General features: G+C 45.1%; 1 protein-coding gene across 1 annotated transcript; it reads right to left on the bottom strand.

Moving 5' to 3' along the window:
• Positions 1-23,761: 23,761 nt before the first annotated feature.
• Positions 23,762-68,415, bottom strand: pkd1b (polycystic kidney disease 1b; the record flags this gene model as incomplete). The annotated part of the gene is given in 45 exon segments (XM_080747310.1): positions 23,762-24,652; positions 25,165-25,276; positions 26,688-26,890; positions 27,640-27,774; positions 28,381-28,485; positions 29,713-29,895; positions 30,120-30,297; positions 30,818-31,021; positions 31,511-31,665; positions 31,830-32,036; positions 32,557-32,759; positions 33,345-33,562; positions 34,649-34,766; positions 36,854-37,071; positions 37,510-37,536; positions 37,538-37,776; positions 38,484-38,627; positions 39,035-39,158; positions 40,053-40,263; positions 41,488-41,628; positions 42,144-42,311; positions 42,906-43,101; positions 44,653-44,908; positions 47,196-47,349; positions 47,526-48,308; positions 48,500-48,644; positions 49,262-49,399; positions 50,316-50,371; positions 50,479-50,573; positions 51,636-51,764; positions 52,248-52,347; positions 52,915-53,200; positions 54,011-54,120; positions 54,706-54,862; positions 55,799-59,478; positions 59,777-59,913; positions 60,678-60,853; positions 63,304-63,435; positions 64,002-64,778; positions 65,063-65,334; positions 66,113-66,260; positions 66,954-67,072; positions 67,537-67,751; positions 67,933-68,113; positions 68,391-68,415. Coding segments are annotated over 45 exon segments (12,651 nt in total).
• Positions 68,416-72,089: the final 3,674 nt, after the last annotated feature.

Genomic DNA, 72,089 nt, shown 5'->3' with positions numbered 1-72,089 from the left:
TAGACAGGAACATAACCATCACCAACTCCTCCCTAGATGGTACCCTGAAGTGTATTGAACCAGCCCAATCAATGACCCAACGTACTCACGTTCTACCTGTCAAACCCATCAAGGCCCCCGTATGTTTGTGTTCCCACGACACCTCCCCAGGCACTGTAGCGTTAGGTATATCTCTGTGCGAACGCAATATCCATCTTAATAACGGTTATTGCACCTCTATGGCTCTAGATGGCACCCTGCTAAATGTCTCATGTCCATGGTTTAATGTATCCGTTTCTCACCTCAGCTATGCAGCTGTGTGGACTTGCGGCAGAGCCGCAAGACATTTTCTCCCACCCAAATGGAACGGCTGCTGCCACCCGGGTTATATTTTTACCAGTGTTATAATTTACCCTGTTGTTCCCCCAGAAGATGACAATGCCCACAATAGAGTTAAGAGAAGCCTAACACCCACCACTGCCTGGGCCACTCCAGACCAGACTCAGACTAACTTAGAATACATTAGGGCCAAGTACCCAGGTTACACATTCAAGGACCCATGGACTGACTCAGACTCCCAAATGGCCTATGGCCTAGGTGCCACCACCTTTATCACCTCTGGTGTGACTGAAGAGTTCACCCTGAAAAAGATTAACACTCTAGCTGCCGAACTGCTAATGTTACATGACTCCCTCTCTGACCTCCAGCTGGCAGGTCAGCTCCTAACCAACGAACAGTCCCAAATCAGGACAGTAGTCCTCAGAAATCGTGCTGCCCTGGACTGGATGACGGCTAAGGAAGGTGGTGTGTGCAAAATGCTAGGTGGAAAATGTTGTTTCTTAATCCCTAATAATCATGCTAACATTTCTTCCCTCATCTCTCATTCTCGTGATGCCATAGCTACCATCCCACAGCCCCAGATTCCAAACACTTGGTTTGACTTTAGCTTACTAGGGGGCTTTAGCAACTGGTTTGTCACCACCATTCTCCCAGTCCTGTTGATCGTAGGGCTCATCATTTTCGTAGCCATACCAATGTTGAAATGCATGATTAACAAAGCTGTCCGCACTGTTTACCCTTCTACTGACTTCCAGCTAGCCCAACTGACCGAAGGAGAGGTCCACCAACCTCTCCTGGATCTTGTTACGGACCAGGTCCGTCCACCTCCTGTTTACGAGGAGGCATTTGAGTGAGCTTTTGTTTTTTTACATACTGATGGTTTAATCCACCCACGCATAGACCAGCCTCCAGTCTACTTACACATTGAACCCGTTGTTTTCTATAAGAAATTGTTTTTCCCTGCTTGTGTGAATCCCTAGCATCCCCAAAGGACTAGGTGATATAGTTTTAGGTATTTTCTGCACTGATTTCTGTTTTACCCCGAAGGGGGTCTTGTGTCAATTCATGTTTTCTGATGTCATCTTATGGATGTTGTCTTACAACCAAAAAAGTAAAGTTGGACAGTCACACAGGAATGACAGGGGTATGTTGATCACAATTGTAACAGAAAAAGTTAGGGAATCTGACCAACAATACCCCACTATAGACTGACATGTCAGTGGCTTAGGCAAGGGGATTGGGCACCCCAAACCTAGGCCACAACAGGCGGCGGCGGAATCGTAAGGTTCCGAGGGCACGTTAAAGACGACATATAGTGCTGGGGAGATTGACTGAAGGCCCCCGTGTCTAGTGAAGGGTGAGTTCACACCCTGCCGTGGTACCGTCTAGTCGGCGTAGTTGTCGCACATGGTGGATGTGGGGGCAACACGTGGTACGTGGATGACAGTCCACACCTAGCAGAGGGTACGTTTTTGGGGACGACCTCTGTGAACAGGCAAGGCTGGTGAAAACGGTCAAAGTTTCAATTCCCATAGCCAAGTGGGGTTGGGATCAGACCGTCGGCTTCCTCCCTGGGTGACCAATCATCACTACGGGGTCAGGGGTCGCTATCGACTGGGTCACCGGCCGGTCCCATCACAGATGACAGTAAGACCCGAGCGGCCGTCGTGTGGGGCTTAATGTACAGTCAAGCCACAGTAAGCCAAAAGCGAATGCGTCAGTAGGCGAGCTGTGTCTCCTGTGATCGGTGGGCTTTGAAAAGAAGACACCGGGAAGCAGGAGAACTTGAACTCTCTGTCCAGGGTTGCCTGGGCGCAGACCTCAGGTGGAAAGGGGTCTAGCCCAGGACTGCACCCTGAGAGGGGAGGTCTAAAGGACTCAAGTGAAAAACTGTGGTCTGTCCAACCAAGTGAAAACTCTGGATTCAGGGACCAAGTTGACCTTATGGTCAAAAGATAGAAACTGACAAGTATGAAATAGATGTCATCAGAAACATAGAATCCTGTGCCATTGTTTATGTGTTAGTTGCATCCCAAAGGGGGTGCCATTTATTGTTTCTAAGTTATTAAAAAAACAAGTGTTGATTCTGTTGACCCCCGCTCACCATATTTTTCAGAAACGTTACCCAGTTTAGGTGGACTTCTTAAAAGAAGTCCAAAGGGGGAGTTTAAACTTTTCTGAAAAATGTGCCAAGTATCACATCACTAGTTAGTGATCTGCCCTGGAGGCAGATCAAAGGGGGATTTGATGATATGATGTGATGACATTGTAAATACTTTTTGTACCAAAACGTTTGCTAAATATCTGATCTAAGCTGATTTAAGTAAATCTATATTTTTATATTATATCTAAGTACCAAAAGCCAATGTTTTACAGTATTGTCCCACAGTCAGGTTACTAGAGTTCATTTCAAGGTTCATCCACTCACGCACAGTCCTGTCTCACACGCACGCCAGCATGCACCTAGAGCGTGATCAGCTCATGCTCACCTCATGTCACCAATGATATAGTAGTGCATGCTCTGTGACTCAGCCGCCTTGAAAAAGCTACATTTCTCTGTTATCTTCTGTGAATGATGTTTTGCACCTGTTTTGCACAAGTCAGCCTGTACGTGCAGATACCCGCACCCACGCACTTGCGGGGTCTCAGCCGCCTTGGAAAAGCTACATTTCTCTGTTATCTGTAAAGAGAAACCCAACGATTCCTGGCACAGCCCAGGGGCGGGGGAAAGGAGGAGTGAAGATCACGTGGTGATGGGGCGGAGGCAGACAGCCTTGCCCCCTGAGAGTGTGGCCCAATCATGCCTGCTCAGCTGAAGAAACAGCCAATAGAGTCCAGCCCGGGACTCCTCCCACGAACCAATCAGAAAGTCTCACCTCCCCTGCTGAAGACCTGCGAAATACTATAAAGACTCTTGTTACTTTCATTTTGCGTCCGTCTCTACGAGAACACTACAGCTGGCTGTTGTGTACTTTACTGAACGAACCTCTTGGTACCGGTACTTGGATTATTTTCTCTTTTGTCTCCTTACATAGATTTTACTTAGAACTTAGAATAGCCCATTTGTGCAAACGGTATTGATATAATAAAGTTAACTGCTATTATTTTAAATAGAAGTCTCCTGTTTTTAGTATTGATTTTACTGGCACATTCATACTCATTTCTGTTCTACGCATAACCTCACCTTCTGAAGTTTTAGTGCAACTTAGGCGGAGTAGAGAGGCTCGGGCCTCGAGCCTTGTTCTTCTCGTTTGGAGAGAGGTTCTTCCAGGGCCCGCAGTGAATCCTTGTTCCCAGGGCCCAGAATTTGGCGCGACACGCCTGATTCTGGTCACAGAGCCCTTAGCTGAGAGAGAGAGATGAAGTAGTGACCCCCACACTACATACACAACATTGTGTTGCAGATGAAACTTTTTCATAGATTTCATAGATTGTTTGACAGCACTACCAGAGCCTATCAGTGTTGTGTAAATTAAAGTATTTCTTTGTGTGTGTATTTTCAGACATTTAACCACATAAAAACTCCATACAGGAAGCAAAGAAGCTTTACCAATAGATTATACACAGCAGGTTTGTTGAGCAGTACAGCGTAAGATTCTCCCTCATAGGCAAACTCCTCCAGGTTGTCAATCACCCAGGTGACTTTCACTGAGGAACCACTTTCCACCTTTGCTGTAAAGACCTGAGATAGTGGGAGATTACATTTTTGATTGATTGATTGATTGATTGAAGCATTTATTATAAGTTTGCATAGGAATGACAGTAAGTTCACTGGTACAAGGTCAACTTGAAGGAAACGCTCAGGAAAGTACATGGCTTACGGTATTTACATTGAGATCCTTTTTTCAACTCATATAACATTGATATATATGAGTCGTAAAAACATGATGCAAAATGAATGGTATTTACAATAGAAAGATAAGATTAGGCTAAGTTTATTGTTACCAGTTTCGAGTAGCAGCCGTCTGTAAGTGGCTTTTCAGAGCGGTTTTAAAGGAAGGTAGGGATTTACACTCCTTAGCCATTAGAGATCACTTTTTGAAAAAGGTGCAAAAAAGATTTTTCAGGGACAGATTCTTCATGAAGTTTGTATTTGTGTTTGTGTGCACAGACTTGTGCATGCAAGAAAGAGAGAGAGAGACAGAGAGAGACCATGGTTACAGTTTTTTACCTGTGAGGTGTCCAACAGCACCCTCTGGTGTCCATATGGTTCTACATAGAGTCCTGACACCGCCTCATAGCCACACACCTTTACACTGGCACTCTGAGCGCTCACTCCATTCATTCACCACACTGATGTTCAGAGTCTGGACCTGCACAGAGGTCAGCACCAGGGTGGCAGAGGAGAACCACACATCAGGGGACTCTCTCTCACATCCAGGCCAGGACTGAGACACATCCTCTGGACACGACGGGAGTAAAGGGACCCCCGTCTGGAGCACTGGAGCTGACCACGAACTACTGGCTTTCTGCCCAGATAAAATCTTAACAACAACGAGAGATTGCACGTCGATCTGGACGTGGATTCGGCCGTTTTCATCAGGCTTGGGGTGGATGACGCGAAGACCGGTCACGGGATTCAGAACCGGAGTCGGAGCGGTGGTTTGAGGAAGCACGATATCAGGAACTGTTGTCGTCTGTGGGCGGGTGAAGCCGGCGAGGTCGGTGTGTTCTGTGCTCAGGTCATGGCTAGTCCTGTGCAGAGTGTCCACATACAGCATCTGTAGATCACACACCACATCATCTGTCCACTGTCCACCTTGGGGCACTGGGGACAGTCCTCCCTCCATCCAGCCACCCCACTCCGATCCTCTTAGAGACAGGTAGCTCTGGCGCCAGGGGGAATTGAGGGTTGAGCCGTTGCCACGGCAGTGGAGAAATGTTCCTGATTCTCGAGTGTGCTGTATGGCCAAGACGTCATCGGGATAAACCGTGATCTCTCTGTCTGGCAACACCAACTACAACAGAAAACAATAAGCATACAATTATTATTAGGAAAATAAATAAAGTCTGCAATACTGGCTAATTTCTCATCTCCACTTGTTTATTGCTTCATTGTTTTGATCCTTCTGGACCTTCTTTAAGAATTGTAATTATATTTAGCATGATGTTATATAATAAGTATTAGACAGAAGACACAATTACATTTATAGTCTGTATTTGATTTGATCCAAGATGAAAGTGATTGAAGCTTTGGACTTTAAAACATACAAAGTACACTCACGCTAATAGTTTTTAGCTCAGAGCTAGGGTTCACTCGGAGGGGCAGGTCTGCCACCAGGTGATAGAAGGGGGTTATTGCAGAGAAGCGGGGCGGCAGAGAGAAGCTGCGTCCGTCTGCCATGGGGGAATATGGGTAGGGGCTGCATGGACTGGTGACAGGCACACATGCCTCCAGCAGGTGGCACCAGTACTGTCCCGTAGGACATCCCCCAGTGGTGTTACACAGAGGCACTGCAGAGCAGCAGGTGAAGGGGTTGAGGAGAGGGCTGCAACCTGCAGAGCACATCATGAATGAAGTATTCATGAGGAGACATTTGATCAAAAAGAAAAACAATAAAAATAACAGCAACAACAACAACAACACAGCTTCAGAAGTTTTTCTTTCAACACATTTGGGATTGTACGTGATATTGTTTTGATCAGGTTTAACCACAACTCCAGCATCTACAAAAGTTGGTTCTGGGATGTGTGTGTGTGTGTGTCTACTATTTTGCATATTAGAAATGTGTAACAGCAGGGTTGTTAACCACTTTAGCCCATATATACTATTTGTGTACTACTTTGTACATTGTACACCACAAATAGCGGAATTTACCATGATAATAGTTCCCAGGGTTCATCATCATGGCTGCTTGTGGTGGACATTTTTGGTCAAAATGAAATGTTTGCCAAGCACAGACATACAGAAATGAGTAGACAAACACATAAAGAGCTAGCCCTAAATGACCGTTACAGGTCTGTACTGTACAAATGGAACCAAATGGACCAGTATTTGTACACTCTCAGAGTTATGGGGGTCCTTGAAAATAAAGCGTTTGAGAACTGCTGTCCTAGTGGACTCCTAATGTGCCATACATAGTGATATGGTAAATCAGTGTCATACTGAAGGAAACCTGGAGACTGACGTTCAGTAATTGGGTCTTATGATCGAAATAAGAACATTCCAATGGTGTGTAAAAACGTTCCACGGACAAGGCCAAGTCTTTGCCATGGACGATGCCTGGTAGTATTGGTACCTGGAGGTACGAGGTGGTGGCTGGGACTGCAGTAGGGCCGCAGGATCTGGATGCGGGACAGAGTGGACAGAAGGCTGGGCTGAACCACCAGCTCTACTGAGACCAACTGGCCTGCATGACTGAACCATAAGCCTGGAAATAGCTGCATCTGTGGGCATCATACACTGTAATGATTACTTACGTTTGCAAGTGTAAGCGTTTATATCAGTGGTTCTCAACCTGTGGGTCGGGATATTAATTCCCCAGATGATTAGCTTCATGTGAAACATTGTTTTCTCACTCAACAGTAAACAAACCAACATAAGATTTAAGTGTATAGAGGGTAGCCTACAGTATGTGCACATTTCTAAAGTGACAATTTAAGGACTTTTTAATACCTCTAAAATGTTAAACATTGGCCAAATTGTAAAATATTAGAGGCAGAAATTGTGAAAATAGCAGATCTACATGCTCACAACACCTCACAATGCGAGGCGTTGTGAGGATCTGCTATCTTCACAATAGAACCGTGTTATACAAAATGTAATTCCTCAACTCTTAGTGCTCGTCAGTGTGGGGGGGTCCCCAGTTAAAATATGATTATTTGGGGGGTTGTGGCCTGAAAAGGTTGAGAACCACTGGTTTATATGACAATATCAAATACCGGTACTCATCATACTTTTGTTTAGCACAGGAAAGCGATGCCCAAACCTATAGCCCCGAAGACGCCATTATTACACACAAACCAACAATATAAAATTAACTACAGGATGGATCCCAACTTGACCGGCTGTCACAGATAAATTCCATGCAAGAACCTACAATATGAGAATAACAATATGAATTTAGATTGCTTTCCTATTTCTTGTAATATTTCACAGACCTCCACTGTGCGTTGCCTGGTGTCAGGGGCAGAGGGGAGGGTGAACAGCTGGTCCTTGGCATAGATACCAGACATGAGCGACACTCCTGTCAGATAGCTGTCCACAGACGGTAAAGCCACTGCGTATAGAGAGGAACACAAATCATGTACTGTAATCTTTTATACAATATGTGCATATGAATTAAAGTTGTGGCAGGTAGGCAAGCAGGCAGGCTAGCAGTGTCTCTCTGTGAGTCTGTGGCAGGTGGGCAGATATGGCCATATGTATGGACTGGAGGGAAGGAGGAGGAGAGGGCAGGTAGAGTGTGGGATGGAAGATTTGTCGTTACTTCTCAGATAGCTGTTCAGTACAATTTCAATGTACAGCTCAGTATTATTCACAATTAGGTTTCTACAAATAATATCAAATAAAATCCGAAAAGCAATGCTAAATGTCGCCAGAGATAAATTTGATGTTTGAGGCACGTCATACCCAATTATTGTCAAAACGGTATAAACCTAGCATTTGTTTGCTGTCTGGTCAAAGCGTACACTTGTGTTTTCTCGTGAGTGATAAACAATGAAATGCATTCTTACTTGTTACTTGTTTTTCACAGAGGAAAATATACTCTCCGTCACACCTGGACCTCCTCTGCTGTCCCATCGCACCCAAAGCCACCTGAGTACAGTCTCCTGGGGCTTGACTTTCACTGCCATTGTCTGACCAGTGGGGACCCATGGGACCTTTAGCCCCACTCTCTGGGTGGTCCCCTTCTCCTGCTCCTCTGCACCATAGCCACACACTGGCTTTCCTGTGCAAACAGACAAAACAAAGGATGCTTAAACAGAGCAACAGGAAGCTGTCCTAGAAAGTTAAAATCTAATATTTATAGAATGTATGCTAAATCCAGGATAATGCTGTTTCAGAGAGCCAGTAGCATCGCATGCTGCTCAAGTGGATTTGACCACCTTTTGGACAAGGGATTTCATCTGTAAGAGAAAATAATCAGGAGCTGTTGATAATGTCATAGAAGGCTGACCATTTCTTGCCCTAGCATGTCAATATTGAGAATAAGTAGGCTATCATACTGTATGAATGTGTTAGGCATTATAGCATTCTGGATGAACTCAATCAAATTCAATACCCAGAAGTATTGAGGATTAAAATATATAATGGTTAGGGATAGACATACTACACTTGTATACATTTAACGTCAAAGGCTAGGCTACTCAATTGAGCCTAATCAATGTTCCATGAAGTTTCTCACCTCCAGTCGTGGTGATCAAAACCATGCATAGAGTCCACATCAGAGCCAGGTTTTGACATTCACAAATCTCTCCAGCAGTGTTACAGATCATTTGCCATTACCCAAATTAATCAATCCAGCTGTTCTGTTCTTAGCCCTGGCACCATGAAGAGTTGATGTAAGAGGGATGAGCCGCTACTCAGGGCGTGTCGCTTTGTTGAGGTCCAATCTGAGCTGGGGGAAAAAAAAGAATAGTTAAATCTACAAACAGAGCTTGTGAAAGAAGGTTGTGGAATGGGTCTTAGGGGACTTGCATTGACATGAGGTGTTCCGGCATGGGTGAACTGACCATTTCCCCTAGCGCAGTGGCATGTTTCTCCTCATCTCAGTACAGCATGTTCGGCAATTGGCATTTTAGGGACTTTCCATGCACCAATGTGTGAGGATAGGTGCAGAGGGAAGTGTGTTGTATAACGATGGAGGACTTTGATTTACTTTTACACCATATGCTTGCTTGAACTGAATATAGTGCACTCGCCTATCTTTTCATTGATGCAACCAAAAATGTTAGTATTTGGTACAAATAAATAATTTAAATAAAACTTAGTTTTATTCCAAATTAATTTAAAATCTGAAGAGATCTTGGCATACAACATATATAGCCTAACATTTCCCCAAAAGAACCAGCTTGTGCTCCACTCCTGTCGGCTGCATGCTTAGAGAGGGGGTGAGAGTGAGAGAGAGACCTAGTTAATTGGGCTTGCAAAGCTGGTGTCATACTGGGATGCCCCTCCCCCGGCAGCCATTTTGGGAGGGTCGGGGTATATATGTTACAGGATATTTGGGTAACCCAGGACGTTCATTGTAAGAGCGCTCGTTTTGTAGTTCACCACACACTAATCACCACCAGATGGCGACGTCAGCCACTGGATAAGAGAGTTACGTCACGCTTTGAACTCGCCGCAGACCGGAAGTGTTTACTCTTTATTTACTAGCCTAGCCTAGCCTAGCCTAGCCTAGCCTAGCCTAGCCTAGCCTAGCCTAGCCTAGCCATTAGCTCCATTGTAGTCACTTGGACAGGGCGTTTAACGTGCGCTTGCCCAGGCCTTACGGCCTGGGCATAAATATAACGATTGCATTCACCACGGCTTCGTAACTCGCGCGGCGCTCCGCCGGCCGCGCGGCCCTGGCCCGCTCTTCGCGGCCACTCGCGCCTGCGGCGCTCGGGGGCGAAGAGCAGGACCAAGGTCCGCTGGCCTTCGCGCCGCTTGGGGCTTCGTGGACCCAGGGGGGCCTCGTAACTCGTTTGGGCTTCGTGGATACAGGGGGGCTTCGGTAGCCGCTCGCAGTGTCGTGGACAATAGAGCGGCGCACCGCCTGGAGTACGTTGTATTGGCGACCGCTTGCTCCGCCCCGTGCCGCACCACGAGTGCTCCGCGTCTCGAATGTCCTGTTTCTCTTTAAAACCGTGACATATATACTAGCTATAGTAGCAGGGCTTGACATTAACTTTTTGAGGCACAGTGTCATCTGGACAAGTACATTTCCCATTCACTTGTCCAGGCACAAAAGTAACTGGTCAATTAGCCATTTCAGTCTTTTTTATTCTTTTTTTTCTCTCTTTTTTTTTACAAATAAATAAGACCTCCTTGGCCCCCTCCACTCCACAGTCCATAGTCTGCACCCTGCATACAGCACAAAGCTGCTAGGAGCATCACAGAAAAAGTGAAACCAAAAGCCACAAGTATATTTAATACATTTTCCTTAAATCTTTATCCCACGATTTTGTAACCCATTTTTCACGGTCAAGAACATTTTTAATTAACTTGTTCATAAGGATTTATAGTTGTCCCGGACAACAGGACAAGCCAAATGTCCATGAGCCTTTCTGCAGCGCAATTTTTTTTTTAAATGTACTTGTGGCTTTTGGTCTGTTAGTGCAATGGTCTGTTAGTGTACGTTAGCAACCACCTTAGCAACCATGGTTTTACCCTAGCAACCAACTGTTTACCCTAGCAACCAACTGTTAACCATAGCAACCATGTTTTTTTTACCCTAGCAACCAACTGTTTACCATAGCAACCATGTTTTTTTTACCTTAGCAACCAACTGTTTACCACAACAACCATGTTTTTTACCATGTTATCTCAGCTATAAGCCAACCCTGGCGATAAGGTCTGAGTCGAAGAAATGCTTCTTTCCTGGCAAGAATTGCCCCTTTATACTGTAGGGCTCGTTTGTGTATTGTATGACATCACGCCACATCATCGGCTGAGGACTGTGTGATGTCATCATATCTCCATATATGGAGACATAAGTTGCTCATAACCAAATATGGGCTGGTGAGGTCAGACTTAGTGTGATGCGTAGGTTATCTCCATATATGGAGATTCAACTTCAATGAGTAACCATGGCAAACTGTCAACTGCCCGTATGTCTTGAGCGCAATTGAGAGCCTTCGATACACCCCTAAAAACCAGTACTTGGGATTTGTTGATGTAAATGTTCACATAGAGTGTAATAATTGGATTGTGGGAGGATTAGGGAGTCTTACTGGTGTTATAAAACATTTATATATATCTATAGGCCTACATTTATAATAATACATTTGGGGCAGATGTCATTTTCAATTAGACAGAATTAATATTGAAATAAGAACAGCAGGACAAACAAGTTGTGAAAACAAAATGTATTAATTGCGACCGTAAGGTCGCAGTTTAGTATCAAAACCTCCACCGGCCGTCCGTCGGTCGGTCGGTCGGTCACACGTCACACCTTTGCCCTGCTCATATTTGGGCTCGTTTGTGTATTGTATGACATCACGCCACATCATCGGCTGAGGACTGTGTGATGTCATCATATCTCCATATATGGAGACATAAGTTGCTCATGCCCAAATATGGGCTGGTGAGGTCAGACTTAGTGTGATGCGTAGGTTATCTCCATATATGGAGATTCAACTTCAATGAGTAACCATGGCAAATCACACCGTACACAATTGACCCTTATATAAGACCGGCATTATCTACCGACAGCTGCTATAAGCCAACCCTGGCGATAAGGTCTGAGTCGAAGAAATGCTTCTTTCCTGGCAAGAATTGCCCCTTTATACTGTAGGGCTCGTTTGTGTATTGTATGACATCACGCCACATCATCGGCTGAGGACTGTGTGATGTCATCATATCTCCATATATGGAGACATAAGTTGCTCATGCCCAAATATGGGCTGGTGAGGTCAGACTTAGTGTGATGCGTAGGTTATCTCCATATATGGAGATTCAACTAAGCGACCAACGGTCGCTTAGAGATGGGAAAAGTACTCACGTTCTGTACTTAAGTAAAAGTAAAAGTACTTGTGAAAAAAACGACTTTGGTAAAAGTAAAAGTACTCATTCCAAATAAAAACTCAAGTAAAAAGTAAAAAGTACGTGCTTTGAAAAGTACTTTTAAAGTAAAAGTAAAAGTATTTTTACCGTATATTTCTAGAATTTGAAGGATATTAAAATTAAAGGATCCCCACCAACATACGTCTTAAAACTGGCCAAGAATTGGTTTCCTACTATGATGTGAAATCTAAATGCAGCAGTGTTTGCCAGACCCAGAGGGTCGGCCTACAAAAGGCTTTGTCGGTCGGTCCCTCTTTTCCTCACTGTCCCTCTTTTCCTCACTGTGCACACACACACGCACGCGCGCGCACACGCACCCACGCACCCGCACGCACACACACACACACACACACACACACACACACACACACACACACACACACACACACACACACACACACACACACACACACACACACACACACACACACACACACACACACACACACACACACACACACACACGCATCTGCCCCTCCCTTCCCTTGCTCGGCTGATTGCCTTGAGTGCCGTCACCTGTACGGGACCAGCTGAGTTGAGTTGGCTGACAAGCTGCAGTGCTGCACCCCTTCCTTGCATTCTGATTTTCATTGCGGGTCTGGCAGAACCAGGTGACCTGGTCTAGTTTTTTTTAGACTGAGTACCAGTTATAGATAATATTTGACTCCCCACTAAGCAATTTGGTGGTTAAAACACGTTCATATGACGTCTTAGCCCTAACCGGACGTATAGCTAGATCCGGTCTGTGACGAGTTTAGAATTTAAAGTTTTTTCACCGGTTATACATAACCGCCATTTAAACGCCTTTAGCGGCCCCTAGCGGCCGCCGAAAGTAGTGAAAATGTTGTGAAAATGTTGTCAGCCAGCAGGGTTTAAAATCACTATTCCTTGGTTCTGAGTGCCGTATTCTACCTGAATCACCACAGCTGATCGTACTTGTAATGGATTCTTGCACTGTTAGTATTTGACACAGGGAGTCGACGGGGTTCGAACTCGGGACCTTCAGACAATGAGACCTGCGCGCTACCGCTGGACCACGGCAACTCGATGTAACTGACATGTGTCCAGCAGCTATTAGTAGTTGATCGCCTCCCGCGCTGTTCGTTTTACGTCGGTGCATTTTGTTTGACAACACAAACTAACTTTATATTGATGGATAGCTATAAAACGATTTTATTTAAACATTATCGTATGCTGGTGGTGGGGATGTGGCTGCAGTCTTGTGTGTTTGTCTGTTGGTGTCAGAATTAAATATGTAACTCAGAGAAGTAATAGTATATGCTGTCATGAGCAGTACCACGGCATTATGCCATTATTTTACACTTTTAGAATTTTTCAAAGGTATTGCACAGCACGTCTTTTAAACGCCTAAAAGATGTGCAATGGTCAGTGGATGCAATTAAACTACAACTATTAAGGTAGAACCGGGATGAGATACTGTTAGCATCTGATAATGAACAACTTGATAAAAATGAATTTTAAAAAAAGGATGGTCTAACACACGTTTGTCCTAGACCTAGACGGTGATCTAACGGTGATCTGAAGCGTTCAGATGACGGCTACAACTCAACTATAGACTATATAGTGAAATTGGCTCTTAAAATTACTTTAGTCCAATATTTGAAAACCAGGTGTGGATATTAAAGCTGTTTTTTTAATCAACAAGTATGGAATAATGGATTAAATGTAATCAGCTACAATCGGTCTATAGACAGACTGACGATAGACGGTTCAAATGAGGGCTAAACATAACCATTGGGCTAAATGACGGCTAGTGTTTACTGGGTCTCCAAGAACAATCATTATTATAAAAAATATATGTATATCCCACGATTTTGTAACCCATTTTTTTAAATGCCAATTGACCACCAAAGTAGGCCTACACCATTATGACTGATGTTAAAATACAGATAAGGTTTCCTAATAAGAATGTCGTTTTCATTGTTCAATTATAATTACTAGTCGTCTAGTCGGCGACCTGGCCAACTCGGGAAGATGTAAATAGGGAATGAATGCCCCGCCCTTTAATGCAAACCCCATTATACCTGTTGTCATAGGACCCGTTTTGACCATCTGTTTGCCTGTGTCCATTTATGGCCATATATGGAGATATCTGTATCTGTCTGTCGGCGTCCATTTTATGTCCATATATGGATTTCACTGCAGATATAGTTCTGGGTCCATTTTATGCCCATATATGCCCATATATGGAGATATCTGTCTATTTGCGTCCATTTTATGCCCATATATGGAGATCTCTGTATCTGTCTGTCTGTGTCCCTTTATGATATCTGTTTATCTGCGTCCATTTTATGCACACTCACAGAGATTTTTTATGCCCATATATGGAGAACGCGCGTGCCCGTGGCATTCATTTTATGTACATACACACTCACAGAGATTTTTTGTTGACATTTTTTGTTGACTCATGTGGCGTACGTGATGGCATTCATTTTATGCCCATATATGGAGAACGCGCGTGCCCGTGGCATTCATTTTATGTACATACACACTCACAGAGATTTTTTATGCCCATATATGGAGAACGCGCGTGCCCGTGGCATTCATTTTATGTACATATGCCCATATATGGAGAACGCGCGTGCCCGTGGCATTCATTTTATGTACATACACACTCACAGAGATTTTTTGTTGGTACATACACACTCACAGAGATTTTTTGTTGACATTTTTTGTTGACTCATGTGGCGTACGTGATGTCAGAGCCTTATATGAATGTACATACACACTTTGTTGACTCATGTGGCGTACGTGATGTCAGAGGCTCAGAGCCTTATATGAATGTACACACTCACAGAGATTTTTTGTTGACATTTTTTGTTGCGATTTTTGTTGACATTTTTTGTTGACTCATGTGGCGTACGTGATGTCAGAGCCTTTTATGGGTCAACCCCGCATAAGGAGATTCCGAACGTTTCGCGCCGGTTTGGGAAAACCGCGCGTCGGGTCGGGTCTAGCCATAAATTATAACTACCAGGAGAAGGTGCTAATATGCGGAGGTTAGACAAAACGTCCGCATATTAGCATCTTCTCCTGGTAGTTATAATTTATGGCTAGGTCGGGTCGAGACCCGGCACTGCACTCCGTGCCGCGGCGGGGAACGCGCGTGCCGAATCTGAAGCCGGTGGGACGAACGGTTCTCGAGATACGCGGATTACAGACACACACACACACGCAGAGACTTCTCGCATTTATAGATAGATAATACATCTCACATCCAGACAGATGTCTGACTGTTATACTTTAAGATGTTTTGCATGTCTGTCAGAGGACCCCAATGTAAACAAGCCATACAGACTGTAGGATGATAATCATACAGTAGTGCGTTTGCTATGAGAACTGCTAATCAAGTATGTGTAGTGATACGCGGAAGCGGGGTTTGAACCCGGGACTCCCACTCGCCAGTCCAACGCACAACCAGTCGTGCTAATAGGGCTGAGCCCGATTAGCAGGGCTGTTGTCGCTGGTTCATGGCTGATACTAACTGTGGGGTGCTACATTCACCCCCCAGGTCTTTTGGAGCGCGCCCTCGCGCTTCACACATCACGCGGACCACCGCACACGACGTGGCACTGTTCCTCCTCACGAGGGCATCACGCTCCTCATCCTGCCGACAACGCCAGATGTAGTGATACGCGGAAGCGGGGATTGAACCCGCCAGTCCAACGCACAACCAGTCGTGCTAATAGGGCTGAGCCCGATTAGCAGGGCTGTTGTCGCTGGTTCATGGCTGATACTAACTGTGGGGTGCTACATATGCAATCAATCAATTCAATTCAAACAAACGCATGCATGCACACGCATGAGGGCACGCGCGCGCGCGCGCGCTCTCTCTCTCTCTCTCTCTCTCTCTCTCACACACACACACACACACACACCTGGAGGCTAACCTATCCAGTGAAAAAATGACCACCAAGGTAATCAATAAAGTCAATCAACGAATTCGCTTCTTGCAAAGAGTTGCCCCGCTGATCAATATTAAATCCCGAAAGACACTAGGAGGTGCTCTTATTGGGCCCCTCATTGATTACGGAGTCCTTGTCTGGTATCGCGACGCCCCAGCTGCCTTAAAGCTAAAGCTCCAAACAGCCCAAAACAAACTAATTAGGGTTGTGCTTGGTCTCCCTCCTCTGACCCACCTTACCGAGCATCACCACGAAAGCGTGGGGTGGCTCAAAGTAGCTGACAGAGTACAGCATCTTGCAATGGGCCTGGTGTACAAGATACACTACACCTCCAAGATTCCCATGTACCTGACAAACTACTTCTTAAAGGTCAAGGATGTTCACGATCATAACACCAGAGGCAGCTCCACTAATCATCATCAGCGTAGATTTAACACTAAACAAGGCGCTAACTCGTTCTCCTGCTATACCATCAACATGTGGAATGCCCTTCCACAAGCCCTAAAGGAGAGCAAAACCCTAGCCTCCTTCAAAATTGGTATGAAAAATCACCTTCAGACAGCAGCTACCCGTGACTTGTAAATAGACTAAGCCCCCATGCTCCCCCCCCCCCCTTTTCTTTGTATTCTGCTTTTTGTATTTGATGTTATGCTTTTGAAACTGATATTATCCTAGATAAAGTACTATGTTCTATCCGTCTGTCTTTCAATGTTATATGAGATACTTAAAGTGTGGTTCCTGTGGAAATAAGCTTCGTCTTTCTAGGATCTCCTTTTAGTTGACCTTGTACCAGTGATTTGTACTGTCATGAAACTGTACTTTTTTCTATTGCAAACTTCTAATAAATTCTTCAATCAATCAATCAAAACACACACACACACACACGCTAAAGGCTTTTGCGAGGCAAAGATGACCGAAGCTACAACAGTTGTGCAGAGTCTGCAGAACGTTTCACTTTTTCCATACAGAACTTCATCCAGCATGAGATAAAAAGCAATGGCACTGACTCACCTAAGCTTCGGAGGTTAAAAAAGAACGCATTTCCAACGCGTGTGCATTACAAGAGCAGCATGGCAAAGTCTTGTGTTTATAATCCATAGTAGTTATAATCCACGTGTATTCATTGTTGACAAGTTTGAAAGCTGTGACGAGATGAATGGTTTACAGCATGATGGTAGAATTAAACCATTTTCCTTCCTCTTCCTCTGAATACCGTGGATTTCAAAATAAGAGCATGGGGTATTAGGCTAGCTATTATGTAGGATTAAAGATTAGTTTTATTTGGTAGTCTAGCTACAGGAAGTAAATAGACCGGTGCTTTCCTACTTGACACAGTGACTCTCACTCTGGCCAGCAGCAGAGCGTCACCACCGCAGCCTCTATGAATGATGATCAAGCGCTTTAATCATTTTGTTTGATCTGCCACGCATCAGCGCAACATTAACATAAAACCAAAGTAGCGAGCCTGTTTTGAAAATGTAGCGGAGTAAAAGTACAGATACGGGTGTTAAAATGTAACGGATAAAAGTAAAAAGTACCCAGAAAAATAATTACTCAGTAAAGTACAAAGTACTGAAAAATGTACTTCGTTACAGTAACGAAGTATTTGTACTTCGTTACTTCCCATCTCTCCCGATTAGGGAGTCTTACTGGTGTTTAATTAAATTCTTTATACAGAGCTATTTATACATTTGTCATCTAACAACACAACATTAGCCTACTTTAATGTGTTTTTAGCTCCTCTATTAAGAATGCTTATAGTTACTTAACTAAACCTAACTAGGCCTATAAAGTCGGAGGTAATAGTAGGCCTACATTTGGTTACATGACACTTGTCACGGAGCTGCGCTAAAACGGTCATGACGTCACAACTTGGCCACGCCCAGTGGGCGTGGCCAAGAGGTGACGTCATGACCATCCCCTCAATATTTTAAGCCTTCCGGCGCTCCTGGTTCTGGGTATGTGGCAGGCAGAGCAGGACAGGCACAGCTCTCTCTCAACTCCAGAGCCTGCGGTACGAGGCTGTCCAGCTTTGTGGCTCTGTTCCTGGGTGAGGGGTGTGTGGAAAACCACTCTGGAATGGGTTTGCTGCTCCGCCCACGCCAGTACACTGGGCCTGCTCGCACGTCAAAGCCTGCCCTGGCAGCAAGCTGTAATCCAACCTGGTCGGCTTCAGACTCCACCATCCTACTATAGGGAAGACTGAACACCAGCTTGTCAAGGTATATCTGTATCCCGTGCCACGCAATGGCACAGTCCCAAGGACAGACAGCCCAGATGGCCGTCACCAGGATGAGAGACAGGAAGTGCTCCATGTGAGACACGCTGGCAATTTCTGCATGGTGACCCACGATGGCGTGAGCCATCTCGTGCCCCAGGATGATGGCGAGCTGGTGTACATCCGCCACTTCATCCAGTATCCCAGAGAACACAAACACCGTCCCGTCAGACAGGACAAATGCGTCACAGGAGGTGGGATCCTCAACCACGTGGACGCTCCAGGGAAGGGACGACATTTCGGGAATGTCTCTGTTCCTCTCCGACAGGTGGCGCATCAGCCTCTCCACCACCTGATGACGGGGGTCGGACTCCGGAAGCAGACGCTCTCCATATTCCTCCATCAATATCATTTTCCTCAGTTCGCAGCATTCTCTGCTGAGCAGGAGGCGCGTGCGTCCTGTCACCGGCGACTGGACCAGGTGAGTCAGGCAATATAGGGCTACGGCCAGTAGGAGGAGTGACCCCACGGCCGCCAGGTGCCATCGGGCTGCCACAGACAGAAGCTGCTGGCTGTTGGGCAGCAGGGCTGCCCACCACTTCCTGATGCGCCATCCAACTATTGCAGCCACCAGCTTCTGCACTTCGGCCCCCAGCTTCTGCAGCATCCATATTATTAGGCGTACAGGAAAGCTTTTCCTTTCCTTTCCCTTTAGAGGCCCTGAAGTGTGGAACTGGTACCCACACTGTGTTAGAACAGGAGGACGTGGACTCAATGGAAGGAATACTGTCCCCGGATTCTTGGTGGAGAACAGACATCCTCTACATGGGCTGTGTTGGAGCTGAATTGAATTGAAGTCGACAACGTTCATAGTTCTTTGACTGCTTTCCCTTGGCAGTTCTCTTGAAGACGACATCGGCCTCGTCTTCGACATGTAATCTCTTCCTGCTTTATCTCCCAGGACGCTCAGTGTCACCGTTGTTGAAAGAGGGCAGAAGCGGCTGCTCCTGATAAGACGAGCACAGAGCAGTGCCATGGTTACTGTTTAATTGTGACCGAAGGTCGCATATACTCTGAAGAACCGTGTCGCTTGAGTGAACAAACTCCCCCCAGAATGACAACAACTAGAATCGTCAGAGAAACGCTGTGGTTGGCTAGATGGTCAAGAATTGGCACGACCAATTCTGTAAGGCCAAATATCTTGGGAACTGAACTCCAGAGAGACTGGTTTCTAGGGTTAGGACCCGCCGCAGTGGTGTCCGGTTAGAACTTAACCGAGATGCCTTGAATCGTATGAGAGGATCTGAAGTCTTGCTGGGAGAACTAGCCGAGTATCTTGAGATGGTTGTAAGTGATGATAAGCTATATAGGCTTCGGTGATCCTGGCGGTAAGGGCTGAGTCGAGGAATGCTTCCCTCCCTGGTGAGAAGTGCCCCTTTATATAGGGCCTGCTTGTGTATTGTATGACATCACGCCACATCATCAGCTGGGGACTCTATGATGTCATCGTATCCATATATGGCCATCTCCGTATATATGCCACATCATCAGCTGGGGACTCTATGATGTCATCGTATCCATATATGGCCATCTCCGTATATATGCCACATCATCAGCTGGGGACTCTATGATGTCATCGTATATCCATATATGGCCATCTCCGTATATGGACGTATAAGTCGTCTATGCCCAAGTATGGGCTGGCGAGGTCAGACTTTGTGTGATGCGTGGGTTATCTCCATATATGGAGATTCAGCTTCGATGAGTAACCATAGCAAACTGTCAACTGCCCGTATGACGTGAGAGCAATTGAGAGCCTTCGCAACAGATGAGTTAGTTGAGGTTGAAGTGTCCTTGAAGATACGTGGATAGTCTTGCTGGTAGAGTTGGAGATTCTCGGGTGCGATGATTGAATCTGAATCTACCATATGGATGCGACTGCTTTTATACCCACAGTGGTTGAGTCATTCTTGGTGATGTCATGATGACAAGTCAGACAGTTGGTTGCTAGGGTAAAAAACATGGTTGCTATGGTAAACAGTTGGTTGCTGCTAAGGTAAAAAAAACATGGTTGCTATGGTAAACAGTTGGTTGCTAGGGTAAAAAAAATGGTTGCTATGGTAAAGTTGGTTGCGCGCGGTTTTCCCTAACCGGCGCGAAACGTTCGGAATCTCCTTATGCAGGCTGATTGTTGACATCCGGCTGTTCCGGAGGAAATCGGCGCAAGCGCTGAGTCATTGTGACATCACATCATAAAAGGCTCTGAGATCACGTACGCCACATGAGTCAACAAAAAATGCCTTGGTTACGTATTCTGATGTTCCTATATGGGCATAAAAGGACACAGGCAAACATATGGTCAAAACGGCTCTTATGACAACAGGTATAATGGGGTTTGCATTAACACCCATGTCGCCAAACTCGTTCAGGGACGAGTTAAGGCCACTAGGTGTCCCCCTGCCACAGGAAGTTATCTCGTTCACGGACGAGGCAACAAACAGTTAAATTTTTGAGACTGCAGCTGCCCTTTGCATGACCTGAATCCATTACGTCACCCAGTCAGTGCAGCAGCCCCTCTGGCTCTCCCCTCACGGAAGGACTAAACATGGCTTTAGATTCTACTTTGAAACATAAGAACGGCTTTATCTGAGAATGAGATGAAAACAGCCCCATGGAAGCAGAGAGCTGATTGTTTTCACGGCGACACTTTACCGCGATTTTACCGCGATTTTTGGATTTTAGTTTCGCGAGCGTTTGTAAACAAATGGATTATCCTCCTCAATCTTCTCTGGACACGCACGTGCACACGCACGAAGCTTGCGGGGCTCGTCAAAACAAAGCGTAAGTCAATGGTGGCAGCAGCAACAGCTATAAATGTTATAAACCTTAGCAGCCCATGTGTTAAAGGGTGGGGCATTCATTCCCTATTTCAAATTCGGCACGCACGTTCCCCGCCGCAGCAGGTAGTGCAGTGCCCGGCCTCGACCCGATCCGATATGCAATTTATGGAACCAGCATGAAAGCTTCGGATTCTGATGTCTGACATTAGGGCTTTCCGGAACCGGCACTATGTCTGCATAGATCTCCATTTATGGGCATAAAATGGATGCAGACAGACAGATACGGATATCTCCATATATGAGCATAAATGGACACAGGCAAACAGATGGTCAAAGATCTCCATATATGGGCATAAAATGGACACAAAAAGACAGATACAGATATCTCCATATATGGGCATAAATGGACACAGGCAAACAGATGGTCAAAACGGGTCCTATGACAACAGGTATTATTAGAGGGGGCAAACCTGGGGGGAATCAGACAACGCCTAGAGCCCAAGGGGAGGTTAATGGCGGTGGGAAAAGTGGTACTGGGGGGAATCGCAAGTGTTTCTACTGTCATGAAAGCAATCATATGATGGCCCAATGTCCTGCATTGGCTGCAAAGGACAGGCATGAAGGGGGTCTTGTGTTGGCACACTGTTCGGCGCTCCCGCCTAGGGATGGGTCTAAGTAGAGCCATTGATTAAGGGGTTGTGTAAAATGACATGTCAAATATGCTCATGCCTTGTGTGATTCGAGTGCCCACGGTGTTGGCTGGCGGTGGCTGCTAACACCGGCTTGCTCATCGCTCTGCTCCCCTGGAGAGCGACGGCTTGCACGTAGATAAATCTGGCGCATAGAAGGACTAGCCTTTGTGGATTGAGATTGACTCCTGTCCAGGCCCCTCCTACGTCGCACCAGGTCCACTCCTGCTCTCACCAGGTCCAGGACCTGTGCGTTGCACCAGACTCGAGCCCCAGACATTTCATATTCCACCTGGCCCGATGTTGGTGCTGCAGGCTCCGCTTGTGGCTTGAATGGCCCTCCGTGGGTTTGTTGGGCTTCTTCCTCACAGAGGGCACAGGCTGGGGCTAATAATAGCTCAGATTTATATAGCGCTTTTCTAAATACCCACTTTACATAAGGAAAAGGAGGAAACAACTTTATTAGGTGAAAAAAGTAAAAGACAAAAGTGCTAGAATAAAACAATAAAAAGGTTAGGCAAAGGTTGGGGAGACAGCCTGACTAGACCTCAACTGAGAAAAGCTATCCTGAAGAGGTGTGGTAAGAAGACAGTTCTCAATGTGGGGTCCAGGAACTCCCAGGGGTCCTTGAGGGGATTCCAGGGTGTCCCAGCTAAATGTGTTAATACTAGTCGTGTGCCCAGGGGTGCACATGAGTGCACAGTATACGAAGGATTGAATGTCCCTGAGGGGTCTCAGAAGTAATGTAGGAGAACCCAGATCGGTGCCTGTTGGTGCGACCTGAGAGGTACACCATACTCTCACGATTTTGACCACAAGTGGAATGTAAATCTTCTCTAATACTGATGTATCACTTGTCTTGTAATGCTTTTTGAAGCGAGATATCTTGCTCTGTTACTCCATTGTTTTGAAGTTGATATTCCAAAAATAGCTTCATCATTGACATATCTTGCTCCATTGTTTAGAAGTAGATATTCCAAAAATAGCTTCTTCATTGACAGTGCATTGCACAGTGAAGCAGCTTTCAAAGTCACTCTTTTAGCACAATAAATGAACGCAAACAAAGCAGATTTTGTCAATATGGAATAATATCACAACACACCTGGTATGGTTTTGTGACCTCCTGTTGATTTTACTCTTCAAGCAACATGAATTTGACATTCTTCTTCAAAAATAAAAATTAAACGCTATATCTGTACCAGTGGTGTAAAGTAACTAAGTACATTTACTCAAGCACTGTTCTTACTTTTACCTTGCTTGAGTATTCCAATTTCCAATACTTTTACTTCTACTGTCTCTTTATCTCACTCTTAACCCAACCTGGAATACATTATTACTTTAACCATTATTAAAATAGCAGATATACAAGCTCACAGTTGCGGCACTGAGTGCCACACTGCTATGATATTATGTATCAGGGAACCCCCAGAAGCAAATATTGTTGTTACAAATGTTCACTTTAAAAATATATATATTCAAAGATTTGTAAAAAAATTCACGATTTAAAAAAAAGGCACATCTACAAGCTTGTTCGCAGCGCGGCACTCGGTGCGGCACTCGGTGCCACGCTGTGAGCTTGTATTTCTGCTATTTTTCAGTACAAAATAATTCCAGGCTTTAATGGGTTAATCCAGGGGTCTTCTTCAACGTTTTCAGGCAAAGGACCCCTTAGTCGAGAGAGAGATGAAGCATGGACCCCCACAACCTGTTCTCAGATTCCACATAGTTTCATCGTTTGACAGCACAATGTCAAGTGTATTTTGGATTTGTGTCAATTTGTGTTATCAGATATTTAACCACTTGAACCGTCAATACTTAATAAACTTGACCTTTCACTCTGTACTTAGTCCGCTCTTTTTCCCCTCTACACTAAACCCTTTTGCCTAAAATAGCCGATCTACGAGCTCACAACACCTCGCGCTGTGAGGCGTTGTGAGTTGTGGATCTGCTATTTTTGGCAGAAGTTCTAAGGGAAAAAAAAAAGTTTCTATCACACAATTATTTGGAGGACCCCCAGTAGTAACTCTAAGTACCCCCTAGGGGTCCTGGACCCTGGGTTAATGGGTATCTGGACCCTCAGACGTCCAGGCACTTCTCTTCACTGGGACCCCCTCGCTGATGAGCCTCCTTCCCCCTTCTTCACTCCTGGGCCTGGCATTGATGAAGGCCTCCATGTCTCCGTCTCCACAACCAAACACTCTGCCCGGGCCCTGAGTGCCCCTCTGAGCCACGTCGGCCGAATGAGAGCTTCCAGAGTGCCAAGCTCTTCTTCTGGGGAACCTCTCCGATCCAGGGGCTCCGGCAGGACACATGCCTGGGCCAAAACTCACGGCTGCAGGCTCGTCGCCCTCGGACTGATAGGTGTCTTTGGACGATTGAGGCTGGAAACACGTGGATTCAGAGTAGGAGCTTTGCACGCGGGGGAAGAGGCTTACTGCAGCAGTGGGTAAGGAGTTAAGGCTGGTGGGATTGAACAAAGCGGAGGATGGGAGGGAGATGCGTGGTCTGCGGTGGAGCTCCCCCACCCTCCTCTCTCCTGTTTCTCTAAATACCCCCTGTCCCCTGTCCATTTCCTGTGTCATCTCTGCTTTTCCCCCTCTCCCTCCACCTTTCCCCTGGACGCCCTCCCATCTGATCCTCCTCCTCCTCCTGCTTTGAACCTCTTCTAGTCTCAACTCCAGACCGTAGAGGTCCTCGGTTATCTGGTTGACGCGGTCAAAGCGCGACAGCAGCCCGCTGACACAGGGGAGCAGGCGGTCGAGGTAGGGCTGCACGTCGAACGCAGCCGAGTCTTCAGACGCCACGGAGAGGGCAGAGGACGCCGGGCGGGGGGAATAAGAGAGGCAGGGGGAGGAGGTGAGACTCGACGTGGTGGTGCAGAGTTGTGACTCCCGAGAGTACCTGGAGGAAGACGCCTCCATGCCTTCAAACTTCACCCTGTGCCTGAACTAGAAGGACAAAAGGAGAGCGGTTTCAAATAGGCTGGCCCTGATTTATTCTAGTTGACCCCCACCCCGTCACAAAATAAGCATGTGTGCCAAAAACAGCTATTTAAGAGATTTGGTGCAGAAGGAAAAGACGGAGGGGAGCCAAAATAGACTCTTGGGGGACAAAGTATATAGGGCTTAAAGGAGTAGTTCACCCACCAAATGACTTGTTTTCTATTGATTACTCACGCCATGGAGACATCCATCTTCAACCGCTTGAGTTCGATAATATTTTTTTGTTTTTGTCGCATTCCTAAGCCAATAATTTGAGGAGAATCTTTGTAGGCCCATTGATGGGGGTAAATGAATTATAATCAAATTATTGTTTTAGGAATGCAACAAATACAATAAAATATGATTGAACTCAAGTCTCCATGGCATGAGTAATCAATTGGAAAAAAGTCATTTTGGGGTTGAAATACTACTTTAAGTGGTTAATGCTCGACCATACCAGGCCTGACGAAAACCCCTACCTCTTTAGCCTTGGTAAGCCCCATCCACAGTTTGAGTCTCTTCATGAAGAACTCCACCATCTCGTAGTCCTGAGGTTCCATTGCTGGCCGGTAAATGTCCGCCTGCACAGCCCTAAGGGACACACCAATCAATTCTATTCAATCATTTTCAGTAGAGGAAGTTGAAATTCAGGTCCCAGAATGAAACCAGTTGAGAACCACCACCTCTTTGTGCATTTGTGCGTGTGTGCGTGCATGCGTGTGCTGTGTACGTACAGTATGTGCATGCGTGTGTGTGGGTGGTTGTGTGCATTTATGACATATGCGAGGGGCTCTGTTGTGTTTTGTCAGATGTAAGACTCCATTCTTACTTGGATAAAAGGTTGGGAACCACTGAAATCGAAAAAACTAAAGATCAACATTACAGTCAGCGAGGAAAGACACTGGTGAATTAATTGGTTATCCTGCTGGGATAAATTATGCAGCCATTCTGTAAACCATCAAAGTTGGGCATTTCCCGCTTTTTGCATTTCCTTTGCACCTGGATAAACTCCATTTTCTCCTCACTCCGTCAGGAATTGCACCACATCAGCAGCAACTGTGCGTACTTGGCGTGTGAATTTCTTCCACGTTTGAAACAAGCAGCCAATCTCGCTTGCGGTGCCAGCTGTTGAGCTGGCACAGCAACATGGTGCAACTTCCTCTTGTGCTGATTGGTCAGCTCCTGCGTTATCCCTAGGGAAGATACGGCAGCTGTCCAATCAGGGCAAGCACGCCATCTTCTATGTCCTTTGATAACCCCCTTAGCCGGGGCAAAAAATGGGTATATGTGGTAAAGAATCATTTCATAATATATTAATATATATAACATATATATATTTGCTTGTTTGGGGTTTAGCAAAGGGACCAGGAATCACAAATAAATGAACAGCTTCATGAATTGATCAGGATTACGACTTTACTGCAGTGCTTAAGGGAATCTAGGTAACTTTAAGAAAATGTTTTAATATATATGAATATAATTTTTTTTAGCAGTCAGTTCCCTTCATCTGTCACTATATTATTGTGCAAGGGTGTTTCCTTGCAGTAAGGCACATCCTCTGGCTGTATTTTGGTTCTGTTCCACTAAATGTTGACATTAATGTGACGTTTTTAAGGGACGTTTTTGTCAGGGGGAGCTCCCTTGAACTTCAAAGGCGTTCTGCACGGAAGTAATTGATTGGGCCATAAAAGTGTCGGGTGCTCGTTAGTGATCTCTCTTATCAATGAAAGCATCAAAGACAACTACATGTTTGATGCCTGTTATAAAGGGGAGGGGAGATGTGTTTGTATACAGTCTGTACACACAGACTTGCCTAGTTCCCCTTTAAATGTCTATGACAAACATGCAATTTTGTACAGCATGCAACTTTATATTTGCACATCACCAGTGGGCTCTTAGAACAAGAGTGGTGCAGAAAGTGTGCCTTCCACAAGAATATTAGGACAAGACTAAACACAACCCACAAGAGTCAACAGTCCTGGGATAATACAGGCATATTTACCTGTATGCACGAAAGAGAATAGCTCCACAGAGTCTGATCATCAGCCAGAGCCCTCCGCCCATCAGCAATAGACCGTATAGGGGTCCCAGGAGTGGGTGGGCCCGGCACAGTCCCCGTAGAACCACCCTACCACGCAGGAGAGACAGCACCGACACCCCTGCCTGGGGTACTGTCCTGAAACCATCCACGGAACCAGAGAATAGCTGACACAGAACAGACAAGCAAACTGGTATTATTAACCAGTATTATTAACCAGTGGTGGAAAAAGTACTCACATGTTTTATGTAAGGAAAGGTATCAATACGATAATAAATAAATACTCTGTTACAAGTAGAAGAATGTACTAAAGTAAAATGTAAAAGTACATTTTACAAAAGTATTGCTATCAAAATGTACTTCAAGTACCAAAAGTAGAAGTAGGCCTACTCATTTTCAAATGTATAAAAACCTTTTGAAAATAGCAGATCTACAAGCTCACAGTGTATCGCATTTGCAACACATTGTGAGCTTGTAGACCCGCTATTTTCAAATGGTCGAAATGTATGGGCTGAAGTGGGTAATGTATGTTTTGTAATAATAATCAAAATCTACAAAGTAACCAGTAACTATAAAGTTCTCAAATAAATGTAGTGGAGTAAAAGCACAATATTTGGATCCGAGATGTAGTGGAGTAGAAGTAAAAGTATTGGAAATTGGAAATACTCGAGTAAAGTACAAATACCTCACAATTGTACTTAAGTACAGTACTTAACTAAATCTACTTAGTTACTTTACACCACTGGTATTAACCACTCACAACCAGCTCACAACACATCACAACGCATTATGAGCTTGTAGATGTACTATTTTCACTATTTGTCAAACACAAGTAGTGATTAATTGGCTAATGAACGAGGTCTTCTTCATGAATGTTCTATCGGGGTGTATCGGACTATTTTGTAACGTCATATACCATGGTTCCGCTGTGCGAACAGAGCAGCAGCATTAACAGCAGTAGGATGATGACACCCCACAGCTCTCGCCAGGCTCTCTGTAACACGGCTCCTATCACCACCCACCTCCGCACAAACCTCAGGGTCCCCAGCAGCTGCAACACAACAACACAACCAGAACTACACTGTCACTGGTGGAATGGAGCAACACTAGACTGTGGTGGTGGAAGAAGTACTCAGATGTTTTACTTTCAAGCAATAGCACAATGTACAGCAGGTAAAAGTCCTGCACTCGACATTATACTTTAGTAAAAGCACGAAAGGGTTAGCATACTTTGGCCTATTTAGGCAGGTGGAAGCCTCATATTATGTCCAAAACAGGATTCAACTTCAAAAATAGCAAAAGAAACAGATCTGCAAGCTCAAAAAACTTTGTGCCGGTGTTGCGCTTCAAGCTTGCAGATCTGATAATTGTAATGCTTTTGCGTGATGCTGTAGTATGATCAATGTATGGCGTTAATTTACAAAAAAAAACACAAAAAGTTAAAAAATGGAGATAATAGTATAATAGTAATATAATAATAAATGTGCTGCTATAATAATACAACAATGTTATGAGTATTATATTACATGTATAGTAGTAGTATAGGTATAGTACAGGTATTTATTTAATACTCAATTAAAGTACCTCCAAAGTTTACTTTAAGTACAGCACTTGAGTAAATGTACTGAAGCTCCAGCATAGAGACTGATGACTCTACCTTTAATAGGAGCAGGGCGAGGATCACGGCTGCTAACTGAGACGACGTCACAGCCTGACGAGAGGCGCTGTGAAAGTCAACAAAGCTGTCCGGATGGGACCGAACCTGAACAGATACAGGACAGTAACTGAATGTTAACAATGGCTGTGTGGTTATATAGAACAGAATATCAAGGGGAGGTGAGATAAAGTGGCCATTTCGCTCTTACTCTCAGGGGCATGGAGTAAGAGCAAAACAACATGCTTTTCAAAACAGCAGTCAAGGCCTTTTTTATGTCAAGGCCCAACAGCGACGACATCTAAAATGTAACCTACAGGGACGTGCAGAGAATGTTAGAGAGGCAGGGGCTGACATTTCTAAAAGGGCCTTTGGTGAAAACATTGAAAATAGCAGACCTCCAGCTTGGAGGTCGGCCATTTTCAGTACTTGATACCACACTAAACTAAGTGACTACTGGAGATGTGGCTTACAGCATGGAGTTCTACACAGAGAGGGCAATTCATTCAACATAAGATGCCACATTCAAGTTCAGGAGAGTTTGGACAAGGCAATTCTCTTTAATGCTGCCTTCAGGTATGGCATGGAAAGGGGGTATTTGCATTTCTTTCACCATAGTAAAAACTGCATCCATGGTCTGGAGAGGGCACTTTTTATAGGCGGGTAAAAGTCTATGTGTGCACGTGACTGGTAACCGGTATATAGTCGATTAATGTGTCTTTAACCCATTTAGGCCTAGAATTATTGAATGCTTTAACCAGTGAAAAATAGCAGATATACAAGCTCACAGCGCGGCACCGAGTGCCGCGCTGCGAGCTTGTACAGTAGATCTGCTATTTTTGAAAAAGTCGTGAAAATGTGTGCAAATCTTTTAATATATGTATTTTCAAAGCAAACGTTTGTAACTCAAATTTTGCTTCTGGGTGGTCCCTGGAACTAGATATTTTGAAATGGGGGTCCGTGGCCAAATAAATATCATTTTGGTCCTTCACATGAAAAGGTTTGAGAACCACTGACATAGTAGTCTCTCAAGAACAGACTAACTGAGCTCCAGTTAAGTGAAAAGGACCTTTTCTTTGACGATGGCTGGCTAAGATTGCTGACATAGAAACACAGGTTTTTTCCAAAAATCTTAGAAGGATTCAAAAGACACTTATAGAATCGGGTCGAAATTCTAATTTTCACGATTTAAAAAAAATAGCAGATCTACAAGCTCGCAGCGCTGCACTCGGTGCCGCGCTGTGAGCTTGTAGATCTGCTATTTTTCAATAGTTAAAGCATAAAACATTGCGTCATAATGTGTTCAGGCCGCATACTTTACAGTGCAGTATTTACCTGGAGGACACAGGAAGAGGCCTGGGACAGGAAGCAGAGCTGCACTGAGGCTGTCACCAGGGACAGCGATGCCAAGAGGAGCTGGAACCAGTGCCAGCCTTGACAGGCATACCGGTCACGCTCAGAAGCCATGGCCCGCACCTCCCCGACCAGGAAAACCAGAGCCGAGAGAAGGAGGAGTACCTGTAAGGACAAAAAGTTGCAATTGAACAGAATACACAATGCACTTAACTGCATTAACCCTGGGGTCCTTGTTTTGGGCATAATGTCATTATAGGTTTCAAATCTTTTCAAAAATGTTTTAAAACTAATTTTAGTTTTCTTGTTTTTCTTTTTCACAGACGTACAGTATGTGGTTAATGTTCATGTCACATTCAAACATTATAAACAACATCTGAAGTTGTTACCGCTAGTACGCTCTGAAGGGTTGGTCCCGAGGAAGATGGAGGGATGAGGAGCGGACGGATAGAAAGGGAGGAGGAAATGACTGCGTGTGTCTGAGGCCTCTCCAGTCGTACAGACGTACACACAAACAGAGTGGACTCCCTGTGGTAGTGTGTGAAGTCAACGGATAGAGCCTTCAACCTAGGAGGAACCACACAAACAACATTTCTGACAGGCACATTATCTCTGCAGCATTAGCTTACTGAAAAGGGACGTTTTAAATGGAGAGTTTGAAGAATGCACTGTGTTTATATCTCTGAAAGAGCCAAATAGACGATTCAATAATGTGAGGTTGCTGGAGTAGAACTGAATGAATAATGATATTACATTGAATACAGATAGCCTGGAGCTACGAGCAGCATTTGTACAGTAAATAGTGCATGTAAATAGCACTTCTTACCCAAAGTGCTTTACATAGATTGTGCATTACATCCATCCATTCACACACACATTCATACACCGATTGTGGAGGAAACCATGCAAGGCACCAACCTGCACATCGGGAGCAACTAGGGGTTCAGCGTCTTGCTCAAGGACACTTCGACACTAACTCTCGGGGAGCCCAGGATCGAACTTGGATACCTCACGGTTCCCATCCGGCCGCTCTACCAGTCACTCTACCTCTGAGCCACTGCCGCTACAGTGTAATAAATCCACTCACCGGGTTTTGATCCTGTCTGTTATGTTCAGTCCAGCTAAGACGTGACGAGTCATCTCACTGCTGTTTCCCAGAAAAACTGTCTGAGGACCTTCAACGAGAGAGGATGTGTACTGGAGCCTTGGCACACCTAAAAGATGGAGCGTGGGGTTCTGGTGGAGATGTGGCACCAAGGTCTGGCCCATCCACTGCCATGCATCTGACCAGCTGCAAGAACGAACATTGACATCAGAGTAAGAGCATGTGCAGGTGTGTGTGTGTGTGTGTGTGTGTGTGTGTGTGTGTGTGTGTGTGTGTGTGTGTGTGTGTGTGTGTGTGTGTGTGTGTGTGTGTGTGTGTGTGTGCGCGCGTGTGTGTGTGCGTGTGTGTGTCTGACCTAAGCCAGGCATAGAGGGACAGCCAATGCATTTTCCTGCAGTGGCATGAGGCCAAATGTGGGGACAAAGTGGTTTGAAGTTTCATATGGTAGAGGTAGATAGACCTTTATTGATCGTAAAACAATGCGTGCATGCGCGTGTGCATGCGTGCCCCTGAGCACGTAAAAAAGCCTATGTCAACATTCAGACCAACAAGAGCCAGGCCACGTGTATTGCCTTTCATAAACGCCATGCAGTTAAATGAAAACCTTGTTAATAGAGTATTGGCTTTAACATCCTTTGGTCCATGAAAACAATGAACATTTCTTTAAGTGGGAACCTGTTGAGAGAAGTAAGGTTGGGGGGGCCGCTGGGTGCTGAGTGAAGGGAGCGTCTGAGGGCAGAGTGCAGCAGTCTGCCCTGCCGATCCTCCACCATGCCCTGGTAGTTCATCATCAACATCAGCAGCAGGAAGCACAGCTGGGACACACAGTGCTACACGAGGGAACAGGACAGGAATGAGAGAGAGAGAGAGAGAGAAGTTAAAAAGACGGGCCAGGCCACTCCTTTTATGACTGACGACATTCAAGCGCAGCCGTGGTTGAGTGGATAGAGAGGCTATCTGGGAGTGCTGAGTCGCTGTAGTTCATGGTTCATACCTTCATGAGGGACCTCAGCGCTCGGACCTTGCAGGCTTCCTGCTTGGCCTGCAGCAGCCCGTATCCACAGGGCGGATGCACCTTCCCTCCCTGCTCCTCCTGAGACGTTCTCCTCACCGTCGTCTCCTCCTGCTGGGCCAGCAGCTCCTCCACCTCCTGGTCCACGGGCCGCCACAGCACCGCGGAGAACAACGCTTGCACAAAAACCTTACGCAAGAGAGGGGGGGGGGGGGGGGGGGGATGGACAGACAGACAGACGGAAGAAGAAATCTTTCTCAACCGGTCGTCATTTTCAAGGACATCATCGCTAGAGAACCGCTACTGAAAATAAGTGAACAAATCTCATTGTCCATTGCTACAATCCAATACTCGTTTTAATATGTCTTATTTTAACTCATTTGTATTTGTATACTGTAAGTTCCATTGAGACATTTTAACCCTGGTTTCAAGTTATACAAGTTAACAAGTTATTTGAACCAGACTACACACTGGATTGGATACCAGATGCGTTGCTGTCTTTATTCGTTTGGACATTGGTGCAATTACCTCTATCCGTTGGGAGATGGAGACAACAGACATAATAGATACTGATTTTAGCTTTAACTGAAAATAACCTACAAAGGGACAGGAATTGAATGGATATCTACTCTAAGGAAAATGTGTAAACCATTATAAATCAACAGGTCAGGGTTAATGGCAGGGACTGGGTGTCTAAGGCTAAGCTAACCTTGAGTGGCTCCAGTAGGAGAGCAGAGGTGAGGAAGGCAGATAGAGCCGATATGAGCCACATCAGAACTACCGCTCTGGAGAAGACACGGCCATAGAGGCCTACCACGGTCAGGCAGAGCCCCAGCAGCACAGCCACCAGGGAGTAAATTACACACACAGCCCAGGGAGGGAGCAGCCAGCTGGGCCGGCCTCGAGCCACACCTAGGGGTGGGGTGGATCAGAGAGACACTATTCAAATGGGAAATTTGCAGGAAAAATATATGGTAGCAACACAAATGACCATCTTGTGGTCTAGGTCATAATCATAATTTGTTTTCTTTGCATAGTATATAATAAGCCATATACAGTGAGACAACAACATATTTTAAAATATATGTAGGCTATAGCCTATATAATAGTAAAAATCACCCCCAATGTGAAGTGAGCGGTGGTCGTGCTTGCATAAAGTCTTCAGATTTGAGTCTAGGATGTACAGGCTATGCTACACACACACGTTTTGCTGAGGAAAAAGGCTGCAGACATACGACATATGACATCACTAGACAAACATGATGCTACGTACACACATTTTGCTATGGCAAAACGCTGAGGAAAAAGGCTACAGACACACGCACACACCGCTCAAAAATAAGATTATATTAGGAAGTGTATATTCCGTGATGAGGCATCTACTGTATCATCATACTTTAATTGCACATAGACGTTGAAAATTGCAATAACCTCCCACAGGTTATTCTCGATGGAATCTCACATACAGTACATAATAATGCTATATGAGCATCTTACCTATGCGTGTAGCGGAGGGTGAGCGTACAGGATCAGGGGAGGGGCTGGGGAGGTAGGTGCTGGCCACGGAGGAGATAGACAAGATGGAGGGCCACTTGTACAGGCCCGTCTCATACAGGGAGGAGGAGGCAGGACGGCAGGCAGGTTTGTGGAACTCTGCTCCCCATAGGGGTTCGTCCATACTCTGCTCAGACCACCTACTGCAGGAGCTGCTCCGGCTAAAACACACAGCAAACCAGAGAGCATGATAGAATAATGATTGGACTAAACTGTAAGTTTCAAGTTTGATTGATTGATTGATACAACTGTGTAGTGGCCTTACGTTTCCCTCTATCTATATAAAACAACATCTGGCAAGTTGCAACTGAACAAATGTAAGAATATTTAAATGTAATGAACCATATATTTTTCTTCACTTTTTCTATACTCTGTAGGGTACAATTAAAACAGATTCTATGTGTTTAACCTTTAATTTGATATTAACTCATCTGCTGCCATTTAACAATACCTTCGTACTCTCAGATGCCATTCGTCTCCATAGACTTCCATGTAATTCATAGTGCACGGATCATGCACACCCATGCTTAGATCATGCACCACGTGTGTCCACATTGCTCACAGCTTTCAAACAGAAAAATCCGAATGGAAATCCGTTCAGGCATTCATGAGATAACAGCCATTATGTTTTCCTAAAATGTAAACAAAGATGGCTGCCATGCTTGAAAGATGGGGTTGCTATGGGGGTTAAACATGCGATTTCGCGATTGCTATCATTTTTTTTTTTTCTTTTTTTTTTTTTTTTCCGGGATCTACGGGCATGGCAGGGTGGTACAACGGGATTTTTCCGGGATTTTCGGGATTGGCAGCAAATTGGTTAAGAATCTATTTTTAGAGGAAGACCTGGCCAAGACATGGAGGCAGAAGTAAAGCAGGAACCAGGTCCATTTGCCTCCATTTGTACACTCTCAGAGACAGAGTGATGGGGGTCCTTGAAATTAAAGGGTTTGAGAACCACTGATCTAGAAATACATTAAAATTCCATTGATATGTTAACATTAAGAGTATGAAACAGTCGTGCAACATCAACCGAAGCAATCAAAATATGACATGATATAAATGTAACATCATCATGCAATAAATGAGGTGGTATGGGAATGGCATAGACTGATACACTCACCGATACCGATATCAGCATTTTAGGCAGCATCTGCGGCTTTTCCGATGCTGTTAACGGTATCGTAAACAACTCTTAATTGCGTTCCATAAGTGAATGAGCGCAGCATCTTCTGTTAGGACGGTCTTACGTGTTGGAGAGGGAGGAGGCGCTCCTGGGGGAATAGCGGCCGCTGTCTGAGCTGGAGGTGCTGTGGCTGGTCTCAGTGATGTCCGCCTCTGCTGCTATACACCTCAGAAGGTCCTCCTCTGACACCACAGGGAAATAAAACACACCAGGAGAAAATGTTCTCATTGAATCAAGTCTCCATGGGGTGAGTAATTGATAGGAAAAAAAATCATTTTGTAAAATTAACAAAATGTAAAAATGTTAGGTGTGTTTTTTTACTATGCTTTACAATACTTTTGTTACTTTAAGTACATTTTGATAGCAATACTTTTGTACTTTTACTCAAGTAAATTTTGAATTCCTTCATTTTTAATTTTTTTTCCACCACTGCTGCTATCAATGGGAGGAAATCTGCTAACATGACATATCGCACAACGAAGCAGAAATATACTATGAGGGAAAATAATATATTCTAGTTCTGTGCCTATGGGGTATGCACAGTATATGAGAGATTGAATGTAGGATTCTCAGAAGTTGGAGAACCCAGACCGGTGCCTGTTGGGCAGAACAGTCACCATTGACGTCCAGTTGTGCAATACCTGTCTGTGATGTAGACATTGTTTCAGCATGTGGCTGTTACCATAGTGGCGACACTGTTTATTATCAGTACATGCAGACAGATGGTCAGATGTTCGGTAAATTAATAGTTACTAGAAGCTGGGCCGCCCTTCGGGCGGCCCAGCGTCTAGTCGGCGACCTGGCCAACTCGGGAACGATGTAAATAGGGAATGAATGCCCCGCCCTTTAATGCAAACCCCATTATACCTGTTGTCATAGGACCCGTTTTGACCATCTGTTTGCCTGTGTCCATTTTATGTCCATATATGGAGATCACTGCAGATATAGTTCTGGGTCCATTTTATGCACATATGCCCATATATGGAGATATCTGACTATTTGCGTCCATTTTATGCCCATATATGGAGATCTCTGTATCTGTCTGTCTGTGTCCCTTTATGCCCGTATATGGAGATATCTGTTTATCTGCGTCCATTTTATGCCCATATATGAGATCTCTGTCGCTTTTTGTTTGTTTCTTCTTTAAGCAGAATACACAGCCTGCTTAAATCTGCATCATTCAAGATGCCCATATATGGAGATATCTGTCTATTTGCGTCCATTTTATGCCCATATATGGAGATCTCTGTATCTGTCTGTCTGTGTCCCTTTATGCCCGTATATGGAGATATCTGTTTATCTGCGTCCATTTTATGCCCATATATGAGATCTCTGTCGCTTTTTGTTTGTTTCTTCTTTAAGCAGAATACACAGCCTGCTTAAATCTGCATCATTCAAGTCATCCTCCCAGTCCCACGCTTTGTCGCTTGTCTTATGTTTGTCTTTGTCTCTTTTATTTTATTTTTTGGAGCGGACCCCATGAATGCCCCACCCTTTAATGCAAACCCCAATATACCTGTTGTCATAGGACCCCATGAATGCCCCACCCTTTAATGCAAACCCCAATATACCTGTTGTCATAGGACCCGTTTTGACCATCTGTTAGCCTTTGTCCCCACCCTTTAATGCAAACCCCAATATACCTGTTGTCATAGGACCCGTTTTGACCATCTGTTTGCCTTTGTCCCCTTATGCCCATATATGGAGATCTCTGCACACACAGTACCGGTTGCGGAAAACTCTGATGTCAGACATCAGCTCCCCATTCGGGGATTCATTTTATGCCCATATCTGGAGAACGCGCGTGCCGGTGGAAGAACGGTTCTCGAGATTCACATACATACATACACATTCACCGAGATTTTTTGTTGACTCATGTGGCGTACGTGATGTCAGAGCCTTTTATGAAGTGATGTCACAATGAGTCAGCGATTGTGCCGATTTCCTCAGGAACAGCCTGATGTCAACAATCAGCTCCGCATAAGGAGATTCCGAACGTTTCGCGCCGTTTCGGAAAAAACGCGCGTCGGGTCGGGTCGAGGCCGGGCACTGCACTCCGCGCCGCGGCGGAGAACGTGCGTGCCGAATCTGAAGCCGGTGGGACGAACGGTTCTCGAGATACGCGGATTACATACACGCAGACAGACAGACAGACAGACACGCAGAGACTTCTCGCATTTATAGATAGATTAGATTGTCAAAATAAACTAACAAACTAAATTTGAAACCTTTGTGATGTTTGCCTTCATCAACGAACCCTAACCCTCACCAGACTGTGTCAGAACGGTGGTCGTCAGGTTGCGGGTGCAGGGCTTGTGAGGCGTGGTGGTGGGGAACGCCTGGCCAGGTGACACAGAGCGAGGGACAGCAGCGTCACAGCAGTCTGATGACAGGCGGCGATAGGTGGACTTATGTGGACCAGTACAAGAGGGGACCGGGGTGGTGGCCGATGATGACAGGGGATGATCGGTGGACTCATGCGGGCCGCTAGAGGAGTCAGGGGTGGACAGGGACGTGCAGAGAATGTTAGAGAGGCAGGGCTGAAATCTCTAAAAGGGCACTTTTGGTGAAAATACCGAAAATAGGCGATCTCCAAGCTCACAACTGAGCTTGTGAGCTTGGAGATCGCCTATTTTCAGTGTGTGATACCACACTGAACAAAATCAAGCCAAATGTGTTATATGGCATGTATTTCTACAAAGAGATGGCGATTCTTTCCAGATAAAATGCTGGATTCAAGTTCAGGAGAGTTTGGACAAGGCAATTCTCTTGAACAATGCTGCCTTCAGGTATGGCATGGAAAAGCATTTCTTTTAACCGCAGTAGTAAAAAGTTAAAACTGCATTCATGGTCTGGAGAGGGCACTTTTTACAGACGGATAAAAGGGCAGGGGCTCAAGACCCCTTTGATGTTCTATGTGTGCACGTGCCTGGGACTGGAGAAGGGTGAGGCTAGACGCAGCTGTATCAAGGCCTTCCTCCTCTTCAGCAGCCTGGCCGGCCCCAGGGACAGTGGGCCGTCGCAGGGGTCAGGGTGGGAGCTTGTGGGCTCCGCAGGGAGCTTGAGGAGGCTGTCACAAGACGGCCACCCCACCATGCCCTGCTCCCTAGCCGGCTCCACACTCTGCGGGGCCAGGCCAGACGCCTTCCAGAACTCCAGGATCTCAGAACCCAACCCCTTGCTTCCCACTAACTGGAAAAGATGAGAAGGGCAAAGACAGATATTAATGACAAATAAGAGGTTTGAGGTTTCATTTTTACATTACGGTTTATTTCACAGCATTAATGATTAGTGTTCCCCAAGCTTATGTTACTATTCCCTGGCCTGATTGTTCAAGCCTGATTGTCCAGGGTAAGGGCCGAAGCATACTCCACTTTTAGAGACACATTTATTTAGGCTCGGGGAGTCACACAATCTCAGCAGCACCGAAGAGACGAATTAATGATGGTACCTGCCCTCCCGAACCTTGTCATGTCATATTGTAGCTGAATGACGTCATATCGAAGGTTAGAGTCTAAACTACGATATGAAGTCATTCAGCTACAATATGACGTCATTCAGAGGTTTAGACAGAGCTGAACCAAAATAAATGTGTATGCATCGGCCCAAAGAAGCTATTTAACATTCTACTTCTAGTGTCTCTTTGGTGTGGGGACTCCCTCTTTCCCAGGTGTTTTGCCCAGGTGGGCGTGGTTACATGCCTAAGCCTAACCTTGACCCTAACCTGACAGAAATTATGCCTAAACCTAACCTCAAAACCATTCCCACCTGGGTGAAACACCAGGGAGAGAGGGATTCTCCTGAGGAGAGAGAGAGCGTGTGTGAGTGTGTGTGTGTGTGTGTGTGTGTGTGTGTGTGTGTGTGTGTGTGTGTGTGTGTGTGTGTGTCTGCGCGCTTACAGATGAAGGACTGGTTTGTTCTAAGCCAGAGGAGTCTGGCAGTGACAGGAAGGAGGGGCCAGAGAGATCTGATTGGCCGAGGTTAACATCCATCTCAACAGAGTGACAGATAGGAGAGGGAGGAACTGAGACGTCAACCGATACCTGGAAGACACACACGCGCGCACACACACACACACACACACACACACACACACACACACACACACACACACACACACACACACACACACACACACACACACACACACACAGGCAGTCTTAGCATAGTAGATGAGATAACTCTGTTTGACTGAAAAGGCAAGAAACAGACTTATTACGTATTCCAAATTGTTAAATATTTTGGGAAAATAGCAGATCTACAAGCTCACATCGCATCAACGCAAGTAGATCTGCCATAGCCTATGTAAGTAGGGTTAAAGTTTTTTTTTTTTTAAGATCTTTTAACACTATATTAACTCATTTTGCTGGGGACACCCTGGAACCCCCTCAGGGACACATAGGGGTCCCCGGATCCCCACTTTGAGAACCACTGTTCTAATCTACAGTACCTGGCTTTGGGTTTTTCTAAACAGGAAGCTGAGGAGACACTGGAAAGGAAACACCAGAACGGCTATAGTCATTCCCACGGCGACCGTCTCCTCTGTGACCAACAGGTGAGCAGAAACTGTCCCACTAGAGTGCAAAGCAAAGAAGAAGAACCCAGTGGATTGTAAGGACATCCACTCATGTGAAATGATTACGCTGTATCCCTCAGCAGCTCACACTGCCGATGGCCGAATTGTGTAAGGCTGAAGTTTTGTAATAATGATCAAAATCTACAAAGTAACTAACTAAAGTTTTCAAAATAATTGTAGTGAAGTAAAAGTACAATATTTGCCTCTGAGATGTAGTGGAGAAAACATACAAATACCGAAAGGTAGAAATACTCCAGTACAGGGGTGACCAAAAGGTAGATCGTGATCTACCAGTAGATCACCAAGGGTGTGCAGGTAGACCACATGACAAGCCTCTAAAATTTATAAAATTAAAATATAAAAAGAATATGTCAATATGACATCAAGAAGGGCCTGTCAGCTCCCTTCATGGCTTCTAAAGTAGGCAAACCTCCAATGCAATGCTTTGTTCAAGAGTCAGTAGCATTACAAAGAACCCCAAAACCTACCACTTCCATACAGAATGGGATGAAGACATTTCTCCCAGTATTTCCCATTTATTTCCCCCTTACAGTACCGGTAAGTGAGTTTGTCTAAAATGTAACGCCAGTGCTGCTGTTCAAAAGCCCCCCTCAGGCCCTCAGCTAAAACATTTTGGATGGGTAGATCATATTGAGCTAGTCATTTTAAAAGTAGATCTCACGTCAAAAAAGTGTGGGCACCTCTTCTCCAGTAGGTCCTAGTTATCATGACATTTCCTCAAGGTGTTCATGAGACATATAGCATTAACAAAGTTGGGACAGACAGGCAGACGGATGAAAAAAAAACATCATATTTGAGATGAGGGAACTGGAAGTACAACAATGCTAACTTGTTTCCTGGTTTAATGACTACAAACTCGGGCACCTCTCACCTGTGTCCTTGGCTCCCTACAGCGCCGTACCACAGCGCCCCCACTGCCAGGTAGAGGTGTAGCAGCACGGCACCACAGGTCACCCTCTGTCCCCTGGTGAAGCGGCTGTGCGCCGGGCGTTGCCACATGGACAGCCACAGGTGGCGCTCCGTTAGCCCAAACACCAGCTGGGAGGAGAGAACACGCCGGAAGTCTGAGAGCTCCTCTGGACCTGGGCATGAATAGTTGGATGGATGGAAGAGGAAGAGGAGTTCGAGGCAACGTTTCCGACATTTCTTTTACTTTTCCCCTGGTTTTGAAGCCTGATTGAACTGAGGAGACTAATCGAACATAATCTTAAAACTAGCCTGCACTCTGTCGAGGTGCAAACTTGCGCCTTGGGCACTCGTGGCGTTACTTGTGCGCCAGCAGAGCGCTCCTTGTTATTTTATCAGGTCGCACTTGTTGATGGTGACGTTAATAAGAATGCAGGTCCCTCATTGGCTGTTGATGGTGACGTCACCAGGAATATTGGTCCCTGATTGGCTGTGGGCGTAAACACAGACAGATAGGCAACGGAAACACCAAACAAAGTACTTGCACACTCTGCTGGCGCAAGTAATGAGATAAGATTCCAGGAATTACGGTAGATTAGGCTGATCGATTAGACCAGGATCTTTACCAGCTGCTACCAACTAAACAGTGGCTTTTCTTTTAAAAGCAAAAAAAACAATCTATTTTGACAAGCTTTCAGCTAGGTTTGGAGTGCATAGTTATCTTGTTTTTATTTGAATTCATTTAATTCCCATGTGTTAATCAATTGTGTATTGTGTGTGACTGTTGACCCTTTATTTTGAAGCACATTGAGTCTGTGCTCGTATGAAATGTACTATGTCAGGGGTCTTCAACGTTTTCAGGCCGAGGACCCCTTAGTTGAGAGAGAGAGATGAAGCAGGGACCCCTTAGTTGAGAGAGAGAGATGAAGCAGGGACCCCCACAACCTGTTCATAGATTCCATATAGTTTCATTGTTTGACAGCACAATCATCACTCATCAGTGTATTTTGGATTCATGTCAATTTGTGTTTTCAGATATTTAACCACTTGAACCGTCAATACTTAATAAACTTGACCTTTCACTCTGTACTTAGTCTGCTCTTTTTCCCCTCTACACCAAAGCTCTTGCCGAAAATAGCAGATCTACAAGCTCACAACAGCTTGTAGATCTGCTATTTTTGGCTACAGTTCTCCCAATATGGACACTAGGGTTCAAGTGAGGAAAAAAAAGTTTCTATCACATAAAGATTTGGAAGACCCCCTGTAGTAACTTTGAGGACCCCCTAGGGGTCCTGGACCCCCTGTTGAAGACCCCTGTGCTATGTAAATAATCATGACCTGCCTTGTCACACCAGCGCGCAAACCAAGTAGTAATGGCCTGTAAAAGTGTGTAAACTCACATGAGGCCAGAACAAACTTCTCCACAGTGCCATTCTTGTCATCCTCCACAGAGAGCCAGTCCTCCACAATGAAGAAGAACATGTGGTCAGTCTGAGGGTCCCACACTGCCACCTGCTGGACGTACCAGGAAGGATCCAAGCCTGCCCACCCAAAAACGTGGGCACGCACGCACGCACGCACGCACGCACGCACGCAAATTGAAAATGGTGGAAAACAGCCAAACTACATAAAAGCAGATATACACGCTCATAACGTAGATAGATACCTTTATTATCCCAAGGGGGAAATTTAGTCGTGTCGTGCTGCGGCACGTTACGAGCTTGTAGATCTGTGTACCATCGCACATAAACCTAACCTCTAAATGTCTAATCCTTACGCCAAACGGAATCTTTTTTCAAATTGTTAAATTATCTCTAAAACCTTAATTTAATTATAAAGGGAGGTTCACTTTTTTTAAAGTGGCTTTTGGGAAAGTTTCCTGATTTCTCAAATTCTGTGGACACACACACACACACGCACACGCGCACACACACGCACACACACACACACACACACACACACACACACACACACACACACACACACACACACACACACACACACACAGTCCTCCTATCCCCCAGACTGTGACTCACCGGGCGGTTCTATAGTTTACCTGTGTTGTCATGCCAGAGGCGAATCTTCCACACCTCTCCCAGGTTGTCGTCCGTCTCCAGATGAAACTGGTCCAGGCCGCCGCGCTGAAAGGCACCGTCCCGCTGCAGGTGGCGAGAGCCGCTCTTGGTCACGCCGTACAGGTTGATGCCAACATGGGCGCTGGTACCTGGCAGGGGTTGGAGAAAGGAAGAAAAAGTACTGAAAATATTTTAGTAAAAGTATCAATACTGCAATGCAGAAATAAAATTGACTTGAGTAAAAGCACAAAAGGTATTGGCATCAACATGTACTTAAAGTACCAAAATGCAGAATGTTCCATTACACAGAAATTAGCAGATCTACAAGCTCACAATGAGTCACAAAGTGTGTTAGTGTGTGTATATGTGTGTGTGTGTGTGTTACGTATGTGTAGTAGTAGGCAAACCGGCAACAGACCTGTAGTGTCAATCGAAATCGTTCATAAAACCGATTGCCATGAGAAATCGCTTTTTCAGAGCCCACTGCTATTATAATATATTTTCACTGTCGGGCAGAAACCTTGTATCTCCAAGTTTCACATTTCGTAAAGTAGTGAAAACAGCAGAGCTACAAGCACACAACACCTCAAAACCGCAAGGCGTTGTGTGCTTGAAGATCGGCTTTCACTATTTCAAATAATTCGTAAAATGATAAATACAAAACGAACGGTTTTGGACATACAAGGTTTCCACTCGACAACGATATATCACTATCTTCATCCATCATGATTCCCTGGTCTGACCTGCTCCCCGCCTCCAGCCGGTCTTGACCAGGACCCTGTAGTGGTACAGGCCCGGCGGGCCACACAGGGGCACCTGGACCCGCCTCTGGCCCTCCAGGTGGTCCAGCTTGTGGGCAATGAGCCCCAGCAGCAGGTGCATCAGAACGAGGACGGCACACACAATCCCCACCACCACGTTACGCACCGGACCGCTAGACTGGATGGATGGATTGATGGATGCAGGGACGTGCAGAGAATATTAGACAGGCAGGGGCTGACATTTCTAAAAGGGCCTTTGGGTGAAAATATTGAAAATAGCAGACCTCCAAGCTCACAATGCGCCGTGCTGCGACGCGCTGTGAGCTTGGAGGTCGGCTATTTTCGGTGCTTGATACCACACTGAACGAAGCATAATCAAGTCAATACTGGAGATGTGGCGTACGGCATGGAGATTTCTACACAGAGAGGGCAATTCTTTCAACATAAGATGCTGCATTCAAGTTCAGGAGAGTTTGGACAAGGCAATTCTCTTCAATGCTGCCTTAAGACATGGAAAGAGGGCATTTGCATTTCTTTCACCATAGTAACAACAGCATTCATGGCCTGGAGAGGGCACTTTTTACAGGCAGATAAAAGGGCACGTACTATGTGTGCACGTACCTGGATGGATGGATGGATGGATGGATGGATGGATGGATGGACGGATGGATGGATGGATGGATGGATGGATGGAGAAAGAAAACCATGACATTGTATTCCGGTTTCACCACCAAACACAGGTGGTATATTGTCTCTTTCGGGTGGAAACCTCATTTGTCCAGAACAGTTACTTCGCAGGATTCAAATACATTCTTTTAGGAAAAGTAGCAGATCTACAAGCTCAAAAGCTTGCAGATCTGCTACTTTAGATGCTTTTGTGTGACGTTGTAGCGTGATCAAGTAGGGCATTCATTTACAGATAAACACATAAAGTTTAAAATGTGGAGATAAGTGGTTTCTGCCCGACAGCGACGATATGTTATCTTCAACAAGACTGGAATCAGTGATCTGGATGGATGTGCTAGCTCCTTTCGGAACCCCTCACTCCACTGCTACGCAGCTCCGAGATGGGGTTCCTACTGGTAGGATGCCGGAATCCTGCGGCTGGATCGCCGATCCGCCGTTAGCGAACACTTCTTACCTTTGGTGAACACTCTATCCAAAAAGTGACGGGTCTCTGTTCATCTATAATCGTTTTACTTCTTTAAGGTGGTAGAAACTCGAAGCACTGGGGTGAAATAAAGACTTTATATCGCTCAGAAAGTCAGCCGGTTCTGTGTTTTCCCCGTTGTGTAACTTGTGTATATACCACGTGACCAGGGGAGGCAGTAATGTTTTCCTATGCGGCCGCAACTTCCGGAATGTCTAAAAACACAGAACCGGCTGCTCTTCTGAGCGATATAAAGTCTTTATTTCACCCCAGTGCTTCGAGTTTCTTCCACCTTAAAGAAGTAAAACGATTATAGATTAACAGAGACCCGTCACTTTTTGGACAGAGTGTTCACCAAAGGTAAGAAGTGTTCCCTAACGGCGGATCGGCGATCCAGCCGCAGGATTCCGGCATGCTACCAGTAGGAACCCCATCTCGGAGCTGCGTAGCAGTGGAGTGAGGGGTTCCGAAAGGAGCTATGGATGTGCAGTGCACTGATGTGAAAGCATAATCTATGGATCAACCAAAGCGACTGTTGTTACGAAATGCATGATCGTGACGAGCACTTTGTTTGCGTACCGCTGGCAGCAGCACCACAGCCCCTGGATGAACGAACAGACTGGCCCCAAACGTGGAGAGGTGCTGGGTGAGACAGTGTGCTGAACGCAGGGTGCTGCCCTCCAGTGGCTGGACGCCGCCACTGCTCCAGTGCCCCTCTGTCTCATTGTAGTACTGACACAGAGAGCTGAACACGCACACTGACGCCCGGACAGGACCGCCACCACCCAGAGAGGAGTTCAGGTTCACAGAGAGAGTCCTCTCTGTCCCGTTCAACCTGTTTGGAGGCAAAATTAAGTCAGACAAAGTACAGTAGTTCATGCTATTAGGGTTGCACGATATTAGGAAGCCATGCAACATGCGATAATATTGTTGAATATTGTGATGACGATATGACTTATGATAAGCTAACAAATGTTGAAGTATACAGTTTGAATGGCTTTCTGCCTTTGGTTTGCTGCTAACCCAGGCAATGAAAAGACTACTGCAGTGGTTTCTTTCTAATTTCAAGGACCTTGACCTATAAATGTCCAACGTTAATGACAGTACGCATGCTTCACACTATCAAAACATCTGCCAAGTAGCCTCGAGTACGCACCCGAAACCGCAGTGTGAATCCGCCCATAGTTTTATTCGACAAAATCAACACTGCGGAAATCCATATTTGCAAGACTGACATCATATTTGATGACGTGTGATTTTGATCAGCTTGACTTATACACTGATACTACAGAGTGGGGGCTTTAGTCTTAGAGAAGAGGCTTTTTTCTAAAGAGGATACAGGCACAGATTGTAAACACAATGTCACAGTATCATTGTATCATAAACATCTCCGAAGTGGTTGAAGGATAAACCAGCGCCACTGCTGATACTGTAAAACAACCAGTTAAACATGTTTCATTTTCAAGTGTTACACATTTTCATGTTATTTCTCAGTGTGTAGAAATGTGGTCTTCCAGCAGTCTCCTGTCTGAAGAGAACTTCCTGTGTTCTATCTGTCTGGATGTGTTCACCGATCCAATCACCACTCCATGTGGACACAACTACTGCAGAACATGTATCACACATTACTGGGACACTAAGGATGTGTGTCAGTGTCCGCTCTGTAAGGAAACCTTCAGTAAGGGACAAAAATTCTCTGTCAATAGGGTTCTGTCTGAGATAGCCGATCAGTGCAGGAGGCACAAGTTGAAAAGAGAAGAGATTGATTGAAGAGAAGCAGAGAACAAAAGAGAAACAGGCCGAAGGCTTCATCAAAGAGCTGCAACAGGAAATCACTCTGTTAGAGAAGAGAAGCTCTGAGCTGAAACGGCTCTCACACACTGAAGACCACCTCCACCTCCTCCAGAACTTCACATCCATCAACACCCCTCCACCCACCAAGGACTGGACAAAGGTCAATGTCCATCAGTCATTGGACTGCGCCTTCCTAGGAAGGTCCTCGATGCACATCCCACTGGGAGGAGATCCCGTGGTAGACCAAAGACCAGGTGGAAGGATTACATCTCCAAACTGGCTTGGGAACACCTCGGTATACTCCCTGAGGGAGTGGAGGAAGTTGCTCGGATAAGGAAATATGGAAGTCTCAGTTGGAACTGTTACCCCCGCGACCCAATTCCGGATAAGCGTTTGAAGATGGATGGATGGACATTCTCTAAATATGTCTGTGTCTTAGGAAAACAAAACTTCTCCTCTGGAAGGTTTTACTATGAGGTTCAGGTTAAAGGGAAGACTCAGTGGAGTATAGGAGTGGCCAGAGCATCTGATGGACTCTCTGGCCACTCCTATACTCCTCTGAATATAGGAGATATATACAGGAAGGAATTGTTATAGGGAGGGATGGAAATGAGAACTGGGCTCTTACTGGCCCTCCTGTCGTCCTCCTTGTAAGAGAGGAACTCCAGACAGTGGGAGTGTTTGTGGATTATGAGGAGGGTCTGGTCTGCTATTATGATGTGGAGGCCAGAGTTCATCTCTAAAGCTCCGTACAGACCGGCGAATTAGCGAAGCGTCGCGAATAAGCGAATCAAAAAGGCGAAGTATTCACGATTCGCCTTTTTCCATACACACCAAAAAGCGACGCGAATATGCGTATAATATTCGCTTAATTCGCCTAAAAATGAGGGGGTGATATCTGCCTATAGCCACAGGAGAAAGGACCAGAAAGGAGAGAGAGGAGAACAGAGACAGGGAAACAAATAAAACAATGGAAACTACATCCTCAAGTGATGATGACCTGGCCGTGGTTGTTAGCCTATTAAATAAGAAAAAGAACAGAAGAGACAACACACGTTCACCGTTCCCCCTCCCCTCAGCTCCGGGGGCAGAGTAGAGTCAGTAGACAGACTCTATTGCTCAGACAGGCAGCAGCAGCAGCAGTGGTGTAAAGTAACTAAAAGTACATTTACTTGCTATGGCTATTACAGCTATGGCCGCCCCATATTGTGATGACGATACATTTCTTATATATTGTGCAGACCTAGTTCATATGAAAATATGTTCTGTGGAGTGGAAGTAAACGTCTAGTGTTGTTACTGAGAAAGACAGAGAGAATGTTTACTCACAGCGGAGAGAGGAAGATGGTTTCCTCCTTGAAGATAGCCTGAGCAGGGAGACTGAGGGTTAGTTCTCTGATGAGGAAACGCTGGGATGAAGCAGGGTTTGTCTGAATGGTGCTCACTTCTATGCTCACACGTCCAGAGGTCAAAGGAATAGCACCTAGATGTAGTTAAATAGAATGAGATGGGCCTTGCAAAATTTGGGTGAATATTATTGTAAAACATAAATTGTGCGGATCATACTTTCTCAGTTATTAATAGATAGAGGCTCATTACAGAAGAAAACTGTTAACAGTGTTAATCGGAATCATTAGCCACTAAAAATGTCTGCTGTACCTTGAACAACATTGAATTTAAAAGCGATGAACAGCCCTGCATTGTCCGCCAGTCCGTCCACTGCTTTGACGGTGAAGTTTGTCCATCCTTCGGAGGGGAGGGTCAGGTTCAACCCAAAAGGCCTCGGTTCATTCCCATCTGCAGGGTCTGCACTCTGATTCCAAACCTCGGACCCAAATCTATATCCAGTTCCTCCCCCTGCCACGCCAGCGCCATGCAGGAGGTGTTGGTTGGGGAGGGTGACTCTTATGGCCTGGTCTGGGTCCAGGTCGTTGATGGGTATGGGCTGACCCTGTGGGGTGGTGAACTCCATGGCAGCCAGGCTGGTGGAGATAGGGGGGTCAGCTCCAGTCTCCAGGGCGTGGGCCTCCTCCGCCCTTCCGTCCACACCGACCAGTATCTGCACCACCTCTGAGCTCTGGCGCTTCAGCTGAGCGGCGAGGGGCACTGGGATGAAGAAAGGACAGACGGGGGTCTCTGATGTTTCAGTGGGCGAGGAAGGCGAGGGCGTCGGTCCATCCTGGATGGTCCGCTTCGGAGAGTTGTTCTGAGCGCAGAGGAGATTGGACGGGTTTCCACGGAAACCAACAGCGCTGATCCGAGAGTTGGCGAGCGAGAGCGGCTCCTCGCCACGTACACTTGAACGCATCAGGGACCGCATGAGCGCCCCAGCATGGGCCACTGCAGACTGGGCGCTTTTGGTGGCCGATTGCGGTGTGCTTGTGAAGGCCGAGCGGTGGCCATCTCCACCTGGAGGTTCAGACGCAGCAGCCAAAGTGCTACCTGAAGAGACCAACAGCAAAGGATTTTCAGCCAATCTGGCACTGATTTGTGCACAAGAAGCATCAAGTGGAGAAACAGGATATTGTGGTTGGCCAGCACCTGTACAGTGTACAAATGGAACCGAATGACCATTTGTACACTGTCAGAGTTAAGGGGAGACCTTGAAATTTGAAAGTTTGAGAAACACTGACCTAGAACATTGAGGATGTTCCTTCCTGTGTCAGCAGCTGCTCTAACACCGGCACTCGTCTGCTCCTCCATCACGTAGATCATCTTCCCCACAGCCTCCAGAACCTGCTCTTGACAGCCCTCACAAACCACCTCGCTGGCAACGGCCTGGAAATGACACGTCTTCGTTGTCATTGTCAGGGTTGACGATACAGTACATGACCTTTTTTAATCAACCTGCTTTAAATTTAAACCTATTAACCTGTCTCGTTTAATCATCATCAATCAGCCTAATCACCAATCTAACCATCCTAATCAGCATTATCGTCTTCATTGGTTGTAGCCCCAAACTGTGGCTCAAACCCAGCATGTTTTAAAATGTCATCTTCTGCACTGCATTGCACTGAAGGAAGCATGAGCTCAGTTCGGGGCTCTCCCCAGGTTGGCAGAGGGAGCGCAGCGCCCAGGATTACAGCTAAGGCAATTGGCACTGGGTGAAAAACGGGTTACAAAAGCGCAGGATAAAGGTTTAAAGTGAAAAAGATGGAACTGGAAATCTTCTGGAACTATTAGAGTCACATGATGTATTTTTGTGTCTTAATGTGTTTTATCCAATTATTTATCTTAGTTATATTCACATATATCTTAAACATTTTCTTAAATAGTGTAATTGGAACTTGTTCAATTGTGTTGTTCTTCCTCTATAAATACAGATTGCATTGGATTGGCTCATCATCATGGGAAACCATGTTCATTATAATTGAAAGGCAGCTGTGCAAACTCACAGTGGACTGAGCCAGGGCCGAGCTGATCTGATCCACATCCTGTAATGAGGAGACTGGGAGAGATGCAAGGGCTCGAGTCACCTTCCCCCGGATCTCCCTCCTGTCCCTGAGCTCCCCAGCACTCCCTCCAGACCCCATCTGTGGTGAGGACAGGTGAACACGTGAAAATACATGCATCCACACTTGGCACAACATCTTTAACTCTGCACTGGAGCTAGAAATACTTTATTTAGATTTGATTTGAGAGCAGCCATATGTGCTTATACACAGCAGTGGATTCCAGGTGTGCCTTGGGATTGCGTAATTATTGCAATACAGTATATAATACCAGTGGGACCCCTTTAAGATACTCAGCTAGTGGGGAATGCTCTCTTCCCTGGTGAGAATTGCCCCTTTATATAGGGCTTGTTTGTGTATTGTATGACATCACGCCACATCATCAGCTGTGGACTCTGTGATGTCATCGTATCTCCATATATGGCCATCTCCGTATATGGAGATATAAGTCGTCCATGCCCAAGTATGGGCTGGTGAGGTCAGACTTTGTGTGATGCGTAGGTTATCTCCATATATGGAGATTCAACATTCCAGGTGTAACTATGGCTGCCCGTATGACGTGAGAGGTGGAGGTTGTGGATTGGCAGGCAAGGAGTGTGTGTGCAAAGTTTGGCATGTCTTGGGGCAACGGTGGCGGAGATATGAGTTGGGGAAAAGTGTGACATGACGGACAGACTGACAGACAGCCGGTGGAGGTTTTGGTAGTAAATGCGACCTACGGTCGCAACAACTATACGAGAGTAATTTGTGCCAAACTGCCAAATATATATTTTAACCACTTTCAATACCTGGCATACCTATTCTGGCTGGGCATGACATTATAGGCGGACAAAAATAGTGTAATTAGCCAGCATGTTTGTACAGGTGTGGATTGAGATTTTGACCTCTGATATGCTGGTTGAGCTGGCTAGTGAGAGCTATGGTGTATGGGATAAGCTCCTGGGGGTTGCCACGTTGGAGCAGTAAGAGAGAAGCAAGAGAACAGGCAGCTAGCTACCTGGTTGAGCTGGCTAGTGAGAGCTATGGTGTATGGGATGAGCTCCTGGGGGTTGCCTGGTTGGAGCAGTAAGAGAGAAGTAAGAGAACAGACAGCTACTGTACCTGGTTGAGCTGGCTAGTGAGAGCTATGGTGTATGGGATGAGATCCTGGGGGTTGCCACGTTGGAGTAAAACCCACAGCTCCGTCTGACTGTTGTTCCTCAACCACTGACTGGTCACCTCGCCGCCTGCTGGGGGCGCCACTACTGTCAACATTCTGGAAAACAGGAACACAGATCATTAAAAACACTGTTATGACAGTATTTATTGCATTTTACAATGTGTCACACACATGACAATGACAGACAAGTAAAGTAAGGTGTGTTTAAAAGCTCCAGGTACAGTAGGTCTGTGGCTCTCAAAATGGGGTCCTCAGGTGTCCTTGACAGGGTTCCAGGGGGTCCCCAGCTAAATTATCGATAGTTAGGACAAATGCACCATTACAGATATATGTAACTCTGAGTTATGGGGGTCCATACTGTAGATGGTCTAATGCAGTGGTTTTCAACCAGTGGTCCGGGGACCACCAGTGGTCCTTGAGGGGGTTCCAGGTGGTCCCCAGCTAAATGATGGAGAGTTGCTAACCAAATGCACCCTTTTAATCTTAAACTCTTGAGAGTGTAAAATGAAACCAAATGGACCCTTTGGTTTCACTTTACACTCTCAAGAGTTAAATCAATACAGCATGGAGGAATTATGGATACAATCTTATCCAACGATAACAAAATATTATATTGTCTGAGAGGCAAAATCTCATCAAATGACTCAAATGGCCAATGAATAGGGTTGAAAACCAATGGTCTTCATGTATACCAAACCGGGGGTCCTTGAAATGGGACATTTTGACCACTGCAGTAGTCACCTGTCTATAGGGGATGGGCGATATGAACATTTCATGTCATGATTATTGTGACCAAAGAAATTGCGTTTTACGATATTATCGTCATAATCAAAATATCCCCAACATCCATTATCCTTCAGGCAGAACTTGCCAAAAGAAATATCTGATCTGCAAGCCCACAACGGGCTTGTGAGCTTGTAGATCGGCTATTTTTTAGCAAAGAGAGTGAAAAAAGAAGTACGTTATTTCCAGGTCCGTTTTACCAATTATAGAGGGTTTAAATGATATCGGATACGCAGCTCGGCAACTAAAAGGTGAATTGATCCCAGTGCATGACGCAGGATAATTTCACGCTAAATCTAAATCGTGATACGATTATTGTGAGTGTTTTTTTTTTATCACGATAAACTATAATACCGATTATCACCACATCCCTACCTGTCTAGAGCCGTGACCTTTGCCCCCAGGTGGTCCTCTACCAGCAGGGTAACTGTGATGAAAGACAGGTGTTGTTCTGACCCAGGACTGCCCACAGGAACCAGAGAGCCAAATGTTGAACGAGAGCCCCTGGGGAAGTTAACACAGCACAATAAATTATATTAAAGCCCAAACCATAACCACTTATTAAGACCTACAACAGTATATACTTTGCTGTAATGAATACAATACAAAACATCCGATCTACACGCTCACAACACATCAGAACGAGAGCTTGTATATGTGCTATTTTATCTATTTTATCTATTTTATTAGGGGGACAATTTTTTTTTGTGTGTGTGTGTAATCCCTTTAGCATTATTGCATGACTGTACATCTGTACTCTTTGCAAATAAAGTATTCAATCAATCAGAACATGTGTGGTAATGGTTGTGGTCCGTTGTGCCGTGAGGCTTCGCTCAGTATCAGTGGTGTCACTTCAGCAAAAGCTAAGGTATGACACTAGTCATGTTGCCATACCTTAGCAACAGGCATGATGAATTACATTTTATTTTTTCCCCCTGTAGCCAAATACCTTGCCATACCCAAGTGAAGCCTCTGCTCAGTACTGACCTGTAGAGAGTGTGCTGGGGGCACACAGTGCCAGGCCTGCATGGAGCCACCTGGAAGGTGTAGATCAGCTGAGAGGACTCGCTGTCTTCATCCTGCCATCCTGGACAATGATGCCCAACACAGACCATCCATTAGCAAAACACATAGTTGCATTTGACCACTAGAGGGCAGGGTTGTTCACTACACTGGTCTGGTCTTGCACAGAAACTGAAGTGAAGAGAATCATCTGTCAAATCAAATTACTTATACAGCAGCAGCATGCACACAGAGGGTGTGTGTGTGTGTGTGTGTGTGTGTGTGTGTGTGTGTGTGTGTGTGTGTGTGTGTGTGTGTGTGTGTGTGTGTGTGTGTGTGTGTGTGGATCGGTGGATCATTGTGTATACTGTATATTTCTGCTGTCGGACATGAAACCAGCTAACTCCAGAATGTTCATTGATAAGAACAGCTGACAATGGATTTCCAAGCTAATTCATGCCTCTGCAGATGCTGTGTCACCCTGGATAGAAGGCTAAACCAGCTAACTCCACCCCCTCTGGTGGAGTTAGCTGGTTTTGTCAGAAGCGCTTATTACTTTTTTTTAACCAACACAAAGACATAAAGCGTGTTCAATAGCACTGATTTATGAAAGAAAATCTAAAACCTGAAAAATGCTGCCACAATTCCATACCTGTGCAATCGTAGGCGACCACCGTCTCTAGCGGGCGTATGTCCGACTCTGGCTCGAGAGAACAGCGCCCCCCATAGGGAGGACGGTTGGGTAGCAGACTCAGGCTGGCACTGCCCCACTGCCCGCCTCCTGTCTGGGTCACGTTGAGGGTGAAGGTATAACCCTGTCCGTCCTGCAGGACCCCTGGTTGGACCACCAGGTCAGGGGAACGACCCCCTGTGGAGGTGGTGACCTCGTTGAGGTCCAGGGTCACGCCACTCTTGTCCTCCTGTGCGCGCCATTCGTACTGTAAGGCGAACACGTGGTAATTAAATATTCATAATTATATTATACAAAATTCCTTTCATTCTATTGAATGCTGTAGGGTCAGTGTTAACCCATAGAATTGGAACGCATAATTACGAATTATTACATTAACCATTATTACTTTAACCATTATTTTATGTTTTAATTATTAAGATCGGGGCGCCCGCTGGCCTACCGGTCCAGGCGCATACAACATGGGCTTGACAGCATGTCGTTGGTTCGAGTCCCAATCCCGATTCCGACTACCTTTGCTGCGTGTCACTCCCCATCTCTTTCCCTATTTCCTGTCAGTCTACTGTCCTATCAATAAAGGCATAAAAGCCCCAAAACATATCTTAAAAAAATAAATAAAGCAGATCTACAAGCTTACAGCGCATCGAAGTCCTTGAATATTTTTTACCCGATTCTATAAATGTCTTCTAAATCCTTCTAAGGTTTTTGAAAACTTTTCAAAAGCATGTTTCTGTGTCAGTGGTTGTCAAACTTTTTACCCCCTAGAATTACTATATTTGGCCACCGACCCCCATCTTGAAATATTATGTATCAGGGACCCCCCAGAAGCAAATATCTGAGTTACGAATGTTCCCTTTAAGGCCATTAAGGCCAAACGCACAGTGTCGGGCTGCTTGCCCATTCACAAGCTGCTTGTGGGCTTGTAGATCAGCTATTTTCGCTATTTACACTACACTACAACTATGACAGAGTATAAAATAAGGATTATCTGTGCACATAGTCATGACATTGTTCACAATACCCTGAAAGTAGGACTAGCTTAGCGGTGTTACAGTACCTGTGCATGTTCACCACACAGTTCACAGTGTCCTGACAGAACTATGGGCATGCTGTAAGAGACGTGATGTGCTGGATTGAGGGCCGAACAGGAAACACACTCCACACTCACTGGAAACACAGGAGCTTCACACAGTGACACCTAAACATGAGAAACAAGGAAAGCTGTTCCCTAGGTTCTCAAATGTTTTTGACCCAGGGCACCCCTGTAAATATATTTTTCATCCACGGCACCCCTGAATTACACAGTTAATTTTAGGATCCATTTCCATCAGAACTGACTGAAAATAAAGTTATACTTGACGTTTAACCACTTGAACCCCAGCATCCCTATTCTGGGGGGAAGGTTCACCAAAAATAGCCGATCTACAAGCTCACAACATGACGCGTTGTGAGCTTGTAGATCTGCTATTTTTGGTGAAGAGACTCAAGAGAGTTGCCGTAGATGGAAAAATAAGTCATCAAGTACAGTGCAAATCAGGTCTGTTTTACTAAGCATAGTGAAGTGATATTGATGTAATGATATTGATGAATCACGGCACCCCAGGGTGCCCCGTCACCCACTTTGAAAACCCCTGCCCTAGAGCAGTGGTTCTCAAACTTTTTCACGTCAAGGAGTTGGATGGAGTGTGGTTAAGTCACTGTAACCATATTTTCACACATTATGCAAGTAAAAAGTGAGACAATATCATTTACTCACAGACTGGATGGTAGAGACAGGCGTCCTCCCTGCTTTGTGGACCGTAAGGGTGAAAACGTAGACCCTGCCGAGGTCTAGTTCAGTACTGAGCACAGTCAAACTGCTGCCATTACTCCTTATTGTCTGGCTGAAAGACTGAGATTCTGTGGAGTTCTGCAAGTATGAACACAGACTGTTAGAGGGAATAGGCTCATTAAAGTTGTCCATATTCCAATTATAGATCAGTTACATTACTCTATAATACAACTCAATGTCATACATAAATTACATAATGTTGTACTAGGCCTGAGAAATGTTATGTATTGAAATAATATTGATATTGTAATATGTCGTTGTCATAATTTGGCATAAGCGTCGTCTTTTCCAATGTTTTGTGATGCAATTAATTGTGAGCTTGTAGATCTACTATTCTTGGCAATAAAAGAAATAAAATAAAATAAAAACTTTTCAGGATTCAAATACAAAAGTAGCAAAAATAGCCTATCCAATTTTGGCTACCCTCTTATTTTTTGTTTTTTGAGCGGCGCTAACCGTTCCTACTTCTGGCTTTGTCTGTTTGTATGTACGTATGTCCCACACTTGGCTCAATGACCAAGCTTCTCGGGACACAACCACTGCTCACTTCACACTGTGTGTGATCTTTTAAATTATAAAAAATGCTATAATATCGATATCAAGGTATTTGGTCAAAACAAGTGATATTTTGTCCATACTGTCGTACATATCTTACTGAATTATCTACTACCTATAAATCAAGCACTGTGTTGAGTGACGGCTAAGGGTTTCTAGTTTCTAGTCTGTCCGATACACTAAACAACAGCCATCACACAACACAGTAGCAGAACATAAATTCACACATAAATTCATGCGCAGTAAGCCTTTAGATCTGCTATTTTCTGAGCTCAACCAACCATAAAATTACTTGTCTTTTAGTTCTACTGGATCTCTTCTCTAACAGCCCTTCCTTAATATGTTAGTCTAGTTTTTATTTGTTGATGAAGTTGTCAATATATTTAGTCATCATATCTTAGTTTTTATTTCGTTTTTATTTGGGCTTTTAGTCAAGAAATGAGCACTGGAGGGCTGTACCTCAGTGGTGAAGGTCCAGTGGTACTGCAGCTGGTCTTCACCTCCTGGTTCCACGTCGGGGTCATGTGATTCAGAGGCGTCCAAGAAGAGGTCCCAGAGGCTGGGCCAGAGTCTGTGTGAGCCTCCCTTAATGATGGCCACAAGAGGGGAGTGGACCACTGTAACGCCGATCCTTCGATGAACAAATAGAGGAGTTCCCTGGTATTGCATTGTGAATGTCGTGCAATACTGTCCTGTCTCCAGAGCGTGCTTTGGCAGGAAAAGCAGGGGCAAAGAAACGTCCACCTCACTGCTAAGGGATACCGTGTTCCCGTTGAAATCTGCATCACTCTCTGTGCAGTCAGACGTGGCTAAAATCTCCCATCGATACTTGGTCTTATAAGCAGAGCAGCCGTTGACATCCACAGTGGCTTCAAAGAAGCTGGGCCTTGTCCTGGAGATAGTAGACTGGCATTGAACTAAGGTGGCATTTGGGAGGGAACATAGGAGCTCTTTAACCTCCACGTGTTGCTGTGTGGACACTTGACTGACATTGTTGAAAACTTGGACTCCGATGCGGTACCTCCCAGCAATGTGATACGTATGAATGGCCAAGTTGAGGTCTGTGATCACCACTTCAGTCGAGTCTCCAAAGTCCCAAAGGAACTTAAGGCTACTCCCACCATTCACATGGGCAGAACAATTAACAGCATATCCAGTAAATATTTCTGACTGGCAGACAACCGTGACCTCCTTAACAGGCCATTGAACTGTCGTGGTCTCTTTCAGGGTCTGTGAGCACACACCGTTGCTGGCCACCACACTAACAGTCAATGTGCCACTTCCAGGTGAAGAGAAGCTTACTTCCTGTCCCCCGGCCAATGAAGGCTTGGACCCCTCCAAGTGGAACGTCCAGGTATAGGTAACTGGAAATCCACTTTGGATGTCTGCCTTAAAGGTGACTTCTTTCTCTGCTGCTAGAGCAGTGGAACAGCAGTTAACCAACTGTAAACCAGTAATATGCTCAGCGACTAGAATTGAAGAAGTCACCTGTGAGCTGCTGACCTGGTTCCATGCATGTACTGTCACTAAATGTGTCCCAGCAGGAAGGATAGATGTGATAAAATGTCCCCCAACGATGTCCTGTCTATCGGTTGGATCTCTAAAACTTATAGAAAAACTTACATTGCTTCCTTTGGAAATAATTGGGCTAAAAATGACTTGTTCCTTAGTACAGAGAGGTGTTTTGCTAATATTCAGTGTGAGGCCTTTAATGGCATCTTGGGCTGTGACACTGTGTGAGACTGTCTGCCAGCTAATCCCATTTGAAACATTTAAAGACACCTCGTAGACTCCTGCTTCTGTAAAAGTGTAGATAAGGGACCGTCCTGTGCCCATGAAGAGAGTGTGTCTGGCACTTTTGTCGACTTTCCAGTCGCATTGCAGATCACTGCCTTTGTGGATAATTCCATGGAGAGCCACGGGAGCACTTGTGTTGGGAAAAAAAGGATGTGCCTTTCTGTCTATTTGAAAGTCTATTCCTCCAACCTCTTCCTGGACTACAAACTGTTTGGTTACGTCACTGTGGCTCAGGACATTCTGCACAGAGACTTTGACAGGGCAACGGCCGGGTGTCACAAAAGTGTGGAGAAGGAAGGGCACTTCCGTCTGCAGAGGCGAGGGGTCGGAGTTCACGTGCCAAAGATACCGGAGGTCCGACCCAGTAACCACGATTACGGAGATATTCACAGCTTGTCCGGCTGCCACCGCGTCTGACCGCGTTACTATGTTTGCTCCTGTCACCCTCTCTACCGCCACAACTGAAGTGTAGCTGCTTATCTCACCCAGCTGGTTAGTTGCTGTTAACTGAATAGAGATATAACCTGGGGATTCCACTAAGAGCTGAAAAAGCTCTCCATCACCAGCACTCATGTGTTGGTTGTTGTCTGCAGCTGGGGTTTGTGTAGCAAGCCAGTGATAAGTGACATTAGAGCCACGGCTCGGTGAAGCAACACATCGTACACTCTTTCTGGTTTCTACGTATTTCATGTCGATCAGACTTTGACATTCGATATGAAGTCCCTCTATCCTTTCAAAGACCTCAACTAAAATAGTCGTCTCCCTGTTACTCACCACGTTTTGGGCTATAACTCTGACATGATATGCTCCCGGTTTAGGGAAGACATATGTAAATTGATATGTCCCCTGTCTGGTTGTCATCATACCATCGACTGACCAATAGTAGTTGGTGCTACTAATAGCGCTGCTAAGTGCTGTTATAACAGTTTCTTCTCCTGCAACTGCATACGACTGTTTGACATGAAGTGTAAGGTCAGAAACGGGATGGAAAACGTTAACTTTGAGAGTGACAGAGTCTCTGCTCACTGCGTTGTACGCAGTGGCAGTGAGAGTGAAAGAGCCCGGGGAGGTGAACACGTGAGAGGCATTACGTGTCTCCTCCACCGGAGAACCGTCTCCAAAGTCCCACAGCACAGAAACATTGGTGCCTGTGCAACTGGCAAGCCAAAACGAAGTGATCGTGTTGGCTGTCAGTATATCACTCTGGCTGTCGTGTGCCATGGATAGGTTTTTCACAGGTTTTTGAATGGCAACGGCGGTGCTGGCCGTTCTATTGCTGACTTGGTTGCTCGCCACCACTGTCACGTCTTCGACACCCTCCTCCTCGTACACCAAGCAATTCTGAGAATTCCCAGGAGTGGGAGAGTGACTGCAGGAGCTGTCAAACCACATGAACTGGTAAGCGGTAGTCTGTTCAGGGTAAACTAATGCACTGAAACACACAAGCTCGCCAACTGCCACAGCAACCGTCGATGGCGTAACGGTTAGGTCACTTATAGGGGCTTCAACACAGACACTAGCACTGTATGTAGTTGACGTAACAATGCTCGACACGGTTAGGTCCACATTAAAGATCGCGTGGGTTGAAAATGAGTGTATGGCGGTGGGATTTCCCCTCACCACACGCAATGGAGACCCATCTCCGAAGCTCCAACGGAAAGCCAGTGTGGATATATTCCCATTCACCTGAGCGCTAAGCTGTATCCCTTTTTCACTCCTGACACACTCAGAGGGAAGTATTCCAGTTATAGTCAACTTATAGACCTCTACATTGATCAACTGTTGAGCTTTGCTGACAGAGTTAGACACGGTGACATCAACCACATAGGTCCCCGGCGATCTGAACGTGTGCGACGCAAAATTATCCACGAGGTTAGCCTGCCGTGACCCGTCACCAAAGTCAAAGTCCCAGACGAGACTTGAGCCTGTGGCCACCTGACCTCTGATCTCTGTAACAGAATTCAGCTCGTTGGGCCCATTGTAGCTCACTGTTAATCCAGCAACTCCCTCCATAACGTTGACGGTGAGCCAGGCCGTCAGTGCAGTCACGGTGTTGTTAGCGCTCACTGTGACGTTGTAAACGCCACCGCGTCCGAAAGCGTGGCTAACTTGACTGCGGAGCCCATGATCCGCTTTGGATCCATCCCCAAAGTTCCATGTGAAGACAGCGCCAAAGGGTGAGGGCTCTGCTGAAGCATCGAAAAGGAGGGTCTGGTTGACAAGGGTGACGGGAGAGGAGGAGGAAATGAGCAGATGACTTAAAGGATGGACGGCCTTTATCTTCATGGATGCCTCAACGCTGTCGTATATGTTGGAGATTTGGACGTGAAGTGTGTATTCACCTACAACATGGAACACAAAAAAAGAGGAACATAATATATGTAAAGTATGTGTTGTTTTGTTCATTTCTAAACCACTCAGTGCAGCATTGTACGGTAAGTAGAGAGGAGCGTAAAGGCTGAAATAAAAGGCAATTTTGGGTACATTTAACTACTACTGTTGCTACATTCATCGTTGCCATACCTTAGCAACAGGCATGATGAATTTATTTTAAGAAGTGCATTTTATTTTTTCCCCCTGTAGCTAAGGTATGGATGCTGACATACATTGCCACACCCAATTGAGAAATCTGGTGTTTACCTGGAGCCTGGTATGAGTGGCTGGCAGTGTCCTGGACATACGCTTGTCTCTCTCCTCTGTCTACAAGTCCCTCTGTGGTATGACATGGAGCAGGCTGGGTGTGGTTCACCTGGCTGCCCATGTCCCCAAAGTTCCAACTACAGGAGATGTACAGTACAGTATGTGCCACATGAATATTCACACCACATTGATAAAGCATAATATTGGAACAAAACGGTTATCTTGTTTGTAGCTGGTGATTATATTCAAACGTCATTAGTTACAGTGCTGTAAAGTAACAAAGTATATTTACTCAAGTACTGTACTTAAGTACAATTTTGAGGTACTTGAGTATTTCCAATTTCCAATACGTTTACTTCTACTCCACTACATCTCAGACTACAAGTATTTGAAAACGTTAGTTACTAGTTACTTTGTACAGTCACCCTGAAGAAGGCATTGTGCCGCAACACGTAGGTGCATTTTTTTATTATTTATTATTATTTCTTGCCATGCATTAGCCCTAGAATAAAGGCTTTATGTCCCTCAAGAGTGCCTTGGTTTTTTGCATCAATTTTGTCACCTGGCTACCAAAGAGCACCTTGCGTGGGAGATTTTTACTCTACAGCCAAACAGATGCCCTCCTTACTCTCTGTTTTAGTTACTTTGTAGATTTTGATTATTAATTATTATTGCAAAACATTCATTAACCAGTTCAGCCCTATATATACATTTCGGCCTTTTGAATTGAACATTCTGCACTGTACTGTACTAAAATTTTTAATTCTGGACTTTTACTTGTGACAGAGTATTTCTGCATTTCTACACTTTAACTTTTTACTTATACGTTTACTTAAGTCAAACATTTCATAATTTTTTTTCACCACTGACAACAAATAACCCCAGTATGTGTCTGCGTTACCTGACGGTGACCCCTAAGGATATGTCCACGTTGAGTCTGACGGTGTAGAGGCGTGCGGCGGCTACAGCTACGACCTCACTGACAGACAAGAACTCCGGCTCAGACAGCGGGGTCGCAACATCAGCCGTCAGACGGATCTCCAGGGTCTGGGAGCTTACCGGGTTGGAAGCGATCACCTAGAATGACGGGCAGACGGATCGATTTGCTGTGGGTTAGGGGTTAGGGTTGTGTTGGGGGTCATAATCAATGTCTCAGTCAGGGGCGTCACAAGGGGGAGAAAGTGGGACTGAGTTACTAGGGCCCAGGGGCCTTAACACGTTGCAAGCCGCGGCAGAACCCTCTGAACAGAGGTAGCGCCGAAGAAATAAGCCATTTATTTACAAACATGTTTTAAAAAAACAAAGCCCACATGATAACAACACGTAATGGAGTGCTCGATACAGCGTACATATTCATCCTGCAGAGGTCGGCGATCTTACTTTGGCGAGGCGGAGGGGAGATCAATTCCATTCGTTTACGTGCGGCGAAGCAGGGAAAGGAGCGATAGAGAAGCGGCGCCCGAACGTGATTGAAACCGCGATCCACGAACAGAGACAAAGAGTAGCCATCTTGTGTGTCTTTCTTGTTGAGTTTCAACACTGGGGAGAGTTCATGGCCACTCCTGGCCAGCCATCCATCCAGAATGTGAGTCAACGGCGTGGCCTGCTGGATATTACGAGTATCACACCCAGCACCAGAAAATGACTGTGAGAGCACATTAACCGTTTCAGATAGCTCCAAAAAGACACAGAGAAGAATTTCCGATGTTTTTTTTTTAAATTATTATCATTTATATCAAAAGTCCGGGAATAGACGTGTGGCTGATGGGACCCAGTAGGAAGTCCGAGGGAGTACGACCAGGCTTAGAAGGTGTTAATTATTGTTAGCTATTGAAAAATAGCAGATATACAAGTAAATCTGCTATTTTTGAAAAGTCCTGAACATGTGTGCAAATCTTTTAATATATGTATTTTTAAGCGAACATTTATAACTCAAATGCTGCTTCTGGGGGGTCCCTGGAACAAAATATTTTGAGATGGGGGTCCGTGGCCAAATACATATCATTTTGGGGGTCCTTCACAAGAAAAGGTTTGAGCACCACTGACATAGAAACATAGGTTTAAAAAAAAACCTTAGAAGAAATGTTCACTATTTTTCAATAGTTAAAGCACAAAATAATGTGTAATAATGCATTCCCAGTCTAAATGGGTTAAACCCCCTCCTCCCCCTATGAAGAACATTCATGGGGGGCCCGCAGTGAATCCTTGTACCCAGGGCCCAGAATTTGGTGCGACACCCCTGATTCTGGTCACGGAGCCCTTAGGCCTGGGGCCAATTCTGATATCTTCACAAATTGGTACCACCCAAGGTGACCGTACATTTTTTACATTTTTGACTTCCTACATGTCTCTAGTTTACATTTTGGTATGATAACCCTTTCTGAGACCCAGCTTAATTGATGTTATCAGCCGCTAGAGTCGGTCTCCCATCGACTTTCTATACAGGAGGAAAATACCCAGAAAAGTTTTTTTTTCTGGGTATTTAAGTGGGATGTGAGGGGTCTAACTAGGGGTTTGTCATGATGCTGAATCCATTGCAGGCATTTGTTCTGCACAAAAAACATTCAGTGGGCTAGAAATGGCCTCAGAAAACAATGCACGTATGGGTGAGTATTCATGTTAGTCGGAGGCCTTAGGGTTTTTTTTCTCGTGCTAATCAGTCTAAAAGTGCAAAATTTTGCACAGATGTAGCCCAGGGTATGCTCTAATGATTTAGCTAGGGCGCCCGAGTCTGCGACATTCGGGGTCGCCACAGCGGCCAAATCAAGTTGGGCTCCCATCGACTTTAGTGATGAAAAGTGATGAGTCATCACTTTTCAGAGTTTTGTGGGTGCTGTGGTGACCCCGAAGGTCGCCGACTCGGGCGCCCTAGCTAAATCATTAGAGCATGCCCTGAGCTACATCTGTAACAAAATTTTGCACTTTTAGACTGATTAGCACGAGAAAAAAAAACCCTAAGGCCTCCAACTAACATGAATACTCACCCATACGTGTATTGTTTTCTGAGGCCATTTCTAGCCCACGGAATGTTTTTCGTGCAAAACAAATGCTTGCAATGGATTCAGCATCATGACAAACCCCTAGTTAGACCCCTCACATCCTACTTAAATACCCAGAAAAAAAAAGTTTTCTGGGTATTTTCCTCCTGTATAGAAAGTCGATGGGAGACGACTCTAGCGGCTGATAACATCAATTAAGCTGGGTCTCAGAAAGGGTTATCATACCAAAATGTAAACTAGAGACATGTAGGAAGTCAAAAATGTAAAAAATTTACGGTCACCTTGGGTGGTACCAATTTGTGAAGATATCAGAATTGGCCCCAGGCCTAAGAGAGAGATGAAGCAGGGACCCCCACACTACATACACAACATTGTGTTGCAGATGAAACTTTTTCATAGATTTCATAGATTGTTTGACAGCACTACCAGAGCATATCAGTGTTGTGTAAATTAAAGTGTTTTTTTGTGTGTGTATTTTCTGACATTTAACCACATAAAAACTCCATACAGGAAGTAAAGTAGCTTTACCAATAGATTATACACAGCAGGTTTGTTGAGCAGTACAGTGTAGGATTCTCCCTCATAGGCAAACTCCTCCAGGTTGTCAATCACCCAGGTGACTTTCACTGAGGAACCACTTTCCACCTTTGCTGTAAAGACCTGAGATAGTGGGAGATTACATTTTTGATTGATTGATTGATTGATTGATTGATTGATTGAAGCATTTATTATAAGTTTGCATAGGAAAAGGACAAGGTACGGTTTCATGACAGTAAGTTCACTGGTACAAGGTCAACTTGAAGGAAACGCTCAGGAAAGTACATGGCTTACGGTATTTACATTGAGATCCTTTTTTCAACTCATATAACATTGAATGACAGATAGAAAAAACAACAGTACTATGCAGACAAAAATATGAAAAACAGTCGTAAAAACATGATGCAAAATGAATGGTATTTACAATAGAAAGATAAGATTATTAGGCTAAGTTTATTGTTACCAGTTTCGAGTAGCAGCCGCCTGTAAGTGGCTTTTCAGAGCGGTTTTAAAGGAAGGTAGGAATTTACACTCCTTAGCCATTATAGAGATCACTTTTTGAAAAAGGCGCAAAAGGTTTTTCAGGGACAGATTCTTCATGAAGTTTGTATTTGTGTTTGTGTGCACAGACTTGTGCATGCAAGAAAGAGAGAGAGAGACAGAGAGAGACCTTGGTTACCACTTTTTACCTGTGAGGTGTCCAACAGCACCCTCTGGTGTCCATATGGTTCTACATGGAGTCCTGACACCGCCTCATAGCCACACACCTTTACACTGGCACTCTGAGCGCTCACTCTATTCACCACACTGATGTTCAGAGTCTGGACCTGCACAGAGGTCAGCACCAAGGTGGCAGAGGAGAACCACACATCAGGGGACTCTCTCTCACATCCAGGCCAGGACTGAGATACATCCTCTGGACACGACGGGAGTAAAGGGACCCCCGTCTGGAGCACTGGAGCTGACCACGAACTACTGGCTTTCTGCCCAGATAGAATCTTAACGACAACGAGAGTTTGCACGTCGATCTGGACGTGGATTCGGCCGTTTTCGTCAGGCTTGGGGTGGATGACGCGAAGACCGGTCACAGGAGTCAGAGTCGGAGCGGTGGTCTGAGGAAGCCCGATATCAGGAACTGTTGTCGTCTGTGGGCGGGTGAAGCCGGCGAGGTCGGTGTGTTCTGTGCTCAGGTCATGGCTAGCCCTGTGCAGAGTGTCCACATACAACATCTGTAGATCACACACCACATCATCTGTCCACTGTCCACCCTGGGGCACTGGGGACAGTCCTCCCTCCATCCAGCCACCCCACTCCGATCCTCTCAGAGACAGGTAGCTCTGGCGCCAGGGGGAATTGAGGGTTGAGCCGTTGCCACGGCAGTGGAGAAATGTTCCAGATTCTCGAGTGTGCTGTATGGCCAAGACGTCATCGGGATAAACCGTGATCTCTCTGTCAGGCAACACCAACTACAACAGAAAACAATAAGCATACAATTATTATTAGGACAATAAATAAAGTCTGCAACACTGGCTAATTTCTCATCTCCACTTGTTTATTGCTTCAATGTTTTGATCCTTCTGGACCTTCTTTAAGAATTGTAATTATATTTAGCATGATGTTATATAATAATTATTAGACAGTAGACACAATTACATTTATAGTCTGTATTTGATTTGATCCAAGATGAAAGTGATTGAAGCTCAAAATGTTTTGGCTTTTGGACTTTGTAAAACATACAAAGTACACTCACGCTAATAGTTTGTAGCTCAGAGCTAGGGTTCACTCGGAGGGGCAGGTCTGCCACCAGGTGATAGAAGGGGGTTATTGCAGAGAATCGGGGAGGCAGAGAGAAGCTGCGTCCGTCTGCCAAGGGGGAGTACGGGTAGGGGCTGCATGGACTGGTGACAGGCACACATGCCTCCAGCAGGTGGCACCAGTACTGTCCCGTAGGACATCCCCCAGTGGTGTTACACAGAGGCACTGCAGAGCAGCAGGTGAAGGGGTTGAGGAGAGGGCTGCAACCTGCAGAGCACACCATCAATGAAGTATTCATGAGGAGATATTTGATATAAAAAAAAAAAAAAAAAAAAAAATAACAGCAGCAGCAACAACACAGCTTCAGAAGTTTTTCTTTCAACACATTTGTGATTGTACGTGATATTTTTTTGATCAGGTTTAACCACAACTCCAGCATCTGCAAAAGCTAGTTCTGGGATGTGTGTGTGTGTGTGTCTACTATTTTGCATATCAGAAATGTGTAACAGCTGGGTTGTTAACCACTTTAGCTCATATATACTATTTTTGTCCTACTTTGTACATTGTACACCACAAATAGCGGCATTTACCATGATAGTAGTTCTCAGGGTTCATCACCATGGCTGCTTGTGGTGGGCATTTTTGGTCAAAATGAAATGTTTGCCACACACAGACATACAGAAATGAGTAGACAAACACATAAAGAGCTAGTCCTAAATGACCGTTACAGGTCTGTACTGTACAAATGGAACCAAATGGACCAGTATTTGTACACTCTCAGAGTTACGGGGGTCCTTGAAAATAAAGCGTTTGAGAACTGCTGTTCTAGTGGACTCCTAATGTGCCATACATAGTGATATGGTAAATCAGTGTCATACTGAAGGAAACCTGGAGACTGACGTTCAGTAATTGGGTCTTATGATCGAAATAAGAACATTACAATGGTGTGTAAAAACGTTCCACGGACAAGGCCAAGTCTTTGCCATGGACACATTTGTCTGTGTACAGACATGTTGACGACTCCTGGTAGTTCTAGTATTGGTACCTGGAGGTACAAGGTGGTGGCTGGGACTGCAGTAGGGCCGCAGGATCTGGATGCGGGACAGAGTGGACAGGAGGCTGGGCTGAACCACCAGCTCTACTGAGACCAACTGGCCTGCATGACTGAACCATAAGCCTGGAAACAGCTGCATCTGTGGGCATCATACACTGTAATGATTACTTACGTTTGCAAGTGTAAGCATTTATATCAGTGGTTCTCAACCTGTGGGTCGGGATATTAATTCCCCAGATGATTAGCTTAATGTGAAACATTGTTTTCTCACTCAACAGTAAACAAACCAACATAAGATTTAAGTGTATAGAGGGTAGCCTACAGTATGTGCACAGGTGACAATTTAAGGACTTTTTAATACCTCTAAAATGTAAAAAATTGGCCAAATTGTAAAATATTAGAGAAAATAGCAGATCTACATGCTCACAACGCCTCACAATGTGAGGCGTTGTGAGGATCTGCTATTTTCACAGTAGAACCGTGTTATACAAAATGCAATTCCTCAACTCTTAGTGCTCGTCAGGGTGGGGGGTCCCCAGTTAACTATGATTATTTTAGGGGTTGCAGCCTGAAAAGGTTTAGAACCACTGGTTTATATGACAATATCAAGTACCGGTACTCATCATACTTTTGTTTAGCACAGGAAAGCGATGCCCAAACCTATAGCCCCAGAGATGCCATTATTACACACAAACCAACAATATAAAATTAACTACAGGATGGATCCCAACTTGACCGGCTGTCATAGATACATTCCACGCAAGAACCAACAATATGAGAATAACAATATGAATTTAGATTGCTTTCCTATTTCTTGTAATATTTCACAGACCTCCACTGTGCGTTGCCTGGTGTCAGGGGCAGAGGGGAGGGTGAACAGCTGGTCCTTGGCATAGATACCAGACATGAGCGACACTCCTGTCAGATAGCTGTCCACAGACGGTAAAGCCACTGCGTACAGAGAGGAACACAAATCATTTACTGTAATCTTTTATACAATATGTGCATATGAATTAAAGTTGTGGCAGGTAGGCAAGCAGGCAGGCTGGCAGTGTCTCTCTGTGAGTCTGTGGCGGGTGGGCAGATATGGCCAATGGCCATATGTATGGACTGGAGGGAAGGAGGATGAGAGGGCAGGTAGAGTGTGGGATGGAAGATTTGTCGTTACTTCTCAGATAGCTGTTCAGCACAATTTCAATGAACAGCTCACTAGTATTCACGATTAGGTTTCTACAAATAATATCAAATAAAATCCGAAAAGCAATGCTAAATGTCGCCAGAGATAAATTTGATGTTTGAGGCACGTCATACCCAATTATTGTCAAAACGGTATAAACCTAGCATTTGTTTGCTGTCTGGTCAAAGCGTACACTTGTGTTTTCTCGTGAGTGATAAACACTTAAATGCACTCTTACTTGTTACTTGTTTTTCACAGAGGAAAATGTACTCTCCGTCACACCTGGACCTCCTCTGCTGTCCCATCGCACCCAAAGCCACCTGAGTACAGTCTCCTGGGGCTTGACTTTCACTGCCATTGTCTGACCAGTGGGGACCCATGGGACCTTTAGCCCCACTCTCTGGGTGGTCCCCTTCTCCTGCTCCTCTGCACCATAGCCACACACTGGCTTTCCTGTGCAAACAGACAAAACAAAGGATGCTTAAACAGAGCAACAGGAGCTGTACTAGAAAGTTAAAATCTAATATTTATTGAATGTATGATAAATCAATAATATCCACATTTATAGAGAAGGGCATTTAAAATGTATATCCAGTAATAGTCCTATGGTTACTCATCAGAATATTTGACTCACACTGGAAAGGAGTAGTGGATAAAGTTCTGAATTTCAGGACTGTCCACGGCAGCAAGATCTCCTCCCTGGGTTTCTCTGCACACATCCAGTGCTTCTGTCCAGGATAATGCTGTTTCAGAGAGCCAGTAGCATCGCATGCTGCTCAAGTGGATTTGACCACCTTTTGGACAAGGGATTTCACCTGTAAGAGAAAATAATCAGGAGCTGTTGTTAATGTCATAGAAGGCTGATTATTTCTTGCCCTAGCATGCCAATATTGAGAATAAGTAGGCTATCATACTGTATGAATGTGTCAGGTTAGGCATTATAGCATTCTGGATGAACTCAATCAAATTCAATACCCAGAAGTATCGAGGATTCAAATATATGATGGTTAGGGATAGACATACTACACTTGTATACATTTAATTTCAAAGGCTACTCAATTGAGCCAATCAATGTTCCATGAAGATTCTCACCTCCAGTCGTGGTGATCAAAACCATGTATAGAGTCCACATCAGAGCCAGGTTTTGAAATTCTGTTTTGTGTGTCATTTTCCACAAAGAAAATTAGACATTAAATGCCTACAATAGCTCACTGCTGGAGCCCAGTAGACATCCAAACACTCCCTCCATGTGACATGCAGTGGGCATCTTCATCTCTCTCTCTGTTAGTCTGCCTTCTTCCTAGATTTTTTACCATCTAGTCGCCATATGACTTTCAGTGTCCTTGTTGAAGTTGTTGGAATTTGAAAGTTTCACTAGTTCATCATCGTTTCATCCTTACCTCACCACTTAAGACCAAATCTGTGTGTCCAAGTCTGTCTCTCTCTCTCTCAACAGATGCTCACACTCTCGTTTCTCTCCATTTAAAAGCTTATTTTCAACCCACCCCCGCTCCTCCTCCCCTTGCAATTGTCCTAACCCTGGACACTGAGTTATGGTGGTGTCATTGTTTTAAAGGCCTTGTCTTGCCCCTCTGTTTGAGCGCCTGGGTGACTTCTCGGTTGTCTCTCAGCAACAGTCAGAAGAGTAGAGTGGACAGAGGAGGCCCGGCTTTTCTCATTAGCATGTTGTAAAACCCTTGGCACTCAATAGAGACAGTCAAACTCACTCATGCAAGATAAAGTTAAAGGCCATTGTCGAAACTACCCTATCTTGGTGGTGGCTAAATTGTTATTTTTCTAAGATGTTGTAATGATGTAACTTAACAATTGAGATCTTTTAAAAGCTGATCTTGTGAGGCCAACATAAAGACTGTCGCCCAACTATGTGAACAGTTAACACCACAGGCTTCTCCCGTGGCAGACAAAAACTTGTGACGTACAGACATGCAAATGAAAAGGGCAAACTTTTAAACACAGGATGCCATGTGGGTTGCCTGGATACTAAACAGATAAAGGCAGTGATAAGCCTCGACCAGTTGAGAATTGTCAAAAGCTCAGTGTGGAAACAAATCTCTCCAACAGTGTTACAGATCATTTGCCCATTACCCAAATTAATCAATCCAGCTGTTCTGTTCTTAGCACTGGCACCATGAAGAGTTGAGGGATGAGCCGCTACTCAGGGCGTGTCGCTTTGTTGAGGTCCAATCTGAGCTGGGGGAAAAGGAAAAGAATAGTTAGATCTACAAACAGTGCTTGTGAAAGAAGGCTGTGGAATGGGTCTTAGGGGACTTGCATTGACATGAGGTATTCCCGCCGCATGGGTGAACTGACCATTTCCCCTAGCGCAGTGGCATGTTTCTCCTTATCTCAGTACAGCCTGTTTGGCATTTTCGGTACTTGCCATGCACCAATGTGGGAGGATACAGCAGGTGCAGATAGGGAAGTGTGTCAGCGTTTCACTGCAAATTTGTTGTATGTAGGCCAGATGTACTTACTCTATCATTTCATTGATGCACCCAACAATATTAGTATTTGGTACAAATAAAGAATTTCAATAAAACATAGTTTTATTCCAAATTAATTTAAAATCTGAAGAGAGCAATGACATACAACATATAGCCTAACATTTCCCCAAAAGAAGCAGCTTGTGCTCCACTCCTGTCGGCTGCATGCTTAGAGAGGGGAATACAATGGGTGAAATCACACTATTACACAGCACCTTATACTTGGCCTCAATGCCAACACTGCAAGATGAAGAGGCCCCATGCCCTGTTTGCACACAGCCGTCCAAACAGTGTACAAAGCCCCTCACCTCTATGGCAGCCCAACACAAAGAGGTTCAAGCACAGCATGCGTTATACCCGTGTTAGCTACAGTGGGGAAGATAGTTTGTCAAACAAACAAATAAACCAGACTCCACCTCGGCTTTGAGAGTCTACAAATGGACCCTTACAAGTTGTAAGGGTCCATTTGGTTCCATTTGTACATTCTCAGGGTTATGGGGGTCCTTCAAAATAAAACACGAAGCTTGGCCAATGTGACCCTGGGCTTACAACAAACTTTGAGCGCTTTATTCTAAAATGTTAGGCCAGATGTACTTACTGTAGGTCATGCTTCAGAGCCTGTACATTTAGTGGGCGACTGGGTGTAAACTTTCCCAGGGAGGCTGAGTAATGTGATACCTCTGTAATTGGCACCCTTAGAGATAGGATGAGAAGTTCAGTCATTCGTGAGTAGAACCACTACTCCTTCAATTGGAAAGGAGACAGCTTCTTAGGTGGTTCGGGCATCTAGTAGCCTATGGATGCCTCCCGAGCATCTCCCTGGAGGTCCTCGCTGCATTGTCCCACTGGGAAAAGACCCCGGGGAAGACTGAGGGCCAGATGGCCCGCCTGGGCCCGCTCGGAGAAGCGGTTGAAGATGGATGGAATAACAGGGTTGAAATTAAGAATGGGTTGTGATTTTTTTTACTCAAGATGGCATTACTCAACTTGTGGTGATTAAGATGAGACCACATTAGGAAATCAGATGGCTACAGTAGCATATATTGTTGAAATAACAAAGATATTTTTTTTCCACAAAGTTTTCTATCTTTGTTTCATGAAACAGAGTTGAGCTGTGAAGTTTTATGACTACACGATGAGAGTATAAATTACTATAATAGTTGTAAAAGAAGTTGGAAAATGTCCCCTCTCTGCTAGCCTGCTTCCAGACCAGAGACCCCGCCCACTCTCAGAGTGGACTTTGCGTGAGCTGAGTCTGAAATCAGGCTACCTCTCTGCATCATTACTCAGAATACTTGTAGAATGCCATTTCTGTTGTTGATGTCACTGGGGGGGCAGTTAGTTGGTAGGCTACTTTTGCATTAATACTTTGAGTAAGACTGGGGGAGGGGACCAACTATTTTATAATGCGATTTTAAATTATTAATCAACTTAAAACAAACACAAAAAAAACAACATGACAATAAAGCACATTGCTGGTTTTATGTGAATAGCATAATTTATAGATTATTTTACATTTCTAGCCGTCATATTAAGTCCACTCTCATTAGCGACCATGGGGGATCGATCATGACTTAATGGACAAAATAGGTGTCTACTGAAAGATCATTTAATCAAATGAAATCTATGTAATTCTTTTACACACAAATGACACAATACTAAAGGAATATCTACATTGACAGCCTAATCAATTTAAAAGTTCATAATATTGACCCATACAGAGGGAGGAAGGAAGGACGGGGACCATGTCTGTCCGTCCTTCTTTCTCATCCGGGTGGCAACCCACTGAACCCAGTATCACTATCATAACTCTATGATCACTATCCACAAGTAGCAGTGAGTGCACAAACCTTTCTGTAGCTTCTGTCTGGACAGTCTGGGTGTCTTTTCGCAACAGTCTGTGTAAAGAGTGACGGGCTGGCACGTTGGTGACCGGGAGGAATTTACACGGAAGTTCAAAGACTGTTTGTTTCGTGGGCTAATGCTAAGCTACAGGGCAGCCCAGATAGAGCTTTGGATCAACCAGCTAAACTCAAAGAAATTGCTCTGGTAACTTGTTGTGTCAAGTCGCGTGCTCACTAACTTACTGGACTGAAATACCACACTAACCTGCTGGTAAACCTGCACATGTGAGTGTGACGTGTGGATTACTGAAGGGTGTCCCTGGAACATTAACTAAGACCACCAGTGTGTGGAGACCAGACTGCAGGTGAAGATGAACTCTCCAAACTCAGCAAGGGACATTTCTATTAAACAGGAGGAATCTGAAGACCACTGCACTCTGACC

This window comes from Nannobrachium achirus (genome assembly GCF_963921795.1).
Source record: "Nannobrachium achirus genome assembly, chromosome: 18".
In the NCBI taxonomy this organism is placed as follows: domain Eukaryota; kingdom Metazoa; phylum Chordata; class Actinopteri; order Myctophiformes; family Myctophidae; genus Nannobrachium; species Nannobrachium achirus.
This window is presented reverse-complemented; position numbering and strand designations above follow the sequence as displayed.